A 72089-nucleotide genomic window follows, 5' to 3' on the forward strand; every position below is an offset into this window, starting at 1 on the left:
ATCATGAATTTGTGAAACTGGGGTAAAAATATGTTTCACGTACTTATATCGCGAATAAGGCACAAAATTTATATAGTCTGAATCCGAGGCTAAGACATGAGATTCACAAAAACCCCCCATTTACAAAATAAGCTATAGGATTCACAAAATAAGCTATATGATGTATAGTCCGAATCTGAGGATAAGACTTGAGATTTACATAATAGTGCATCGTATGACTTTGTTATGTGAAACTGCGTGAATTTAGTTATTATAAAATGATGGTGACGGTCGATAATTTGATTTTGTTCATTGCAGCTAAGTTCAAAACAGCGAAACATCGGTTTTGCATGTGGCACATCATGAAGAAAATAACCGACAAGGTTGGGAGTAAAATTTGTAGAGATACCGACTTTTTAACCCGTCTGAACGGTGTTGTATGGGACGATGACCTGGAGCCCGGGGAATTTGAAGAGAAGTGGCTTAAAGTCATGAACGATTTCTCCTTGGAAGACAATACGTGGTTGAATGGGAAGTTCGCTGATAGACACACATGGATACCCGCTTATTTCATAAATGTGCCAATGGGCGGTTTACTACGAACTACACAAAGGTCAGAGAGTGCTAATAGTTTCTTTAAGCGGTTTGAAAACAAATACGGGACATTAACTGAGTTCTTGGTGCGCTATGAAAGCGCCACTGACCACCAAATGCACCTGCTGAAGCTCCGTGAAGAGGAGAATGCGAATTCAATCCCGAAACACTTGTATGGGTCAAAATGAGGAGACACAAGCGGTGAGAAGCTATACCCATGCGATGTTCTATGAGTTCCAAAACCAGGTGAAGCTTTCAATAAATTCCTGCAGTTTGGTTGGATACACTCGCTTGAGATCCTGTGACGAACTTTGAAGTGTCGTTAGTTGAGGATGCAAAGAAAGGACTAAAATTTGCAGTTGAGTGCAGTAGAAGCACGAATGATGTAAGGTGCACATGTAAACTGTTTGAAAGGAGAGGTATTTTATGCAGTCACATCATTTGGATTTGTTCGGGTAAGTTTAAGGACATACCTGATAAATATATTTTGCAAAGGTGGAGCAAGAATGCACTCAAAAGTGACGTTTATGATTGGAATGGGAATCTGTTAGAGAAATACAACAATACCAGTACAAAACAGATTGGAATGTCTGTGGTGTGGTCTCGAGATTGATTAATCTGTTGGTATGCTCAAAAGGAAAGAAGAGTCGGATGTGAGAGAGTTTGCCAAGTTAATCAAGGAATTCAGGACAAAACTAGAGGGAAACACTCAACCGTTGACAAAACAACAACAGATTGAGCTTCTACTGGGATGCAAGGTTCCAGAAGAAACCAACATCTTACCGCCTAATGTGTCTAGGAACAAAGGCTGTGGTAAACGGTTGGTGAGCAAGAAAAATAAGGCAATCAAGAAGGCGGAAAAAGCAAAAAGGTTGTGTGCTAACTGTAAGCGCAAGGGCAACCACGACAAAAGGAATTGTCCATATGATTTTGCAGACCTTCCTCCAGTGAATCAGGTTTGTATTCATCTACGCAACTACATCTGATATTAATCAAGTATTTCATTTATCTGTTTATCTTACTTTGAGAATCCCAGAGGTTGCTTTGTGAATCCCAGGTCTTAATTTGTGAATCCTGTGACTTGTTATGTGAATCACATATCTTTATTTGTGACTGATTGTATGTAGTAACCTGATATAATTCCTCACTTTGTAACATAAATGACAACAGTTGCCTTATATGAATGTGATTCACGTCGTGTCACCCAATTTTGCATGATCCTCACTTTTATTATTGTACATCTAATGTTTGTAAACATCTTTCTAATTCCAGCTCTGTCTTTTACGTAGGGAGAGCTAGCGGACGAAGAAGTAGAAGAGGAAGGGGATGAGGATGAAGAATGAAGGAAAGAGTCTTATTTCCTTGAGAAATAGATATGATGATTGAAGAAGACACTGACAATTTTGAAAGGAGCAGTCTTTTAGTTTGGCAACATATTTATTTGTTTATCTTATTTTTGTGAATCTGAGAGATTCTTTTGTGAATGTAAGAGGTTTTTTTATGAATCTTAAATCTTAATATGTACAAAAGACCTGGAAATCTTATTTTTGGCATTAAACCAATTCTCAAGCGCTCTTTCTTATTTCTTACGACCGAATTTCATTGTATTATAGCAAGAAGGTTAGATTCAATTCAAATCTTATTTTAATCTTTTAATCACATTTATTACCTTCAAACAAGATAGGGACTCTAAATAGAAAATGCCTAAGTACATCTTCTATTCTGTAAGTGCCTCATATTACCTTTTCGGATTGTTTTGAAATCCGCAACTCGTCATGACCTTTTTCTAATTGAATACATAGGATATGAATACATAGAATAAAAGTAAAATGAGCATTATCACTTTCAACCCAATCACCATCTTTGAAGTTAATAAAATATAACCAACATTATAAAAAGTACAGTACAAATTAATAATCCGGAAAGTAGTTGCGGATTTCAAAACGAATATCACTGAAAACATCATTATCACCTTCAACCCAATCCACCGGGTCGTTCTCCCATGCAAGCGGAATTGTCCCGAACTCAAAGGAAGGCCCCTTCGCATACAAATATGCGACCAGTCCCAAATCATCTCTATTAGCAACCCATAAATATGGTCCTGACGGAGGTTTAACGTTTTCAAACCACCACCTCGAAGCTTCATTATTAGAAAAAGCGCGCTCCAGTTTGCGCGCTTGAAGGAAGCAATTGCGCTCATCTCCCCCTCCAAACTCGATCATTGCATGTCCCTTGAACGACCCATTGTCAGTAATAGCCGGGTGGATAGCTTGAACTAAATTTAATCCAGCACCCCGAATAATTTCTACTAATCTGTCAAGATCATATGAGAGAGTTTCCTTTCCAAACCCATCTCTTGTGCTTGGCAAATTATAAAGAATGCACATCACAGGTTTGACGTACGATATTTCGGAACGGCGTCCGAAACTTTCTACTGAATCAAAGGATGCATCAGATTCATAGCCATCAGATTCATAGCCATCAGATTCATACGATGCATCAGATGAATTAGACATAATGGTTTTAGAGGGAATTCACTATGGATTAAGTTTGAAGTTTCGGGTATGGAGGGTTTTAGACGGGTATGGAGGGTTAAATAAATAGATGTGAAACAAAGAGATGTGAGTAACTAAAGAGAATGAAACAAAGAGATGTGGAACAAAACCTATTTATATAGAAACAAACCGATTGATGAAACAAAGAGATGCATCAGATGCAATGGATAGAGTTGAAATGTGTTTGGTGTGAAACGTTTTAAATAAAGAGAATGAATGAATGTTTTGTGTGAAACGTTGTAAATAACAACATTCATGGCACTTGCCACGATGTGTAGAAATGTTTAGAAATGTGTATGTGTGGTAAATGAGTAACACAGATGAAATGTTTAGAAATATGTAAATGACGGTTTAATCCAAAAAGAATTGAAACGCATTCTTCGTTTAATCCCAGGTCTTAATTTGTGAATCCGGGGTCTTGTTACGTGAATCACATATCTTTATTTGTGAATCACATATCTTTATTTGTGAATCACATATCTTGTTATGTGAATCACATATCTTGTTATGTGAATCACATATCTTTATTTGTGAATCACAGATGAAACGTTGTTTATCTTATTTTTGTGAATTTGAGAGATTCTTTTGTGAATGTAAGAGGTTTTTTTATGAATCTTAAATCTTAATATGTACAAAAGACCTGGAAATCTTATTTGTTGGTATTAAGTTGTGAATCCTGGGTCTAATTTTCGCGATTATTAGGAAGATTCGTAATCTTATTAGAAAGGAACGGTCAACTGGCTAAACGGTCTCATTTTGTGAACGATACAATTTAAATATTATTTCATGAATCTTACCGTGTGAATGACAATATATAAATCCGAGGTCTAATATTGTGAATCGACTTGTTTTGTGAATCCATCTTTTGTGAATATCGTCTTTTTTTTTTTTAAATCTCAGACATTCTTATTCTTTTGTAAATCTCAGGTCTCATTTTATCGACTTGTTTTGTGAATCTTTTTGTGAATATCGTCCTTTTTTTTTTTTTGAATCTCAGACATTCTTTTGTGAATCTCAGGTCTAATTTTGCGAATCAGACGCTTTATGAATCATCCACGTTAAATTTCCCTGCTTATACCATATTCACTAATACTTGATTGTATCCACCACAAGTTAAATCTCCCTGCTTATACCATATTCACTAATAACATTCTGTTGTGAATCTCAGGTCTCATTTTGTCGACTTGATTGCATAAACTGAAGAACGATCTCCCTGCTTCACATCATATCACCACCATAGACAAGCACATCTTGCTACTTATACTCCTATATCAGAAAACACATAAAATATTTCAAAATATATACACGGACAAGCATGGCTCGCTACTATTCAAAATATCGCGCATACTATGAATGAATGGGGATTTGATATGCAAAAGTTATTAAAGAACCGGACCACCGTTCTAGTATTTGCATCCCATGAAAGTAGTTGCATCATTACAGACTTTCGAAAATCGGCATTCTCTCGCAATTGTAAGAAATTATAGTTGAAATTAATGAACAACAGTTTCAAATACTGATTTCATGTACGTATCTTTGTTCAACTTGTTTCTTACCCGATAATTGTCCTGGATTCTCGCAATCACCGAGCTCACAGTCCAACATACTCAAATACCTCAACACGTGAGCTCCACAATCAAAACTGAATGTAGTATAGTGTTCAACTGTTTAGTAAACAATATTTAATTTCCGTAAAGCGGACACATTAGGGAATAACTTACTTATTTGATTGTTGAGGAACTTTGAGAGTTATAACCCTGTGAGAGTGCAGAAACCGCATGGGATAATATGACGGGGAACTTCTTGCCAAAATAAGAGATAATTTGGCCACCTGAAAATGTATCGAGTTAATACTGATTGTACAATAAAAATGTTTTATATACTCTGATTCACAACCTGTCAAGGGTTAGTTTAGGCAAATAATTAATACCGTGTCTATGGTTGTATTATGTACATCATACGACTGTACGCTGTTGCTTGAGTTGAGGATGTAATTCGTTTTACTCTCCATATCGCATATACAAGCCCACCAATGTTTGTCTTTGATCAGCGGTATAAAAACCTGATATATATAATAAAGATTAGTCTCCAATTTACAGCCCTACATGTCCGCCACAAAAAAAAAAAAGAAAAATATTGTGGAGGGACCAGACCTTTCGGATTGTGGCACCATTCACCGGTTTGTATGTCCCACTGATGTATTGATTCCAAATACAAGGGTTTTTCTTCTTTGTACAGTTCTACATACCACAAAAGGTGATTTTACAAACCATATCAATTTGGGATAATCAAGATACTTGAATATTAAAACAAGTTCAAAGCTAACCACAATGACAGTCGATGGCAAGTACAGAAGATCTGGTCGATGAAGTGTCGTCTTAATCCCAAACATATCAATCACCTAAAAAAACAATATTAGGAATGAAACAAAAGATTACAGATAATACAATGAAATGAACGCTAGTAGTCTACTTACTTGATCCATAACCCACTGACGCGGTCTAAGCGTAGATAAACCCGCTCGTGTGACTTCCATCCACTCAGTACACACCATAGCCTCGCTGTAGTAAGGCACATTAAGAAACATTACTAGAATTATCCAAAATAAAAATAAAAATTAAAGTAAAGGGGCAAGGGAAAAGCACAAAAAAATAAAAGTAAAGGGGAAAAATACTTACTGTATGACATCTCTTCCTTTGCGGTGCCAAATAACCTTCACAAGGTGGTCTTCAGAATAAGGTAGACGCCGGTAGCCCCTGACAAATATTAATAAGACAGCTTAAGATCTGTGATTCACAAATCAAGATATTTGATTCACATAATAAGACCCACGATTCAGAAATTAAGAACAACAGATAAAACCAAAAATAACATCTAAGATTCACAAAACATGATTAATAAGGGAATGGGTCATACATAGGCACACAATTCCACTCTTCTGCACTTCGTTCGACAGTAGCTTTCAACATGTTGTCACCGGAGGTCATAATTCGAAGGCATAACTTCAATGCATAGCGTTTCAATTGACTTACCTATAAATGCAAAACAAAAAGTCCTTATAATTATTCCAAAGTTCACAGAATCGGCCCCGTGTTTCAGGAAATTAACTCTGTGTCCGACAAATCTAACTCTCGGGTTCACAAGGTTAAGTAAAGGTATCTTACGAAGTTATAATTAAAGGACAGTCAGTTTTGTTCCCTTTGTAATGCTCCAACAGGTGAAACAAATAGACGCCGGTATCCATTTCACCAGACTTCAAAATTGAAGGAGGGATAAACAACTCAGGCATCATGTCAGCCACTGATGCGAATCTTGGTGAAACCCAATTAATGAGCCTGTCTTTCTGCACAGACACAACCTAAATTAGCACTTAATTACGTGGATGTGTTACATGCTTGTCAAACACTTTGATCGTGAATCCACAGCGTTGCATAACCAGAAATGGAGGAAAAGACGCACCGTAGGTTGCACATAATCAGAATAGTTAACATCTACTCCATTCATAGGGTGTATGACTGTCAATTTATTCCATCGAAGGTCGAAACAAAAGAAGAACGGTGGGCATGATGTAGACATGATTGGAGTGCAAATCTGAAAACAAGACAAGATGAAATGAAAAGAAGGACATAAATAGGGATGGCAATGGGTCGGGTTGGATCGGGTTTTGCAAGATCCAAACCCGATCCACTTTCTTATTGGATCACAGATCCATATCCATACTCGATCCATATCCAAAATTTTAAAATCCATACCCGATCCATTATACTTTTTTCAAACCCATACCCGTTCCAAATCCATACCCGATCCACCACATAATCCAAAACCCAATACGAAACTCGATTTGACTACATAAAAATTTAATCTTATATAAGAAAATTTAAATTTCAAGGTTAATAAAACCTAAATTTTCAATAATATCCACTTGGATCGGGTTCGGGTATGAATGGACCAGGTTTGGATTTGGTTCGGGTTTTCCAATAGTGGATATGGATATGGATTTTTAAAAAGTGGTTCGGGACTGGGTTTTTAAAGAGTGGGTTTGGATCGAATTTTTTCCTTCGGTTCGATTCGGGTTCGGTTCGGTTTGGGTCATAATTGCCATCCCTAGACATAAAGATGAAAATAGGTTTCACAAAACATAATAACACCAAACCAAAACTTACTAATTGAACTGAAGAAACATCAATATTTTCCAGACAACCCGGGGGGGAACTAACACCGTCATTGGAGTATGGAACAAATAAACGAACAGGAGAATCCGGTGATTTCAACTTCTCATTACTGTTTAGGATCTCACACCAAATATTTACAGCTTCAGAACATACTCGATCACCTTCAGGTATAGTCCTCAACATGCTCCTTGTCAATCTCTGAGTGTTACTTTGAAAAAGAATATCACTGCACGCAACAATCAAAACAATCAGATTCGCAAAACAAGCCGTCGATTGGCAAACAAAGTCTATTGGATTCACAATATAAGCCCTACGATTTATAAATTGTCTGATTCACAAAATGAGACCTGAGATTTACAAAACAAGGTCATAGTCAAATACCTTTGTTCTCTTTTGTTGAGCAAAGCCCGAAATCCAACAAGTATTTTCTCCTCCCTATTAAAAGCAAAGTAATAACATTGATGTTTCTTTGGAGATACGGAGATCGATAGGCAGCAATTTGGAATTATCTCTCTTCTAGGACGCACAATAGCAGGAGTATTGACATCAACATTATTGACATCAACATTAGTGACATCAACATGATCAGAAACTGATGGTACAGATAATGTAGGAAATCTGGTTCCCTCATCCTCTTCCCTCTGACACTGAACTATTCTTTCCTCACCTTGTATGCTTTCCTCACCTGGTCCCTCTTCGTCTCCGCTTTCGGCACGGACCGGTGGTTTCATCACCCGACAAACGGTTTCCATGACGACGACGAATGTACGGGTGAGTGACCAATGGTTTTTCAGGCAATTGCTCGATTCTTCCACACACGTTTCGGAGATGGTGGACGGACGACTGGAATCATTGGAGTATCAGGTAAATCAATAATAGTTGGGGTTTCGGCTAGTTCGACAACTGGTGTTGGTGTTGGCTGGGACTGAGGATCAATAGACTGTCTTCTTGAGAAGACAAAAAAATGATCGTCGTCGCAGCGCCTCCACCGTGGGCAATCGATGGGGTTGGCAATCTTGGTTTACGACGTTTCCGAATGGGTTTTCTTGTCACTTTGGGATCTGGTGCACGAATCGGTACAAAAGTGTCATCCATAATTTCCAATGCCGCACGTAAATCAGCGTCGGACCATCCACCCATCCTGTCCACATCGTCATTAACAACGTGATCATTCTCCACAACATTCGCTGCAATGGATAACGTGTTTCCAACGATATTATTGACCACGTTGTCCAAATTCAGTTCACCATCCTCATCCTTCTTAGCATCCTCATTATTACCCATCTCTATATTTTCCTCCTTATTCCCATCATCGGCATTTTCTTCATCCCCAACATTCTCATCAAACTCATCCTGTTGGGATGAAATATACCCGTCCGCAATACCATTAACGGCTGCCACCATAGTAGAGAGACCGCCGAGGAAGGTAGCTTGTTCGTAGCTTGAATAGCAAGAGATCTGTACCTAGCGAAAGCTGCAGCCGCTACCTTTGCGGCGTCAGCAAGTTTGTGAACAATCTCACACTTACTGTCACTAAGGCCATCAGTTTCCTTGTCACCGCAATGTGGAATGTCAGACCCTATATCTGGTATGCCTTCTTCAATGGTTGATTTGGACTGAACATGCTCAAGCTTTGTGACCGGTGGCTGAGGTGCGGGTGCGAGTGTGTGGTAGCTCATGACAAGGGGAGGCTCCACAGAACCTTGACCGAAACCTTTTTTGCCTTCAACTCCTGTTTAATTCTTTTTGCAATTTTTTCTTTCGTCCAATTACAACAAGTTGGAAACTTTCTTACGACCAATCTTGATTTGTAGACGAAACGGTCCAAGTAAATGTACACGAGCACCATAATGGGTCCACCAAAAAAATTATCTCCTTTCAAGCGTTTGACATCTCTCCACTCCTCCTTTTGCCAAGACTCAACTTGGTCACCAACTTCGTTTGATGAAATTGCACCAATTGAATTCGGAATCGTGAAGTATCACCTAAACTTTTTAAAATCCTCAAACTTGCGGGATTCCCTTGCACGCCACCCAACAGAGACGAGAATATGTAAACGATGAAATTTCGTTTAAAGTCATCTCCACCATCTTTCTGCATGGATAATTTGGTCAAGACGTGGTGATCATCGATATATTTGTGTGGATATTGCTTTCGAAAGTTTTCCAACGTAGCTAAATAAGCAGGACACTTATCCACATGTGACGCTTCCTCAAAAGGTCTTGAACCCATTGGAATGCTCATGCAAAGATGGATGTCCTCCTCTAATACGGGGAGTTTTTGTCAAATAACCATCCCTTTCTTTGGGTTGTAATTTGACACTAGCCAATAAGCAAGGTCCCTAGGGAACCTTGTCTGTTTCAATCATTAACAGACCGCCAAAGCCCATGTCTTTTATAGCTTGAATCTGTTGATCACTCGGTGGATTTTTCGTATCTTTCAGAAAGTTGTACAACCCTTTTGGCGACATTCGAGTCCTCACTGTAGGCAGTCCCTCTGTACGCACCCTCTGTTTTTTTGCTGGTGGAGGAGCGGCAGCTTGCTCAACAACCGCCCGTGATGGTCGCTTCATCTTGTAGCCTGTTTCACAATAATCATCTTTAAATAAGCTGAAAGGATACACAAAAATAAAAACTAATATTTATATAGTCTATTTTGGGGGGGATAGGACCTGAGATTCACAAAATAACTCTCCAGTTTCACGAAATAACCTCAAGGATTCTTTTCAATAAGACATAAGATTTATATAGTCTGAATGTGAGGATAAGACCTGAGATTCACAAAATAACTCCCCAGTTTCACAAATTAACCTCTATGATTCACAAAATAAGGCATAAAATTTATATAGTCTGAATCCAGGGATAAGACCTGAGATGCACAAAATAAACCCCCAGTCTCACAAAATAAGCTATAGGATTCAAAAATAAGCTATATGATTTATAGTCTGAAACTGTTCTTGATCCAACGCCAAGACCAAAAGACACCCTAGGAGGGGACGGGTGAACCCTTTTTTGGGGGACGGGGTTAACAGTAGGGGCCGGGTGTCCTAAAACGGGACGGGAAAGGGTTTAGGGTTGGATTAGGCGGATCCGCTACCGCGGATCCGCCTAATCCAACCCTAAACCCTTTCCTTGTACATAATCATTCGACCAACGCCAAGACCAAAAGACACCCTAGGAGGGGACGGGTGAACCCTTTTTTGGGGACGGGGTTAATGATAGAGGGGCCCGGGTGTCCTAAAACGGGACGGGAAAGGGTTTAGGGTTGGATTAGGCGGATCGCTACCGCGGATCCGCCTAATCCAACCCTAAACCCTTTCCCTTGTACATAGTCATTCGACCAACGACAAGACCAAAAGACACCCTAGGAGGGGACGGGTGAACCCTTTTTGGGGGACGGGGTTAACAGTAGGGGCCGGGTGTCCTAAAACGGGACGGAAAAGGGTTTAGGGTTGGATTAGGCGGATCCGCTACCGCGGAACCGCCTAATCCAACCCTAAACCCTTTCCCTTGTACATAGTCATTCGACCAACGCCAAGACCAAAAGACACCCTAGGAGGGGACGGGTGAACCCTTTTTTGGGGACGGGGTTAACAGTAGGGGCCGGGTGTCCTAAACGGGACGGGGAAAGGGTTTAGGGTTGGATTAGGCGGATCGCGCTACCGCGGAACCGCCTAATCCAACCCTAAACCCTTTCCCTTGTACATAGTCATTCGACCAACGACAAGACCAAAAGACACCCTAGGAGGGGACGGGTGAACCCTTTTTTGGGGGACGGGGTTAACAGTAGGGGCCCGGGTGTCCTAAAACGGGACGGGAAAGGGTTTAGGGTTGGATTAGGCGGATCCGCTACCGCGGAACCGCCTAATCCAACCCTAAACCCTTTCCCTTGTACATAGTCATTCGACCAACGACAAGACCAAAAGACACCCTAGGAGGGGACGGGTGAACCCTTTTTTGGGGGACGGGGTTAACAATAGGGGGCCGGAAATGTCAACGGGGCATGAAGTTATTATTGAAGTTATTATTGAAATTGTCATTTGAAGTTATTATGAAACAATAGGGAACGCAAGGATTCACAAAAAACAAAGAACACAAAGCAAACTTCATTAATAAAACATAGTAGTCATACATTATATTTATAAACTATCGACAATAGAACACGGCAAACAAGATAGCAACGTTCAATGCCGAAAATTACAAAGATAGTATTTTAGGAAAAGGGATACAAATGTAGGCTATAGGTCCATAATAGAAGGTAAATCAATAGAACATGCGTCTATACAATTGCGTAATAAGTTGACAGCAATAGCAATTGCAGTGGCTCGTTCAGTAGACATCACTGGAGGTAAAGAACGTAAGTTCTCATAAATTGTAGCGCGATCAATAGCATTCAGAAGGTTCATGGCACTTGGATGGTTATATTGGTGAAAATGAAGGATGAATTTAGCTGACATATTATCAGTCAGCAAACATTTGCACGTTTGGAATATTAGGTTAGCACCCCTATGAATAATTAGAATACCCTCCACATGGTTGATTTCAAGAGAAAGCCAATATGCAGCGGTTACACCGGGAGCATTGGGATGAATAAGAAATAACTGAGACCAATTCCGACACACAATAGCCATATTTGCCTTGTCTTCAAAGGCATCAAGTTTAGAAAATATATTATGCATAACTCCTTGAATATTGAAAACAGAATGTTGTGAGTGATAGCGAGGGAAGATAATTTAACTCTCGCCAAATCGGCCTTCCTTAAAAGACACACTGATTGCGTTTTGTTTTTGACAGACATAAGCTGCACGAAATGACGATTCGTCTTCTTCAAAAGCATTAACGACACACCCTTTGCACCAAGACTCCATAATTCACTAAAAATAATAATAGGAACGCATAGTAGGTTAGTAACTAAATGAATAAGTTTCACAATGGCAGATCTAGGTTTCACAACAACTACTCCAAGATTCACAAAATCAAGTATACGATTCACGTAATTATGAATCAACATTACAGCATAGAGAGACAGAACAGAATCTCATCAAGTGCATGCCAGCTAAATTATTATGAAAGTTGTATTCGAAGTTATTATGAAAGATAGATGCTCGAGGATTGACAAAATAAAAGGAAAATAAACTTGATTAATAGAACATAGTATTCATACATTATGTTGATACAACATCCGAAATAGAAAACTACTGATTACATATTTATACAAGGGTGCCTTAGAAAGTATACAAACGTAAGATTAAATACTAACGGTGATAGACCTAAGTACACCGACCGACAACTAAACATAATAGGTTCATTTGAAATATAATTTAGTAGCTACATCCCTAACACGCAAGGGTACAACTTTAAGTCCTACAACTGTGTTCATAAGGTATTACTGTCCTCATATTCAGCTGTACAGATACAATTCCTTGTGTTGTATTATAAGGGCATTGTAGGCAAGCTTTCTTTAGATGTACAAGAAAGCAAATATATCAAAGATGAAGATGAGGACGATGAAGATAATCGATCCCTCCAAAACAAGTCTTTCTCATGGCATATATGTTACGCCATATCCCACCATTTGGTGTTGCTCATTTAGCCAGGAAACCGTCACAACCAGAAGGCCGGGCTAAATGAGCAACACAAATGTTGGGATATGGCGAAAAATATAGGTCGTGAGAAAGGCTTGTTTGTAGGGATCGATCTTCATCGTTATCATCTTCATCTATGATACATATTCTTTCTACTAGTACATGGAAAGAAAGGTAACCTAAAATTCCGTTTTAATACAACCCAAGGAATTGTACAGATGAGGCAGAGTTTGAGCATAGTAATACCTTAAGAACACATTTGTAAGACTCAAAAGTGTACCCTTGCGTGATAGGGAATGTAGCTACTAAATTATTTTTCAAATTACCAAGATACTAGTCCCTACAAATGCAAGAAGTCTGTCCAAGCAATATAGCATATCCATTTAATGAGCTCAAACTCGCCTCTTCAAATATATCGATTACCCGACCCGTACACCAAGTGTCCATAGTTGGCAATGTATACGCAGACAGGAGCAATTGACCTAGGCATATAAATAACTAAAACAGTTCGAGACATTTAAATAAATGAAAATAACTAAAACATAATAAGTAATACATTTCATACACATACACAAAATGTCATGTTTCGTATAAGTACATTCCAGATAAGTAGGATTAAAAGCCATATCAAAACAAGGCAAAGCATTCAGATGAAAAAATAACCAACTATGGACAAAGTGGTCTATAGGTTTTGCAAGATAAGGTCTATGCTTCAGACAAACATTCACATAAACTCATCATAAAAAGATGACAATCATGAGGCAGGGTTTAACTTCCTGCATTATAATGAGAATGATTCGCAAAATATTGCACCGCATTCACAAAATATTCCACCGATTCACAAAAACGACTCCAAAATTCACAAAATTAACTCGGGTTTAACAACGACACATCAGTCCAATATTCACAATATCACCTCCAAGTTTCATGATACACAAACACAGGTTTAACTTCCTGCATTATAATGAGAATGATTCACAAAATATTCCACCAGATTCACAAAATATTCCACCAGATTCACAAAAACGACTCCAAAATTCACAGAATTAACTCAGGTTTAACAACAACACATCAGACCAAGTTTCATGATACACAAACACAGAACTATGTCGACATTGCAGAATCAACAGAGCACCACAACAACAACAACAACAAAAAAGCACAATATTAACAAAAACGAAACATATTAAGCAATGAACAATGAGAAAAACCTAATAAACAAAAATTGACGAAGTAAGTATTGAAGAGAGCGAACAGGACATACAAATAGTAGATCAAAAATGCTCCGAAATTGATTTTGCTGCGTTCGTACTGACCGGATAATTCTTCGAGGATGATTAAAACCTGCATTATAATGAAAATGATTTAGTAATACATTATCGAAAAAAATAGTAGATTGAACAACGTCTGAAAAAAGTAGATCTACAATAATTGATCGAAAATGAAGAAAAATAGTGATACGAACGAGAATATCACATACCTAGATCCGAAGAAGGACGACCGAACAGAGATGATGATGATGATGACGATCGCGATCAAAATATCAGGTGATGAACTGCGTGTGATTCAGACGATGATGAACGAAGTTAATCGAAAAAACGGTAGTTGAGTGTTGAGAGTGGAGTAATGCGTGAAGGACAGAGACAGGGAGAGAGAGAGTAGAGAGAGAGAGTGAAATGTCGTAAATGAAGTAGTTGGCTGGCATTTGCTTTGAGTGTATGATTAAATAGGGACACGTGGCAGCATCTGGTGCGTCTATAGTTATTAGATCTGACGGTTTAGAAGGTGTCCAGCCGCCTTACCCTAAGAAGGGTGCCTCACATGATTCAATCTCTCTCTCTCTCTCTCTATATATATATATATATATATATATATATATATAGAGAGAGAGAGAGAGAGGCCGGATCCGGTGAGGCACCTCATTATGGCGAGGCGGCCGGTCTCTCACCAAATTCCTTGTAAACTTGGGGTGGACTAATTCTTCCTGGGAAATTCAAATACAATCAACAGCCCAATACTTACCCCCCTCCTCTCTCTCTATCAAAATATGACAACGAACACAACATCACATATCTCGTTTTCCTAGAAAATTGTTCAAAGATTTCTTCGATTTCCTGGAAAATTCGAATCAACAACAACAATTGCAACGATTTCCTGGAAAATTATTCATACATTTTATCAAAACAACATACAACAACGCCATTCAAACAATTTCAGAAGAAGATTTTGATTAATTTCGAGGTAATTTTATAATTTTGATCTAAATTAAGCATATTCATATAATTAAGCATATTCATATAATTTTGTTCCTTTAAATCTATTTGTATTCGTCGATTGATGATGAATTGGTGATAGCTTGCGAAGCACAAAAGGGAAATCCAGGAATAATGGATAATGAAAACCATCTCAAGCAGAAGAATGCCCACCAAGTGTTTGTTCAAATGCCGCTAAGAGGTTAGTATGTCAGTTTTTATAGCATTTTTTTTGTGAATCTTATACCTTATTTTGTGAATCCTAAACCTTATTTTGTGAATCCTAGAACTTATTTTGTGAAACTAAAAGGTAATATTGTGAAATTGGGTCATAAAATGGTCGAAATCACCTATTTTGCTCTTTTTTTTTTTGTGAATTCTAGACTTTGTTTTGTGAATCCTAGTGCTTGTTTTGTAAAGCTAGAAGACAATATTGTGAAAAATTTGATCATTTTTTATTTTGTGAATATAAACCTTATTTTGTGAATCTTAGAGCTTATATTGTGAATGTTAGAAGACAATGTTGTGAAACTTGATTATTAAATGGTCGAAATCACCTATTTTCTTCCTTTTCTTATTTTGTGAATCTTATGCCCTATTTTGTGAATCCTAAAGTTTGTTTTGTGAAATTAGAAGACAATATTTTGAATCCTAAAGTTTGTTTTTGCTCTTTTTCTTATTTGGTGAATCTCAGACCTTATTTTGTGAATTTCATACCTCATTCAGTGAATCTTAAGGCTTGTTTTGTGAAACTTGATCATCATAAGTGGTTAAAATCACCTATTTTGCTCTTTTCTTTGTTAGGTGAATCTCAGACTTTGTTTTGTGAATCTCAGACCTTGTTCAGTGAATCTTAGAGCTTGTTTTGTGAAACTTGGTCATCATGAGTGGTTAAAATCACGTTTTTTTGCTCTTTTCCTTATTTGGTGAATCTCAGACCTTATTTTGTGAATCTCATACCTTATTCAGTGAATCTTAAGGCTTGTTTTGTGAAACTTGATCATCATAAGTGGTTAAAATCACCTATTTTGCTTTTTTCTTTATTAGGTGAATCTCAGACTTTGTTTTGTGAATCTCAGACCTTGTTCAGTGAATCTTAGAGCTTATTTTGTGAAACTTGGTCATCATAAGTGGTTAAAATCCCGTTTTTTGCTCTTTTCCTTATTTGGTGAATCTCAAACCTTATTTTGTGAATCTCATACCTTATTCAGTGAATCTTAAGGCTTGTTTTGTGAAACTTGGTCATCATAAGTGGTTAAAATCCCGTTTTTTGCTCTTTTCCTTATTTGGTGAATCTCAAACCTTATTTTGTGAATCTCATACCTTATTCCGTGAATCTTAAGGCTTGTTTTGTGAAACTTGATCATCATAAGTGGTTAAAATCACCTATTTTGCTCTTTTCTTTATTAGGTGAATTTCAAACTTTGTTTTGTGAATCTCAAACCTTGTTCAGTGAATCTTAGAGCTTATTTTTTGAAACTTGGTCATCATAAGTGGTTAAAATCACGTTTTTTTGCTCTTTTCCTTATTTGGTGAATCTCAAACCTTATTTTGTGAAACTTGGTCATCATAAGTGGTTAAAATAAATGGGGGTATGATTTTCTTTCACATTCTTTCAAGATGGAATGAACTAAAGCAGCACATATTCAAAAAAACCGCAATTAATTTTGTTCCTCAACATGAACGTGGAAAAAGATCAGAAGCTATATACACAACTATACTAGTACATAGCAAAATACCAAAGTGACAACTATTTCTTTTCAGCGTAGCAGTTAACCAAAAAATGGAAAGTTCCAAGGTAAGGACTAGAGCACACCTCGAGAATCAATTTCTTCAGTCGTTCCTCTAATGGCAGGGGGAGCAGAGATAAGAGAACAACTCACATGATGAAAACTAGTGGAATGATTTAATTATTTTAAAACCAATTAGCTCAAATGGTAGAGCGTTGTGCAATGCACAAGGTGTGGGTTCGACTCCCATGTTGGTTATTGACACCTACTGTTACTTCAAAGCCTAATTGGTATTTCTCTACTGGCCTTTTGGGTTTTGGCCTTTTCTGTCATGCCCAATTGCACCCAATTTAGATAATTTCTAACATTGACTTTACAAAGGACTCAAAATTGTAATCCTTTGCTCCTTTAGTGGCTCTGCACGACGTTTTGGCTTATGCACGCCGTTTGTGCCATCTAAGTTTGAGCTTCTTCTACTCATCCTCAATTTTCCACATCAGAATACGGATTTGGCTAACTCATCCTCAATGTTATTGTATTTAAGTTTAATACACTAGATTCTTAAATTAACTAGGCTATATGAGATTCGAACTCATACCTTTGTGCAAGATTTGCACATTGCTCTCCCATTTGAGCTAATAGCCGTTAAGATATACGAGTACATAACAAAGATTAAATAAGAGGAACCTTAAGCTAATAGCCTTTAGATATGCAACAATGAAAACCCTAACCTGCGATTGACTGTCAATGTGATGAACAACCCTAGATTCATTACCATATGACTCCGTGATTGTAGAACGGGCATCAGGAACGAACTTAAATACAGTTCTATTTCTACCATTTTGCAGCATAAGTACCCGCCTGCCTTCTCTTTTCCAATTCTATTTCTACCATTTTGTCATTGCATTCAGGTCTCCAAAATGCTGTCTTTTATTTGTTTCGGTTAGACGGAAAGTCTTGTATCTTTTGGTTTTCATTGCATTCAGGTCTCCAAAATGCTGTCTGCTAGTTTCTGTTAGACAAAAAGTCTTCATCTGATTGCATTCAGGTCTCCAAAATCAGATTTCACATAATTAGGTCTAGGGTTCACATAATATACTCCAAGCTTCACAAAATCAAGTCCAGGTTTCACAAAATCAGGTCTATGTTTGAACCTTATTTTGTGAATCTTGGAGCTAATATTGTGAATCTTGGAGCTAATCTTGTGAATCCTGGACCTAATTTTGTGAACCCTGGACATAATACTGTGAATCTTGGACTTGATTTTGTGACTTGGGGCTAATCTTGTGAATGCTGGACTTGATTTTGTGAATCTAAGACCTAACTTTATGAAACTGGGTCTTTATTTTGTGAATTTAGGATATGATTTTGTGAATGTCATTCAAAATCAGTGTTAAAGAATAGCCACATCAACCACACTCATTTTTCACCGTCATCGAAATGTAAGGACTAGGTGAAGATCAAACCAAGGATTACCTCTTGTGCCTCCATAGTGAGGTTGAGTGTCCCAAAATTGTCAGCAAAATGAGCTGATCAGGCCAACTCATCAGGAGTATCAAGGGAGACATATATGTGCCTAATCGCCTCGTTCAATAAACAAGATTGTTAAGACGGTACTGATACACCAGAAACTCCAGTTTAACGGAACTCAATCTACACTGAGAAATTCCCAGGAGCTTCTACCTGGATCTGGATTTTTATCAGGATGGTATTGGACAGAAAGTCTTCTGTATGACTTCTTTATTTCTGAATCAGAAGCTCCAGGGTGCCAGTTTTGTAATTTTATAAAGCTGATAGGATAATTTGGTAAAAGACAATCAAAACTAGCCAAAAAGGGAAAGTGGGAAGAAAAAACGTCCCAAAAGGGAACGTGTAAAGAAAATAAAGAGAAGGTAAGACTTTGGCTTTGCAGAACAAACCTGTAAACATCCCCAATGGCAGGAACCATTGTTAGATTGGCAATCATGGCCCTTGACTTCTCAAGGCTCACCAAATCCCTTGCAGTAATTTTCACCTACCGTATAATTTTTATTAGTATCATTGCATCAATGGTGGATAATGGATTGCATGACACAATATAAAATTAAATTTAAGCTCACTGTTCCATCATCTTGCGTGTCAATGGCGTCAACACCAGTTTCTTCAATAATGCCCCTTACTGTCTTCCCTCCACTGCCAATAATCAGATTAATCTTCCCCGGCATCACCTGCAAATATAAGGTACATACTTAATAATATCTGTACAACATAAGTGGTATAATCCTTATTAGCTCACAAGAGACCGCTTACTTTCATGACATGAATTAATGGAGCATATCTAGAAAGCTTTTTTGATGGAGGTGGCAAAGCCTTTGACATTTCAGCTGAAGAATAAAATATTAGACAGTCACAAGATAATGGAGATCGAAAAGAATGCTTACATCTGAACATTAGTGGATCGAAATTACCTAACTTTCGGATGATAATGGAGATCGAAAAGCTCAGTGGTCATGGTGGACGGAAGCTCGGTGAGAAATGGCGGCGAAATCTGGGCTGAAGAGAGGGAAATTGAACGGAGTAAACGCGATTGAGTAAATGAATAAGGGGAAATCAACAGTTTGTTGGGTTATATAAAGGGACACGTGTCAACATCCGAATGACTTGTAGTTGTTTAATCCAATGGTTTAGAAGGTGTCACTGGCCTCCACCCGCAGAAGGGGTCGCATGATTTCAATATATATATATATATATATATATATATATATATATATATATATATGCTTCTTAAAAATTATAATTCATGGTGCATTATTTCTCATTCTTTGTTTTCGTATTTCAACCCCCTTATTAGCCAGATATTTTTGTTCTTTTGATTATTGTAGTACTTGAGTATTCTATGAATTTATGAGAATGATTACATTCGTCATTAACATTGTTAGTACTACTTCCGTATAATTTAGTCATGTTAAATTGTTAATGTTTAATACTTTAATGGGTATTGCTTGATTCTCAATAAGCTTTGTAATTTTTCATTATTTTACTTTCAGGTACATCATTGTCAACGACACAACTATAAAACGGCAACGCGTAGAACTAAAATTCTATGCACGTACTAGCCTTATGGTCACATAATTCATACGATCCGTAGTAATTACTTCAAATTTTATCCAATAACCTATTGTTCCCTTCCAAATTTGGCAAAGAAAAATTTTAATTATTCAATATCGTCCCTAAATAACTAATTACCACCATGACCTCTATAAAATCAATATCTCAACTCTTCTTTAATTTAAGGGGTGAAGTTGATAGTTCATTATTTTCCTTAAATTCTTCCAATATAGAAAGGGGGACAATAAAATAAGATGAAAGGGGTAATAAATTGTCTTAAATAAGAGACTCTTGATAAGTCTTAGGTTATGAATTGTGTATTAGAATCTCTCGACTCTTAAGGTCTCAAAAAGGGAGATGATCGGTCAGTGAGATCAAGATGCATGATTGTCTAAGATATGCAAGACTTAGTTCCAAAGGCAAGTACTAATATTTAAGTAACTACACAATTATAAAAGTGGTCGAGTATTCCGTTTCATTGGTGGCTTTTATTATACTGTGTATTCGATTTACATCATTTAGGTGTTTTGTAATTTTTTTTCTAATGCATGTTTATGATGCCTCATTTGTTTATATGTTTAGGCAAAAGCGATCTTACATTCTTATCAATGTTTGGATGTTGTTATTAATTGTATATGTTATGCATGACGAGTCATTATTCTCTTATTTTACTGCAATATAATTAACCTAAACGTAACCTTATTAAAGGGCAGTATTAAATTATTATTTCAATCGTACATGAGCTTGAGTTAAAACACTTTCTGCAATTTGCAAATTAAAATAATTAGTATTATTATTTGATAATAGTCCGACTTTATCCAAGTAAAAGATATGTACATAATTTTAATACAATATTGAGAAAAATTGATACAAGGTAAAGACAATACGAAAAAAAATACTCTGTATCATTTAAATATTAAATAGGCGGTATGGTCAGTTTTCTACCTTTTAGATTACTTTAGTAGCGTTATTACCGTTCTATAAATTCGAACTCCAAATTTTAGGTTAACTTATGTCATCTGATTTAATCACCTGGGATCGGAGTCAGAAATAAATTAGTGGCAAAATTTAGTTGTTAGGCTATGTTCTTTTAGACACTTCCTTTAAGTTCAGTTTAGCTCTCTTATAAGTTCAGTTAAAAAAAGTTAAGCTCCTATAAGTTCAAGTTCAGTTTAGAACAGTTAAAGTAGTTTAATTCAGCTCCAGTAAGTTTAGTTTAGAGTAGTTAAGCTCAACACCTATTTTTCTATGGGTCGTGTTTTTTCACATACGCAATTTACTCTTTCACATACGCTTTTTACGATTTTACCTTTGACATTTTTTCCATCTCCTTCACTCAACCATTTACCCACTCATTTCCTCACTATCCACCGGCCTACCGTCCCTCCGACCTACTCACCCTCCGGCATATCCTGTCCGTCATGTTCAGACATTATCAAGGCTAGGGCGTCACAAAGATAAAGCAATCCCCACCGATTTCCGTCGACACTAGAACGCGGAAATTAGAACAATTTCTGGGCATGGTTAAAGAGTAGAGGATGTACATCGTTAGGGCAAATGAGCCTGACTTCATTTACACTGTTCTACAATATTCATTAACCGATAAATTAGGGGAAGCATCAACAACCGAACACAATAGCCATTTGCAGCACCTTTATCTACATAAAACACATTTAACTTAAGCATAAAACCCCAATTATAGTAGGATTTTTGAGGGGGCCATAAAATAGGTCAATATGGTAGTTAGTTGCACACTTGCACCTCCATCATTAATCGGAGATTGAGGATTCATTGTTCAAGCGGAGCAATTATATTAGGTTTTTTTTTTTTGGTATAAGGGTATTAAATGGAAAGTAAATGAAAAAGTGTATGTGATAAAGTAAAATCCGTATGTGAAAAAAGTAATTCCGTTTTTGTATAAGCTGAGCTCTTATAAGTCCAATTCAGCTCTTATAAGTTCAGAAAAGTTAAGCTTCTATAAGTTTAGCTCAGCTTTTATATGTTCAGTTCAGAAAACTTGAGCTCTTATAAATTCAACAAAATTAAGTCCAAAAGAACAAGGTCTTAGTATTATTACATCATAACCATAGGATATTACAAATTGGCCCGGGCATTGCCCGGGCATTAAATCTAGTATATAACTAAAAGAGGCTTTTTTTTTCAAGACACTTACTTACACTTTTCCTATTAGAATTAGGAGATAGTTAAATATTTACAATTTTTTATTAGAATTAGGAAATAATTAATTATTTACAATTTTCTTATTAGAATTAGAAAATTATTCTTTAATATTTTTACACCTATTTTTAACATTATTAACTTTTCCTACTTTTTCAATTACAATTAGAATATTGTTCTCTAATATGAAAAGTTTAATGTAATTTAGAAAAAAAACTTAGATATATTCGCACTCTCCAATTTTATTCGGAATAACAAATATAATAATTAACAACATAAAATATTTGTAACTGGCTAACAATATAAGAAAATGGAGGTATTAAGAGGCCTGGAGGCCCTATGCTGAACTAAGTTATATTACAAACGTGCGTGCATGCACAACCCTCAGTACAAGGAATTTATTTATGTAATGAACAAAAAGAACGCTAAAATATGCTCCTACATATGTTGTTATTGCTAATGTCATGATAATTATGGATAATAATACATATTTTCTTTTTTTTGTTAATGATATATGTATTTTTCTCCACCAATTTTAAAATTCTCATCTTTCAAAACATTTTTACATTTATTGTTAATTTATTATATTGTTTACATTCATATTTCATTATAAGAGAGATATATAAAAAAACTATTACTCTAATTTACCTAAAACAGTGAAAAAGTTGAATATGTATTGATTCACATGCTTTCATTTTTTTTTTAAATTCACGGAAACTTCTATTTCTTCACATATTTTTATACTGGCAGACAAACGACCCCTAACTTACTGTACAACCAACTAAAAATGCTTCTATCCATTTTATATATGACCGCATTAGATTTGTCTCATATAACCCTCAAAACTAATTTGCCACTATTTCCAATATTAATATTATATATTAATATTATGATCGAGTATATTTTGTGAAATAATACTGCTTTCATATCATTATTTGTATATTTTTATTAAATCTATGATATGTAATGATTTAGAGAATACTACACATGACTATTATTACAACTTTATAGTCTCGCGCATAAAAAGTCTATAAATATTATGAAATATTTATACAAATAATTTACTATGCGGGATAATTAAAGCTTTCCCGAAATGCAACTTTGTAATCGCAACCATTCACAACAAGTTATATGCTTATTTTTATATTTATTATATTACTATTTTATTTATTAATTAATTCGTATCGTTTATATTATTATATTTGTATTTAATATATTTTTTTTATTATTATTATCATTATTATTATATTATATTTATTATTTTATTAATATATTCATTATTATTAATATTATTCATAACATATTAATGATTATTATTATTATTATTATTATTATTATCATTATTATTACTGTTATTATATTTAATAATATTATATTAATAAGTTATTATATTATATTTATTATTTTATTAATATATTCATTATTATTACTATTATTAGTTACATATTTATTATTATTATTATTATTATTATTATTATTATACTTAATATTATTATATTAATCAATTCAATATCTATCTATCTATATTAATAAAGGAAGCTTTTTTCGAGCGATTATAGAGTCTCCAACTTCCGTAAACTACCTTAAATTATTTATGTATCAAATTATATCTAAAAGATAAGAATAAATAACAATCAACAAATCCAATGTCTTGTTAGATACCAAAGAAACGTATGATAAGAAGAATTACATATTGTTAGATGATAGAGGTTGGCTAGGAGATCAAAATTGTAGGACCATAACTCTATAAGAGATAGATGTCTAATAGTGTTATAATTCTAATAATATTATTCTCGAAAGATTTGTAGATACGACTGCATATATATATATCGTTAATTTCCCTTTCTTGAAAGGGGTGTATATATCGTTAATTCGTTATTAGCTATTTACTGAAAACAATAGACATCATCAAATATTCATATGTTTATGTTTATATTATGCAACGTATTCAGTATTTCTAATTTTTGTTATTAGCCACATAATATTTGTTGTTTGACTACAGGCCTACAGGGTTGCGGTTAATTGTGTTTATTGATGATTGCTCATGCTCACGACAATTACGGCTTTTAAGGTCAGCTTTTCCACTATAAACTCCTGAATAGCTCCCCCTTTATTTTAACACAAATATTTGTTTATCTTCATGAGATATATTTGACGTATACTCAGGAATACCAATTTGTACATAACATTGCTTAATTTTCATTATTTTAACCATATGGCTCTATTGTTATTTCCTATTGTTGAGATCATAGTTTTTAGTTTTGTTACATGTTATGCTACAAGTTTTGATTTTCTTCGTTCTATATTCAGGTTTATACCCATATAAATATGACACACATGCAATCATTTTTTGTTGCTGTAAATTGTCGTTTTTGTTAAGTTTGAACCTACCTAAAAGCATATGATTCTTCCATACCATGTGTAATTTAGAGTGTTTGGTTCTTTGAGTTGGTATGTTATGAAGCATATAGTATTCCGTAAGTGGTTTGCTGAGAGACATAATATCTTTTTATTTAAGGCATGTGCGTTACTCGGTACACCACGCCTATACATGTCAAAGTTATCCTTTGTTTGTTGACAAAAGCAGTGGAGAAGCGTTTTATAGTAATTTTGAGTGTATACTATGAAACAAAAATATGACGGAGACGAGATTTCATTACGCTCAACCAAATGATTAAATTGTGTGTAAAATGACTTTATAGAGATATACTTACTCCGTCTCAACCAAATGTTTAGCAATCAGGATTAAAATACAGCTCATAGAAAAATTAGAAAGTTTAAAATTGAGTAACGAAAGGAACATGCTTATAGGATTGTTTTTACTCAAGCTTCACTTTTGACCGATAAATTCTACTTAGTATAGTTTAAAGTCCAGTGACGAAAAATTGGTATAAATATTAAGATACTGAAAAGAAAATAACACTACAAGTTTGTTCATTATTCGTTCTTATTAAATTATGTATGGTTCCAGTGGCGGAGCCAGGATTTGAACCTAGCGGGGCGAAAATTTTCAGCAGGGCCGAACGGGTTATGGGATAAGGGGAACTCGAATTTTTTTCGAAAATTTCAACTAAAACTTTTGCGATTTCCATTCGCCAACGGGGACGAGCGCCCCTGCTAACCCCAGCTCCGCCACTATATGGTCTGTGACTTTAAATTGATAGATACGCATTTATTATTCCATTTAACTAAACATCAATTTTATTGTTTGCACATTGTTTGAAAATTATTATGTTCTACTGTAGCAACTAGCAAGTCATATAGAATATGAGAAGTAAATAGTCCCCCCTTCGTACCGGTCATTTGTTTATTTTTGATTTTGACACAAAGACCAAAAAAAGAGAAGAAAGTCATTATTTGATGACAAGTGGACCAAATTGGGAGTGAGGATCAAATTATTTATTAAAAGTATTTTCAAAATAGAAAGGTACACAATTGACTGAACCTAAAAAAAATTAAATAGATAAACAAATATTCGGAACAAGGGAGTAGATGTTTTGCTTTCAGTGCTTTTAAGAAGTTACAAGTCTCTTCATGGAGAATACTCCGTATTTGATAATAAGAAATCAATGATCATTGATGAACAATAACTATAACTAATACAAAATTGATTATGATACAAGGCGAATTTGAATTGAACTAACTTATTCCAATTGTATTACAGTAGTAAGTACGGAGTAATATTTTGTAGTTTTTTCTACATAATTAAAAAAATACGGAGTACAAAACATAAATCTATGTTATAAAGATGATAAATGTAGAGAGTTTCAATTAGCGTCTTCCTTTACTTATAATGCAAATTGATGAAAATCTTTAAATGCTTTTTTCGAGCGATTTTAGAGAATCCAGCTTTAACAAATGCCTAAATGTTAATTAAAAACTTAATAATCATAAAACTATTTAATTAATCTAATTTATGTACACGTTTTTTTAATCATTCAAGGGTTGGTCCTATTTGAGTGTTGTCACTAGAAGTCTAAAATGTATTAGGTTGCGTAATTTGATCATTTTGGAATTGCACAAATAACGCGTAGAATTAGTGTTAGCTATTATAGTGCTTTTTAGTGAATTAGAAATGTATTTACATGAGTAATTTTGTTAAATTGGAGGTGGATTTCACATCGAGCCTCTTTGTAGATGAGAGTTCACATTTGTAACGGTTATTTTATAACTTGATGCTCAACGAAGGTTCAAGAGACAGAATATTACAAGTGGCACGTGCATCGCACGTGCATTAAATCTAGTATATATATAAAAGAGGCTTTTTTCAGGCAATTCTAAAGTCTCCAACTTTTGTAAAACACCTATATAGTTTAAATATTAATTTGTACGAAAAGATATAGATTTGGCCAAACAGATAATGCAGAAGATATAATAATTATATTATAATTAATAACAACTGATAAAAGATCTATTTTCCATTTGAATTTGTTAAGAACTAAAACACTAATTACAAAGTAGGTATATATATACACCATGCATCAGCTTAGGGTTACCACTTTTGCACTTGATGATTCCTTTTATTGACAACTACGTAGACTGTTATTTTGCATATATATTGGGGGTTTTCGTTGAGAAAAGAGCAAAAAAGTAATCAAATTTTTTCTGTATTGTTATATGAAGACGATGAATCTGAATTTTTCCGTTCTGATTTTCTTTGCGTGATTTTTGTATCAATACATACAAGAACACTAAAAGCTACTCCCTACTCCGTAGATAATAGTTCTGTATAGAGGGAGCCCTTAATTTAGAGGCGCTTTGCATTTCATTCGGCTTTCTTACTTCTCAATCATCAATTATTATTTGTTAGGATATTATTCATGTGGAATATACTTGGATTGTTCCCCAAGGCATTCTGCTATATATTGTAATCGTTTCAGTCAATAATGATCACCTCATTCAGTTATACTTTCTCTTATATTATTAACAAATTAAAATTGATGGTGATATCTCTTGGTGAATGGTGATGATTCATTAATAAAGGCTATTGTTGTGGGCATATTAGAATCAAACACAAACAATAAATAGTAAAGGTTTATCACTGGAATGATCTACTACAAGCAAAGAGGTACGGGATAGTATATATCTTTGTGCTATAGTAGTTGTATGGCAAAGATTAGTCTCCGAAGAATATCTTTTAAAGGATGGAGGATGCATCCACCAATACAAGTTCAATCAACTACGGAGTACTACACTACTACATTGTATTCGACTTCATCTTACTAGAGAGTCAGCAAGTGCACCACTGTCCGTTTTCTCGAAAAGGACATTTCAAGCTATATGAAAGCCTCTGAGATTTGTAAACTATGTAGGTATAAAATCAATATAATAAAAAAATATTAAAAAATATATTAATATCAAATGTAGATAAATAAAAGATAAGTTTTGTAAAATTACTCCCTATTATACGGATATATTAATGCAAGTATTAAAGATATATTATAAGGGTAAAAAGTAAACAAATGTATAGCAAATGGACTAATCATACTTTGCATTTATCTACATATGAATGAACGAACGTCGAACGGCTATTCATGAGTATGCTTTGACAAAATTGTCATTGCACTTCACATACATGATGCATGCATATCGATCAAAGAGACTACCAAGACAACCAAATTGTTCTTTGAATTTTACAAAAGTTTTATTTTGTTGATATTTTCAGCTTTTTATATGGTATAAGAAGCTAAAAACTAATAGAACGGGGGCCTAAATTATGACATAAGTTTTCCAATTTTATACACGCGGAAATTGAGTTAAACCAATGGAATTCGTTCCAAGATGAACAACGATGATTCATACAGTTTTTGAATTTTCAATTCGATTTATGATTCAACAAGTTATTGAATCCTCTTTGTCGGGTGGGGTTCAAGTGGTGTTGTTCCAAAAGTCAATTGATAAGGTTAGGGAGGCGGATTTGTTGGTGGTCATGAAAGATCTAGAGGTTGGGGATGAGAAATAAGGAGATGTTTTGTTCTGGAATTGTAAAAATGAAATGAAAAAGTGAGGATTACTAAATGAAGAAACAAAGTTAATATGGATGGCTCCAATGACACGTGACTTGGGGACTGATACAAACGGGTATGTACATCTTACAAATAACATGAATAAAATAACAACACACTAACATACTTTTGTGCTATATATCATATAATATTCGTCCCAAACTTAAAACGAACAAACCCATCTTAAGCGAGAAATTGTATGGGGTCATAAACAGCCCTAGGTATTAATGAACATAGTTCTATAGTTTGACCGAAAGATATAACATTCCAACTATCTCTAAATGTTTTTAGATAATTACAATTTGATCCAGCAATGATTAAATTATGATTGTTATTCGAAAAAAAGAGATTTACTATATGTCTATATTCCTTGACCAATTGAAAAACAAACAGGTATTAATGAACAAATTCTAAAAACTATCAGTCCAAGTATTATATATATAAACTTCATTTTGGTTTATTTAAAGTCATTATAATACATGTAATTTAAATTTAAATTTTATAAGACTATGTGCAAGTAAACAAGCATGAGTCTTAGTTTTACGATATATGAGAAAATCATGCAAATCCCATGTGCTATTGTTTGACATAGTTATTTAGTTTAAAATTTAATTTCGAAAATTTGGGAAAACGGTACAAAGTACCTTATTTGAGTAATTGAAACACAACTGTTACGTATCATTTAAAATGATATTGAAAGGTCCATAAAAATTAGAGGAAAGACAAATTTAAAAGCCGTGCAACGCACGGGCACAAAATCTAGTAAGTTATTATATTAGACCTATTATTATTATTATTATATTTATTTTTTAGTTATTATTATTTATAATGGTATCATTTATATTATTATTATTATTATTACTATTTTATTTTTTATATATCTTATTACAATATTATCATTATATTATAATAATATATTTATTCTTAATGAATAATATTATTATAATATTTATTATTATTATTGGTATTATTGTTATTATAATGTTTATAATTATTGGTATTATTATTAGTATAATCCTTTTATTATTATTTCATTTCAGTTCAATTCAATTCCATTAAGTTCAGTTCAGTTCAGCTCTATTAAGTTCAGTTCAGATAATTTCAATCCAAAAGAACAAGACCTAAGAGGTGTTTGGTTGGGTTTTCTGAAATGGAATAAAATAGAGTTGCTCCATTCCAGTGTTTTGTTGGTGTATTATGAAATGGAGTTAGATACCCATGGATTCTAACTCCATTTCAATCCCTTGGAATTTCATACCCATATTCCTCCCTTGATATCAAGCTATATTCCTTTCCTTTACAAGTTTAGAATGAATCAAATAATTTTAGAAAGTAATAGATTCTGGATCCCATAGCTCTATCATTCTATGGTATCATACTCCATTTTATTCCATTCCTTCACCTTGAACCAATTGACCCAAAAAATTGTATACTAAAGGAATGGAACTTAAAACCTTGGTGAAGATCAGGTGGGTATGAGATTTCAACGGATTAGAATGGAGTTAGATTCTAATTGATTCAAACTCCATTCCAAGATAACCAAACTAAACATTGCAATGGACCAAATCTACTATAACTCATTCTAAGGTTTTTATTTTTACAAGGGGTGGAGGTGGGCTTTGGGGAAGGGGAAGAGTTCAGTCTCGATGGGTACGATTACTCTCTGACGTTTACGAGTGTGATTTAGGAGATAGAAAAAGGTATTTATACGCGGGGGCTAAATTGGTTCTTCAATAATAAGGTTGACTCTGATGGGTTAGGCTGGTTAGTTGGGTAGAAGGGTTTGGACATGGGAAAAGGTTGGTTGATTGAGGTATTGATTGGAGAAGTTAAATAGATAAATTTTATTTTAAAAGTATATTATATAAAATAAGAACTCAACAAGTAATATAAATATAGGTTAAAAACCTTTGAAAGATCATGTATATAAACTCAATTTTTTTCTTTGTTACGCACAAAACTAAACAATCAAATGTTATACTACTTCTTCCAATCCAATGCTCCGTTGGTCAAGGCATAAATTTTAATGTGGAATGACTTTATATTGTTTTTGTGGGGGGTATTCTTGGATTTAATTAGGAGTGTTTACAAAAAGATATCATAATGTGAAGTTTTAATAAGGTGGTTACAAAGACATAATTGTAATATAGAAAGTGGATTGTACGAATATAGAAAGTGGGAACATTGGAATGGATTGAAGGGAATATATGTCATGCTAATATTATATCACTAACTTTTATTCGAGTTATTTTTTTTTCATGATGAGAATGATTCTAACTACACACGTTGCTCTATTATATCATCTCGAGTGTACTATTTGGTCCCTGCATTCCTTCACCATTTATCTCATACCTTATTTGCTAACCAAACAAGAGATTTAGCATGCTATTGTTCCCCTCTCATTTCGCAACCCAACAAGGTCTTGATGATCAAGACATTTTGTTGTTCTCTACTGCTTCTCCATATAGACATGACGTTAGGTTACTAATGATCAAATCTAAAAAGACAAAGATATCAAACATTAGATGCACCATAAGAGTTTTACAACTAAAATAAGTAATGCAAAACACTATAATTACAACTTATTTTAGTATCCGTGCAACGCACGGGCAAAAAAACTAGTAATACTCTATATATAACTTTTCTAAACTGAATTTATAGGATCTGAACTGAACTTATAGGATCGAATCGAATCGAACTTATAGAATCGAATCGAATCAACTTATAGGATCTCGAATCGAATCAACTTATAGTATATCGAATCGAATCGAACTTATAAAATCGAATCGAACTTATAGGATCGATCTAAAATCGAATCAACTTATAGGATTCAAGTAACTTAAATTAAGTGATTTTGTTCAAAAAAAGCAGTCATAATCCTCATACTGTACTACGAGTAATAATTAGACCCCTACCAATTTGGAGAAAATCCCTACACGTAAGTCGGACATATAAGGAAAAGGAAGTCCATATTAAATTAACTAAATCGGGAGTGGTTGACACCTATAGATTTTCTTCCCACATCAATACGCATGTACTCTTTTGATTTAACAGTGTGTACGACCATGAATCTATGCCATAGCTCGCTGTAGGATATACGTAACAGCGGAGCTTGAAATTGATCCTAACGGGGGCGAAAATTCTCAACAGGATGAATGGGTAATAATTTAAGGAAAATTCGAAAAAAGTTAAAAAATTTTAACTAAATGCTTTAAAAATTTCGACTACTAGCCGGAACGATCGATCCTGCAAACCCCTCTAGATCCACCACTGAATATACGAAGTAGAATAAAGTTCAGCCGCATCCTCTCACTAACTTTTTCTTTTGGTAACAGCAAGTCTCATTATAGACGGGGGATATCCGTCTATAATGAGAGACGGGTCGGATCCCTCTCACAAAGAGGCAAGTGGGAAGCTAAATGATAACCCACTTGGTTTTCCACTTGCCCTCCCACCCGCCTCTTTGTGAGAAGGATCCGACCAGTCTATAATGAGAATTTGTGCTTTGGTAATGCGAAATCGGGAAAGAATATACCTAAATGTGGGTACTAGGTTTTGAACTTCAACAAGTTTTTCTTGTGACTAGGGATGACAGCGGATTCAGGATCCTACCCATATTCGCTGGATCGAACCTTGATAGGGCGGATATGGATCTCATTTTTATGGATCCAATGAATATAGGTCAGATGTGGATCTAGCAAAATTTACATGGCTATGGATCTTGTCACTAAGATCCAGACCCTACCCAAACCATATTTTTTATTTTATTTTTAGATTTTTAGATATATAAGAATAACTAACGTTTATAGAAATCATGTTTTCTTATTTTTATTCAACTCTCTTATGTCCGTTTTCTTATTTCATAGTCATTAACGAATGAATTTACAACCTAATTTAAATATTCGAGAAACAACAAATAACTTTTTCACGTCCGAGGTAATTTGTTAATTTATCATGAGAAATATCGACATATTTTATACTTATAATTATATTAAACATTCTAATGCGTTTCATGTAATTTTAATAGTGAAAGTACATTTAGAAGATGAAGAAATTAACGAAAAAAATTGAAAAAAATCGAAACCATTTAAGATCTAAATCCTACCCATATCCTATGGATCTTGATATGGGTCAAAAAATTTTGAACCTTGTGGATATGGGTCGAATATGGATCCAACATATATAATATGGATATGGATATGAATCCTATAGACACTACCCAAACCATATCCATTGTCATCCCTACAGTTATGACAGATATACCTATTACAAAAAAAGAGTTATATTTATATAGGGATTTTCATAATATTTTTTCACATTAAAGAAATGAAAAAAACGAGAATCAATTATTGTTAGTTGTTACAGTGGAAACCCTATAATACGGCGGACCTCAGGGGGATGGACTAAGTCAGTCTTGATTTTGCTTCATCAACACGTATATATTGTGTGGACAAATGGACAGAACATGAAGCGAGACAATGTACTTTGGGATTATTTAAAAGACATCACGATATTATATGAACATGAATCGGAACTGTGGCGAATGTTTTAATTTGAAAGAAAGAAAGCGGATAGGTTAAAATAATATAGGACACTCTCGAAAAAATTCAAAATTTAACTAAAAACTTTGAAACTAATTTCAACCGTGAGGGGTGTTATAAGACTCTGTTGTACAGTGCACACACTTCACTTCATAATAAAAATAGACCACATTTTATTATTGTAAAATGATCACTTTTTATATTAAAACGATTATTATTTTCTTTAATAGATATTTCGTATAATTTATTTTGGGGCGATTTAGTGGTCAATTATTTAATGAAATAAAAAATTAATACTCCCTAATCCATATTCATACGTCTAGACGTCTAGTCAAGTTCGATCCAGAGCTATCTTGGCTTAGCTCATTTTTAATTGGTCTCAAACAAAAATACTATGTAAGAAAGTTGTACATAAAGTCATAGACCATTAAAAACCTTACGTAAAATCACTCCGGTATTCAACATTTTTCCCTGTAAAAATTTGTTTTATTCTAGTTTTACTATTAATTATGATCATATCATTCATATGATGTTTTAAAGAATAATTTAATATGTCTTTTAAAAAAAAGAATAATATAATACGGTGTCGTACCATTACTGGTTTACTACCCTTTATAAACCTTGCAACATACTTCAAGGGTTCCAAAAAAACTTTCAAAATATTGGGAGCTAAGGAATCAAAACCGGCATCCTTCCAAACTCGCAGATTATTACAGAACTTAACTTCCAGGTAAACAAATACTACCCTAACTTTGCTCACTCCGTCTTAAATCTTAAAACGGGTCAAAAACTATCACATGGTGCTAATAGAGACAAATTTTTTGATATTTCCATTCTTTTAGACAACTTTTTATGTGATTTGATCCTATATATTTGACCCGTCTTATTGTCTTAAGGTTTAAGACGATATCTACGTCTTAAACAAGAATTTGGGTTGTTGTTTATCTCTATTTGTTTGAAGCATGTACATTTTTCTGTCATTATTTTATACGTGTCTGGTGTGAATGTATAATTCTTCAGGTAGCTAGGTATCAATTTATCAATTTGTTTGATAAAAAGCGTACATGATCCCATACTCGGAATTACTTCTTTAGTCCTGATCATTTATTTATCTTTAATTAAAGCATTCCTCACAATGAATATAAAACAAAATTAATGACTAATGTGGGGGGAAAGTGTACGTATCATGATTTGAGGGATTGGGATAATAATGAATTATTTGTACAATATACTAAGGCTCTGTTTGGTAAACGAATCGAAAAGGATCTCAAACCGAAAAGGTCTTGAAAAACCGAAAAAGCTAATTGAAACTCGAAAAGGTAGAATGATAAGGAATCGAAAATTAGGAGCTGATAAGGTGACTGATTATATAAAATATTGTTTGGCAAACTAACTGAAAAGGTAGCTTATTTTGGTAAAATGACGTAAAAGGATATAATAATTATTTAATATATTATAAATTGAAGGGTAAAAAGGTAATATTGCCAAGAATCAGGTACCTGAAATGTGAAATGCTACTCTAGGTAGCATTTAGCATTTCATTTCAGGTAGCTTTTTTGGGCAAATAAGCTACTTGCCAAACACTTCCAGAAAAATAAGCTACCTGAAATTTTTATCAAAAAAGCTACTTCAGTCAAAACAGGTACCTGAAATGTCTTGTCAAACGGAGCCTAACAGTCTTAGACTCTTAGAGAAGGTCTGATTTATAAAGGATTTTAAGAAAAATGATAGTAGTTGAAGTTGCTTAGCTAATTAAAGAGAGAAACAACAAAATATTTCATGGCTAATTGATCTGTTGACTAGTGTTTTTTGCCATATTTAGTGAAAATATTCTTGTAAATCTTGTTTTAATTAGTTTTTTTTATATGTGTTATTAAAGCCCACGTTAAAAAATCGTTAAGAAAAACAATGATCTTAAGAAAAACGGACCGAACATAAAAAGGGGGGAAATAATGTATTCCGTACGAAATTCCATGAAACAATGAGCTAAAAAGTCTTGCACTTGGACCAATCATCCGAGAAGCATTCTCAAAGTACTCGCCATAATTATAACCGCTAAAGTAGTAAATAAATCTCTTTACTTTATCGCTAAGTGAAATTAACCCCCTTAACTTTGTTTTGTAGTATTTCACCCCTTTAACTTTACTCTAAAGTGAAGTCAAATCCCTTTCCACCTCCAACCAAAATCTCACCGGAAATTAAATATCTCACCAATATCTCACACTTTGTTATAACTTAAATAGTATAAAAATACCTCTTTCATTAATAATACGCACTCCGTATCTGTGTAAAGCATTCTATCGAATACGATTTCATAACACTACCCAATTCCTAATTCACTTTCTTTGTTTTTGTCTTTTGCTATTACCCGGAAATTGGAATCATCTTCTCCGCACTCTCTTATTACCCTCCAAAATAACCCAATTATTTTCACTCAATTTAATTCTACCCTTAAAATCACAACCTTTTTTCCGTCAATCTTGTATACTGCTATAAAATCCTCTTAAACATTCTGAAATTAGTGGCTTTATCTCCTAAGTATAGTAGTATAACATTTTAGTAGTAATTGCACTGCAAATGGAAGCAATTAGATGTTCAATTTGTACGATGAAAAGAAAATTTGTGGACTGAGAAAGATGAACAAATTTGTGGACTGTGAGAAAGAAAATTAGTGGATTGCGAGAAAGATGAAGAAATTAAATATACTATAAACCGCTGTATGTTTTTTTTTATTGACAATTATTTATTTTTCCATTGAAATAATTGTATTTGATGGTAATCGCCGGCGAGAATTTGATGACATATTGACCTTCCGGCGAGAATTTGGTTAGAAAAAAAAAGAGGTTTGATTTCACTTTAGAGCAAAGTTAAGGGGGTGAAATACTACAAAACAAAGTTAAGGGGTTAATTTCACTTAGTAGCAAAGTAGAGGCGTTTATTTATCACTTTCGCGTAATTCTAACAACCAAACTCACCGCCGTTATAACACAACCCCAATAAGATGAGTTATGCACTGTTGAACCATTATTTTATACTCACTTAAGTCCAAAAGAACAAGATCATATTACTAATAATGTGGTGGATAGAACCTCTTATGAACATATCGCAAACTTCTCAATTTCTCAATGTAAAACAACTTAACCTTATAATATCTTGGGATGTCACAATAATCTTTTACCGCTACTTAGGGTAAAACAAATACAAAGTATTATTTTTCCCTACTTTACCATTGGGCTTAATATGATATAAAATGAGATTGGATTTGTTGCCGTTGTGGATGATGGGTGACATGGGTCTCATATACTCAGGTCATAGATAAAATTTTAAAACATTTGTTATAAAACGTTCAATAAAATAGGTTGACATATCTACATAAGGTCCTGTTTTTTGGGCTGATTTTAGCTCTCATTTAGTTCAATTCAGCCCATTTCAATCAATTCACCTCATTTGAGTAATTAAGTTCAGCTCAGCTTATTTCAGCTCTATTTATCTCAGCAAATTTTGATTCAGCTCATTTCAGTTCAATTCACCTAAGTAATAAACATTATATAATCAGTGACTGAAGCTAAACCTAACCACCAGCCAGGTCAATTGGAGGCGTGTTGAGCTCTTCTGGCAATACCCTAGAAGCAATTTTTTTAGGGGGTGTTTGGTTGGCTCTCTTGGAATGGATTGGAATGGATTTGCTCCATTCCAATGTTTGGTTGGAGTGTTTTGGAATGGAGTTAGATACCCAATGGATTCTAACTCCATTCCAACCCCCTAGAATCCCATACCCAACTTCCCCCCTTGGTATCTAACTCCATTCCTCCCTTCTACAATTTTAGATGAACCAAACAAGTTTATAAAGGAATGGATTTAGAACCCCATACCATTATGGGTTCATATTCCAATCCATTCCATTCCATGCTATTGAACCAAACGCCCCCTTATTTCTTTTGTTTTTTTTTTACGGGGCTTGTGAGCCGAGCTGAATATTTTAGACCCTAAACTGCCTCGGGCAATGTCCGAGCTGCACACGGGCTTTTGGCAGGCAAGGAGGGTTAACGAAATGTGACCCGACAGCAAGGGTACTAGGCTGGCCCATGTTGTTGGTCAAATCTAGTTGAACTTAAACTTTTCACGAATATATGGGCTATATTTGAATCGGTATTTGAATTGTATTCTAAGTCTAGACTTGGCAAAATGGATCAATCGGGTCATGTATGGGTCGAGTTATTTTGGGTCGAGTTATTTTGGGTCTGTCACACAATTTGGTTCGGGTTGGGTTTGGTCGGGTCATTTCGGGTTTCGGGTCAATTTCGGATGACTTATTGTCGGGTCACTTTCGGGTATGAGTTATTTTGGGTCGGGTCGCTTGCAAATTTAATCATTTATTAGGGATGGTTGTAACCAATAAAACTTTATTTTGATATATATAATATTAATATGACTTAATACTTGTCGCTTCGGGTAATTTTGGGTCACTTCAAGTCATTTTGGATTGGGTTAATTATGAGTCGGGTCTTTTCGGCTCGGGTCACCTCGGGTTGGGTCAATATTGCGTCAAAGAAGGTTCGGGTCGGGTCATTTGGGGTTTCGGGTCATATTTGGGTCAAGCAAGTTCGGGTCATTATTGGGTCTCGAGTCAGCCTTTTCGGGGCGGGTCATTCAGGTCTGACCCATTTTGCCAGGTCTTGTATTTGTAACCCGTCTTGGGCCGGGTCAATAAAACATTAACGTTATGTTGTGGAGTAGAACTCTTCGGCCCACGTATATATGGATAGTAAAAGTGGCACCAATTTACAATAGCCCATGGACCTAATGCGGATAGACCAATAGTCAGTCCCCTTGTTCATTTCTTTTTTGTAGAAGTATTTATGGGCCAACAGATAACATTTTTAAATGTGGACTTTTCTTAAATTTGCCGGGTTGGTGGGCCTTCCTTTGCTTCAAATGTGGGCTTTTAGTGCATTCCCGCGTTGTCCATTATAAAAGATTATTGGCTTATTGCTAGACCTGTCAAATCCCGGCCCGAATACCCAACGAGTTTGACCCGTTTTTAGGGTTATAGACCAGGTTTTTTCGACCCGCGACCCGTTTGACCTAAACCCGAAGTGATCCGTTATTTTAGGGTCGAGACCCGATCCGAACGGATCGACCCGGTTGGTCAAAGGTAAATCATGAATTTTATTAAAATATTAATATTTATATATTATATTTGAAAAAATAGTTAAAAAATTATAAAACTTTTATAATATTAAATAATAAAATAATTATTCAAAAACTTTATTTTAATAATTATGTCAATATAATTAATGTAAACGTTTAATATGACTAAAATGGAGTAATTTTAAATATGTTTACTTCCTCCATTCAACTCCACTCTACCTATTTCTATTTTTTACACTATTCACAAATACACATTCAATCTCGATTTCCTCTCAATATATAAGTGAAAATATATTGATGTGGGTTCTTGTTTGATTCGTCTTTACGAGTACATTAAAAATATTTAACTTTTATAATTTTTGCAAATACGTAGTTAACGATATTTACCGCGTAAAACACGCGTTGACGAACGTGAAAAAGCAAAGTGGGAGAGTGGAGTTGAATGGAGGAAGTATCTTTTTTTAATTACAAAAATCGTTTAAAAAAACGTTAGAAATTATTTCTTAACCCGCATTCTGAATCTAACCCGACCCGTATCTGACCAGACCCGTATCCTAACCCGACCCGTATAAACCGAGCGGGACCCGATCTGCCCGACCGTTTGATAAGTCTACTTATTGCCCTTTTCACGTATTAACATTTTGATTCCTCAATTATGCGAGTTGGGCTATGTTTTTTTCGGCTGAAAGGAACAAAACTAAATTGAACTGAATGAAGTTGAGCTGAATTGAACTGAATTGAATAGAGCTGAGTTGAACCGAATGGTGCTGAAGTAAGGCTTTGTTCTTTTCGGCTGATAAGAGCTGAACTAAATCGAATAGAGCCGAGATAATTTGAAATGAGTTAAAATTAAATCAAAAACAACAAGGTCTTAGTAGTAAAATGACTTACACAAAAGTAAGTATTGGCTGTTAATTACTAGTTACTCTCTCTTAAGATTAAAACGGGCAAATAACATCTCACTTGCATAGAGAGAATAAATTTGTTGTTAATATATTAATATATAGACTAAACAGATAGGCTTGCCTTAAACATAATTTTGTGTTGATTAATTGTTGCTCATATAGGAGTACAAAGTATATGAAGAACAAGTCTCTCTTGTGATGGGTATATCTGTCACAAGTTTGCGACGGGTCAAGTAATATTATGTGGGGTAGATAAGACAAAACAGAATGCTACTCCGCACTTTGTTTTTGTCTTATCTACCCCACATGAGTTGTATTTGACCTGTCGCAAGCTTGCGACGGATATGTCCGTCATAAATGAGAATTTGTGATATATGAATATCAACGATTATTTATAGGTATTCGAACAATTGGTTCTTTTAACATGCGTCAATTGTTAACTTAATCAAATTAAAACACATCTTAGTATATGCCGCATTTGTTTTCTCAAACTTATGTATGTAATTCTTATTTAATCGATTACATTCATTACAATGTGACAAAAGTTAACTCATGTAATTTAAACTCAGTTTAGTGATAATCTTATGTCATGTAAGAATTGTATGTTACTATGCTTTTGCATCGAGTTAATATGTATACGTCATGCAAAATTCACCTATTCGAACTTTTAAAACATGCAAACAGGTCGGGCCAACAACGACCTAATTTAAACTTAGTTTATTGTTTCAACTCAATTTATTCATTGTTCCACCTTACCTAACATTATTAATGTTCACAGTACCAAAGAAGTAGATTGAGACAAGAGACAATGCCAAATAATATAATGTATGAAATGCAATAGTTTAAGTTTAACTAACTGTGCTTTGGTTTTGTTTCTTACTCAGAAGATTCGAAACCGACAACTCATTGTTCTCTATAACTATATTTTTTTTACATGGGTTGATACTCAAATAAATTTACCACGAGTTAGGCGTTGTTTGGTAAACAGCATATTAGGTGAAATTAGTAGATTTCGGCGTAAAAAGTAGATTGACCAATCAATCTACTAATTTTAAGTGTTTGGTTAATGACATATTCAGAAAACATATTAGCCGGAATCTACTGTTTTTGAATATACTGCTAATAAAAGCATATTGTAGTAGCGTATTCATTTTATACATGAAAATGGTAGAATTGTCCTATAATTTGCTAATTACCAAACATGCTTTCTTAATTCTGATAATTTAATTCGATGGTCAAACCTGCTTTTAAAATCTGCTAATCGTATTTTGCTAATGTTATCTGTTATTGTAAATCTGCTTCTGCGGTTTGCCAAAGAGGATCTTAATCTTGTGTAATGAGGTTTTCCACTAACATTGTTGTAATTAAAACGGATGCAACCACAACCCTATTAGTGGATAAGTAATTACTAAAAGATTCGATTTACGATAAATTTATGTAAAACATTCCTTTATTACCCAAATATTTGCGACTTTTGTAAGACTCGGCTCATATAGAAGAGACAAAAACATTGAAAAGATGGTCTTGACTCTTGACTATGGTATACTGATCTGGAACTGCTTTATTTAAACAGGAATATATTGGCTTTCAACAATAGTAATATGAAGTGCTCCGTATCAAATTTCTACAATTAATTAATAAAGGTACGTTGCATCTAGCAATTATTATGGCTAAATATTTAGGTATTCTGATGTCACTTGTTACTCCGGATTTTTTTCAATCGTAGGCATGAATAATCCCTGGTTAGAGCATGATCGTGGTCTAAAAAGGATAATAGTTCATTGACGTATGAAACCATTATAGTTTCAATAACTAATTTAAGTTTTTTGTTCGGATAGTCTTATTTTACATGGCATTAGAGTCCAGTCATCTGTTATAAGTTCAAATATCGGGAGTCTATAAAAGTTTTACAAGTGGAATTTCATCACTTGATATAAATGGACGACATTTGGATCATCCTGTTAGAAGATTACGGTATATTGTGATATACCGTGATCGGAATAATATCGATATTATTATATTTACCATTATTATGAGATATTAGTATTATGTTTAGATCTTTATCCGTACTATAAATACAGAGCTATTGTAATGGTTATAATCACAAACGATCATCAATAATACTACGATTTCTTCTATGTTTTCTCCTCTCTATTTCTAATATGATATCAGAGCCTCTCGCTCTTGAGGCCTAATATACGAAATTCCGCTGCCTGTCGGTGGGTTTATAATATGCAACGCCCACCGGCGGGATTTCTTTATTAATGATTTACAAATTAATTTCTTAATAAAAAAAAAAAAAGTGAACGTCTGATCATTTTCGTTGAATTCTTATCCATTTGAAAGTTGTACGTACTTTTCTTCATGATTTGCGTTGAAGTCTTATCTTTAGAATGTTGTTGTATGCTTGGGTTTTATTACAACTACTCGTCAGTTGTAATTCTGTTCGTGGTTCCTTTCATCGATCGATCTCGGCCATATACATGGTTTTTGCAAGTCCAGTTGCTTTATTGGAAGGAGTACAAACGAGTTCTCCAATCTATCGATTCAATATGACGGATAAGTTTCCGTTTTTAATCAAGTTAAATTCAAAAAATTGCGGCGTTTTTTATTATTCACTTTACTCTATTAGGGCAAAATAGTAACTAATGTAGAAATTGCAGACTACTTTTATTATTCACTTTACTCTTTTTAGATAAGTTTTTGTGTCCTATGTGCCGTACTCCTTACCCCTAAACCTTTGTAATATTCCATTTGATACATTATCTTTAGGTGTAAAGAGAACGGTTCTTCCAAAAAACAAAAGAAATTTTCCTCTTTTTATCATTTTTCACTCCGTCGCCTCGGTGCTCAATCAATCAGTTCATGCCCGAATATTAAGCTTAATAGGGAGTACGTAATTATTAATTATTCATGTTATAGATAGATCTAACTGGAAGACCTCATATGGAATAAATGCATTAGTTTATGTTGAGGGTAATAATGGAACTTTATTAGATGGCTGGACCAAAGGAAGGATCTATCCAGTTCATTTGTTTACCTATTTTATTGAATATCATTCATTTGTTTACCTTACTATATTAGCAAAATTTTCATGGATAACTTGATCATATATCTCTATTATAGCCTATCTGTCATCCACTAACAACCACTACAAATAATTCTCTCCTTTGTCCTTGTGCCAAATCTAAAAGTAAAAAATGACCACGGTGGAGAGAGTACTAGTCTAGAAGTCTGTGGACATGGATATCATTTTCCTTGGTGCCTTCATAAGAATCTACTGTTAACCTTACAAAGTGAAGGTTAATTGTAGTTGTTAAATAGATCATCTGATAGCCGTAAGTCATTAAATTAGAAGGTGATATTTGTTATCATGGTTTAGAAGTACTCATCAAAATTGTAGCCATAAGTCAAGGGTCACAACTCACAAGAGCGATTATAATGCTCACGGAGTTTGAAAACCCAGGTCATGAGTAACATCACTCATGAGTTTAGCTAGCTTAATTGACATCTACACTCCATAAATATTAATAAAGCACATTATTATTTAAGGGACGTGCTAAATCCCGCACGTCATTTTACTTAATCCCGCGCACTTTGCCTCCTTATTTCGAATATACCTTTCTCATTTCTCAACTCCTAGCAAGGCTGAAACCAGAGAGAGAAACAAGAGAAATGAAAACCCTAATAAATCAATTGCACTGGCATACTCTCCCTGCTCCGGCATCCTCCCTCACCACCCTCCAGCGCCGGCGACCACCCCTCCTCATACATATCCCCTTGCCGACCCATACGCCCGTGACACTAACAGTGACATCGACGCTACCCTCCGTGCAATCGACGCCGCCACTGTAACACCCCCTCATACCTAGGTACCTTACCAAGGACTAGCCTAGTATGAAAGGCTGTTACCATCTCGGTTGCCCGAGGTTAATATATCAAAACCAACAATCCAAAACAATTTTAATAAAGTATAAAGAGTTTAACAATTACATAATCTCAGACCAACTCAAAATAAAAGTGTAAGGAACTCAATACAACTGAAATCAAAGACAACTAAACTCGTAACAGCGGAAGCTAGACTCGAAGTGATGACTCCCCATGACTGTCTCATAGCTAAACATCTGCATTACCTGTCATAATCTGCTCACCATCCCCGAATGGATCACCGCAGTTTTACAAAACAACAACACAGGGTCGCACCGCTCAATCAAGATAAGACAAACAATTAATGTAACCGGCTGATCATCCTCCATCCCCGGTCTCCCGATCTCACACAGTAACCGACTACACACCGAAGTGTGTAGCCCTGCCAGATTACCCATCGCAACAGGTAATCCTCTCCGCCAGTGAGTGACCGCAGCCCATCCCCACCTAATCCAGCTCATCAACGAGCGACTAACAATCTCTATCCCTTAATATGCACAACCCTTCCCGTGACGGGTTCCACGCAGGGCGAACTAGGGTGTGAAGCCACTCCCGCAAGTGACTCCACCACAATCACACACACGTCACAACTGTCACAACACCACAACCGTCACAACACAACCACATCACCACCGCCATCACAACACTCATACTCCGATGATCAGCAGATAACAACAATTACAACACAAGCACAGTCTTAAATCAATTAACAGTAACTGAGTAGGGAAACCCTACCTTTTCGCAATCCGCTTACGCTGCAATCAACCATACAAATGCATAACAAATACCACATCGTCACCTACACCAACAATCACATTATACAATCACTAACTGCAAAACCCCCATTTCCCCCAATTCATAATCAAGAACAAACCCTAAAATATAAATTAGTGAATATGAAGATGGGAACTTACCGACGATGAATTAAAAGGAATGAATGAAATTGCTATGATCACCCACACACAAGGAGAGATTCGGAGATGATTAGGGCGTCGTAGAATGTTTTTAGGTTTGTAAAGCGTAATTAGAAACTTTCTAACATAATATATATAATGCCCTAATCATTTCCAAATAAAACCGCGGAAAAACACTCGACAGACCGGATACTCGGTCGAGTATTACTATACTCAGCCGAGTACCCTCTACTCGGTCGAGTATTCCACACACTCGGCCGAGTATTCCTAGGCAGTAGCCAAACAGGGACCACGACACACTTTACTCGATCGAATAGGCCATACTCGGTCAAGTACCAGCCTATAAAATCCATAGTATTACAGTCTTTCTCCCTTAAAAAGAACTTCGTCCCCGAAGTTCCAACCCAACCTATAAAACATGGACACCAAACACTAACTCCACCAACCACGCTTACTAGATAACATATCCTCTCGATATTCACTCCACAATATTATCGAATAACCACAATATAAGTGTTGCTAACTCTGTCTCACTACTATAACGCTCACTAGCACCTCAATACCAAGACAATCTACCAAACAAGATCAACCATCAAAACGAAATGTTACATTCTCACACAATCCGTTACTCTCACACATAAACATCCTCACACAATCAGTTACTCTCACTCATAAACATCATACTACTACGAGCACTGCCATTACCTGTAATAAAATCGGCAATCACACAAATCCATCCTTATTGTGCACCAACACTCAAACTTCCAATTGCAACCTGTATGACCATCAAACTCTCTTGTCGCATCCTACTCCTCTTAAGATAAATGTTACGCCCTCGTAACTCACTAATACTAAGTCCTTTGCTATACCTCCCATAATCCTCATTACTACTGCATGACAACGATAACCCACTATAACCTCAACACCTACAACCATTCCTATATCCAGGACTCTCTTTCTTTAACAGTTCTCGTGCCTCTAATTATTCTGCATTCCCATAACATATATCATAAAATCCTCGGTATAACCACTGCTCCATCTCTTCTACATTACCACAACACGACATACTTCTATATACATATACACTCATATCCACAATCTTATCTCACAATTCTCAAGTGTTACACATACTTACATTAGCTTCTCAAGTTCATCTTCTTTATTACCACTACTCCCTTAACTTGACACGATACTAAGTCCTAAAACTCCGTACTCCCTGTCCCAAGGAAAGGTGCTAAACCACTTGTAGTTTCAAGTTCAATACCACACATGTTCCGCAATTTCTTTTCACAACTATGTCCACCAATGCCTCATCTAACAAAAGATCAAAAGCACTCCAACAGTCTCTCACAACGGTGTCCCATTAACCGAATATTACTATGCCATGACATCAACAACACCATACCCAACTCTCTCTCATACCATACTCTATTTTCACTCCTAAGTTGACACTGGTAAGAAACATCGGGAAACAACACAACGGTCTATATGCCCCGACCGACACTGACAAGAAATAGCAGTAAACAAACAACGACCGATGACAACACAAAAATACTCATATCACAACACGAATTACCGTGACCAGTGCACAACACCACATCGTTAGTCATTGTAACTCTTACAATCTCATAATACTGACTCAGCACAACTTCCTTGACCACAAGACTGTCATAAAACTGCTCTACCAGATCACGACGCAGCACATTAGACGGGATCACAAATACCAGCCTTATGAATATTATCCATACCATGACTCTTGAGGCCGGAACCTCACACCATCACTTACAGATATCATACATACACATATAAGTATAACATATGACGCGGAACACACACATAACGACTCGTAACTATCACGCCACACCATTACTCGTGAGGCCATGACCTCACACAAAGGTTTACACACCTCATGGACCCATAATCGAATCTAACTAGCCAATCCTGACCACGTAAGTTACCACTTGACAATGAATACCTCTCATCCGGATTTAACTCAGGTGCCTTTCACAACATATCCTCTCATACACACAATTATCACCCCTCCGACAAATGTAGCCATAACATTATTGCTCAACTTCCAGCGAGCACCTCATATAATACATCTTATACTCCCTCACAACCAAACATACTAATCACCTCCACAAGATCAACCTCACTAGGACAGCTAACTTCCCTAAAGTAAAATCATCCTCAACCACTAGTGACAATACTATGACGCCAACATCCTTCATGTGATTACTCTCTTACTATCACTTCTTAATATAACAATCCGTTTCCTCTCTTTGGTTATCATCCCAAATAACGAACATTCAATCCATCAACAAAATTTACCTCAACATTATTCCCAATTCTATCCTTTATCATATCGTTACCTAACTCTCCACCAAAATCTCAGATCGTGCAAACACTCTACCAGCTTCTTATTCCCTTAATACCTCGAAACTCACGGCTAACATGTCGTCCTGCTCTCCTATATAACTATTAACTCACACCCTCTAGTGAGGTTATCGTACATATCCATAGTTTCTTACCTTCATGCTCCTTAACTCCGGTCAACGTTCTCTCAACTTACTTCCATCCCTCTTTCCCCCTTTTTACTCAATAATACCAATTAATAATTCATCTCCTTTCTCTTTCTACCTAACACTTTAGTAATCCGATTACCTTCTTGTTACTCCATAACTCAAATTCCAGTAATTCATATCGATTTCTTCTATTTATTTCTTATCACTTATCTCCTCCCATCATACTATTCACTCGCACTTGTTACCATCAAGTCTACACACTAACGGTTATTCTTCAATAAGCCGTATCTCCCTGTCGTATCTCTAGGAAACCAAAAATTCATCTCATACCGTTAATTGCCCAAAGAATTACATTAGGCTCACCTCCTGATATTCCAAATTCCCAAATCAACCACTGTCTACTCATCGCGGCATAACTTGACCTCACTATACACTATTCGTTTCCATCTCTCTATAGCGACCTTTTATCACATATATCCTTAAGCAACTCAATCCAAACCGTCTCCCTCCATAAATCCTTAGACATCCCAATACGCCACTATTCGTATCCCTCATCTCAATCTTTCATTCTCACGTTTCTTTACACTTACATCACCCTTGCCCATATGCACTTACTTTTATATTACTCAACCCACGACTATATCACTCATCATATCTCACAAAACATGCTCATTGTCTCGATTAGCTCATCAATCTACTCTTTTTTTGTTCCACTATCCCTCACAACCACATATAACTCATGTCCTTTATATCCAACACCTATCCCTCATACGCCGGCATCCTCCCTATCATAGCATTTGGTAACTTACGTATCAAGCCGTCACATATATAAAAGAATGCGTTAAGACTCAAAACATACGTGTGCACATACCCCACGACTCAAAACAAATGTAAGAACATAGCCACCGACTTAAAAATTAAGGTGAAAATATAGCCACCGACTCAAAATAGCCGCCCACTGAGGTACTCGGTCGAGTACATAGCATACTAGGTCGAGTACAGGATACTCGGTCGAGTAACTATATTACTCGGCCGAGTTTTCGACTCCAGAAGCGAACGTAGTTATCACAGAGGATTACTCGGTCGAGTATTGGGAATACTCGGCCGAGTAGCCCTTACTCGGTCGAGTACCAACACAATTCTCAGCATCGTCCAGTTTTCGTAAAACAGTCATATCTCACTCGTTACTTGGTCGTTTTGGGCGTGTGACCTATCATTAGAATCGTAAGAAGACAAGCTATCACCTCAACTTGGAATCACAGCCATATCATTTCTAGAACTCGAATTATGACAGTGTGAAGACAACCCTTTCAAAATCGGTTTTCATACAAATCAAATTTTCTCAACCAAAACAATTTGAACATGCATAAGGCAACAACAACAACTCAATACTTCAAGAATCAGTACATAGATGCACTTTTATCATACCCACATGAAAATTAAACACGACATAAACTTACAATAACATACTTAAGCATGCAATTCTATATACTATGCATCGCTACCCAAAGTTAAGCATATTACGTCATAAATCTGAAAGCCACATAGTAAACACGTAACATGCCAATACTTTTCATGCCAAAACCGTTTCAACTGATTTCACACATCAATTCTATCATGCCTTTCTACCACTTTCACAATGTCCTTCAAAGATTTTCACACATTTCACCTTCTACCACATGTTCCAAGCATTCAATTTCGACACACCACACGCATGAATCAAATAAACACACAAAACAGTCCCCCCCCCCTCGACCGGTTTGAGATCGTAAGGGCCTTAATGCGACTTAGGGACGTCTCCCAAGTCTTTGCGGTAGCTCCAAACAACTCTCCTCGGGTTCATTTTATTTAAACTCCCTAAGTTCATCGGGTTCATTTATTTCAGGTGCCGAAATTGTCGGCTCTGATACCACTTTGTAACATCCCCTCATACCAAGGTACCTTACCATGGACTAGCCTAGTATGAAAGGTTGTTACCATTTCGGTTGCCCGAGGTTAGTATATCAAAAGCAACAATCCAAAACAATTTTAATAAAGTATAAAGAGTTTAACGATTACATAATCTCATACCAACTCAAAATAAAAGCGTAAGGAACTCAATACAACTGAAATCAAAGACAACTAAACTCGTAACAGCGGGAGCTAGACTCGAAGTGATGACTCCCCATGACTGTCCCATAGCTAAACATCTACATTACCTGTCATAATCTGCTTACCATCCCCGAATGGATCACCGCAGGTTTTACAAAACAACAACACAGGGTCAGTACCGCTCAATCAAGATAAGACAAATAATTAATGTAACCGGCTGATCATCCTCCATCCCCGGTCTCCCGATCTCACACAGTAACCGACTACACACCGAAGTATGTAGCCCTGCCAGATTACCCATCGCAACAGGTAATCCTCGCCGCCAATGGGTAGACTTGGCAGTGGGCCGTGCTGGGCCGGCCCGCGTGCCGGCCCATCGTGCCACCTCCAAAATTTGGCCCGGCCCAGGCACGGTTAATGGGCCCATCGTGCCGTGCCGTGCTTGGCCCATCTTCTCCATCCGTAGCCGCGCCCGTCCGTGGCACGCCCATTTTCGTCTTTGGGCCGTGCCGGCCCATGGGCGCTCGTGCCTTGTTCATGGGCCGCCCATCGTGCTATTTTCCTTTTTTTTGTTTTTTTTTTTTTAAAAACAAAGAACTTTTTATAATAATTGTATGATTTTAGTACTTTTTGTTGATTAATATAATAATTTAACTAAAATATATATTTTATTAAATATTAATGTAATTGATTACTTGTATTTTTAATATATTCGATTTAATCAAATAATTAAGAAACGATGAAAAAAAGAGTTTTTTATTAAACGATTAAGAAACAATGTTAAAAAAATACCTCAATCTTTTATTAAAAAAGCATGAAACGATATAACTACACGTCTACAAGTTTATTCAATTAAAAAAAACGATGAAACGATTAAGAAACGATATTAATCTAATATAATAATAAGAAAAAAATACAAAATACAAGTTTATTTAATATGATATGTAACTATGAATCTGACGAGGTGCTTGTTTCGTCGGAATCAAGCTCGTGCTCATGATCGACAAAGTCTTGTTGTCGATTTTTAAGCATCCATCCAATCCTTATAGCACACTAACATTTTAAGTGTATCGGATCTTAGACGAGTTCGTTTTTCATCCAATACCCTTTTTGCTCCACTAAAGCAACTTTCGGATGCAACGGAAGACACTTGAATGCTTAAGAAGTCCCTTGCTATTGCCGACATCACCGGAAGCGACCTCCTTTGATTTCGCCACCATTGCAAAAGGTCAAGGTTGTTGGACTCTTCTTCGGTCATACCTCGCATATAATCGTAGGTAGTGTACATTTGATACTCGGCCAAGTTAGATGTTGGAGTAGATTGTTGTCGACTCGGCCTTACTCGACTCATCAAACCTTTAAGAGCGGTCAAGCTCGCTCTTTGAATAGCACCACCACTTGTACCAGCACTAGAAGTAGTATGAGAAGAAACACGAGTGAAGTTGTTAATAACAGACTCGTAATGGTTATATACAGTAAAAAATTGCGAGCTAATTCTTTCTCTATATTGAGCTTCGTCAAAAGGTAAACATAATAGACACCTATAAACACCAACTAATTGTATAGTTTCCTCTAATTTCCACCTAGGGTCTAAAATCATACAAAAAACGTAAACAATGGGAATATATGACCAATACTTGAGCCACTTTTGCTCCATTTTTGGAAGAAACCCGCTAAACATATCATTTTGACGATAATTGTTAAAAAGTTGCGCAATAGGAATAACATTACCAACGAAATTAGGAGCGGTAGGTTTATAAACATGTGAAAAAGAGAGAGTTGCAAAGTTAAAAGCACCTAATAAATCAATATACAATGAAATTTTCGTCCAATCCTCCTCTAATAACAAGTTATCGGGAAAGGATCGGTTCCAAAAAGTAGTAAGAGGTTCTTTATAGGGAATCTAGCACTCAACATAATGTACATAGAATTCCACCTAGTGTTATTTTCGTCGGGAAATTTAATGCATTTATATCCTTCGGCCTCGCAAAAATCTTTCCATTGTTTAAATCTCCACTTTGCCGAGTTAAAATGCATAACAATATTTTTAAATTTCGCATGATAAGTTTTAATGCCTTCAAGACCATCTTTAACACATAAGTTTAAACCGACATGCACATCTAACATGCAACAAATCACCATCTAAAATAACATCATTTAAACTAGCTTTTAACTTGTTAGCAACAGAATTCATGGTAGATGCATTATCAAAAGTACAAGTTAAAATTTTAGATGCAAGTCCGTAATCATTAATACCGTTCATGATAATTGCATGTGTATTTTCGGCATTATGAGGGTATTCTAATTTAGCAAAGTCAATGATTCGTTTTTGAATAGTCCAAGTGTCATCCAACCAATGAGCGGTAATGCATATATACGAATACTCGACGCCCGAATCCCACCCATCGGCAGTTATACTAAATTTACATTTAGTCTTTTCAAACTCATAAATAAGGTTTTGTCGTGCCGTCAAAAATAATACCATGCCTTTATTTCTAACGGCCCGTCTACTTGTTTCTTTGTGGCGGGGTTGATTTTTTTTAACATATTCGTTAAAAGCACGATGTTCAACTAGTGTAAACGGTTTTTCCGTTTGAATAATCATTCTAGCCAATTGGGTGGAACATTCATCATAATTATAATTGGACGATTGGTTATCGGGGTGAGTCACTTAATTGGTCCATTGTAGGTTGGTCACTTTGGATTCGTTTAGTACAACTTTTCCAATGTCGATTTAGATGACCGGTACCACCCGTAGTAGCACAACTAAATATGCGATCACAATATCTACATTTGCAAACCGGTCTAGTTTTACACTTAAAAAAATGACTCCATGCTTCACTAGAATGACCCTTTTTATGCATTTCGTCCATTTCTTGTTCGGTACACCATACATCTACTACGGGTTGTTTGGGTTGTGTTTGGGGTAGCGATGTCTCGGTAGATGACCCATGTTCGGACGGTGGTCTTATCCCCCCCGTCACAAAAGGTGGTAAAATAGGCATTGTACTAGGTCCTTCAAAAGCTTGATTTTCGAAAATAGTATTTTCAAAATGCATGTTATCAAGTAGTGACGGATTAAAATTCATATATTGGTTCATGTTTAATGGTGGTTCGGGGTTTGGTGAATCCGACTCACTAATATGACGTGACCTCTTAGACGAGTTTTGTGAGTCCATAATTATAATTAAATTTTTAAAAGACAAACTAATATTTAAAGAGAATTAATTAACTAAATTTAACTCAACAAACAAAAATTAAAACAATATAATAAAAAGTAGAGTTAGAAAATGCAAACAAAGCTATCGGAATTCGGAATATCGAAATGAAGAATTGAACCCTTGCTTGAACCGAATACCCGATTCAACAAACCCGATGTTATAAAACCCAATTGAACCCTTGCTTGAACTTCCGATTCAACAAACCCGATTAACTAATTACTTTATATAACTAATTATTTTATATTACTAATTATTTTATATAAGATTTTTATATATTTATAAGTTATATTGTAAAATTATAAGAAGTATATAAGAATAAAGATAAGTAGAAGAGAATAAGAGATGGATTGAATTGTGAAGAAATGAATTGAATTAAGGTTGTATTTATAGAGTTTGTAATTAAAAAAAAAAAAAAAAAAAAAACATTTAAAAAATGACGACTAGCAGCAAGTACCAACGGTACAATTGTACAAATAACAAAACAGAGCAACGGTACAAAAAACAGAGCAACAACTATAATTCTCTACCAACGACTATAATTCCATGGGCCACCGTGCCAGTTTCGTGCCGCCCACCGTGCCGCCCACCGTGCCGCGTGCGTGCCGTGCCTGGCCGTGCCGTGCCAGGGCCGTGCCGTGCCAGGGCACGATGATTTCACAAATCTGCCGTCGGAGCCCGGTTCTAGCACGAACGTGCTGGGCTCGTGCCACCTCGATTCTGCCACCGTGCCGGGCCGTGCTCATGCCGGCGTCCGTGCCTGGCCGTGCCGCCCATCGTGCCGAGCCCGAACTGCCATCTCTACCAATGGGTGACCGCAGCCCATCCCCACCTAACCCAGCTCATCAACGAGCGACTAACAATCCCTATCCCTTAATGTGCACATCCCTTCCCGTGACGGGTTCCACGGAGGGCGAACTAGGGTGTGAAGCCACTCCCGCAAGTGACTCCACCACAATCACACACACAGCGTCACAGCTGTCACAACACCACAACCGTCACAACACAGCCACATCACCACCACCATCATAACACCCATACTCCGATAATCAGCAAATAATAACAATTACAACACAAGCACAGTCTTAAATCAATTAACAGCAACTGAGTAGGGAAACCTTACCTTTTCGCAATCCGCTTACGCTGCAATCAACCATACAAATATATAACAAATACCACATCGTCACCTACACCAACAATCACATAATACAATCACTAACTGCAAAACCCCCATTTCCCCCAATTCATAATCAAGAACAAACCCTAAAATATAAATTAGTGAATATGAAGATGGGAACTTACCGACGATGAATCAAAAGGAAGGAATGAAATTGCTATGATCACCCACACACAAGGAGAGATTCAGAGATGATTATGGCGTCGTAGAATGTTTTTAGGTTTGTAAAGCGTAATTAGAAGCTGTCTAGCGTAATATATATAATGCCCTAATCATTTTCAAATCAAACCGCGGAAAAACACTCAACAGACCGGATACTCGGCCGAGTATTACTATACTCGGCCGAGTACCCTACTCGGTCGAGTATTCCACATACTACCGAGTATTCCTAAGCGAGCCAAACAGGGACCATGACACACTTTACTCGACCGAGTAGGCCATACTCGGTCGAGTACCAGCCTATAAAATCCATAGTATTACAGCCACAACCCTTCCCTACACAAGGACGACGCACTCAACCCTTCCCTACACTAGGGCGCAGTGGTGGTGGAGTTTGTCGGCGCTAGGGATGGGGAGGGTGGGCAGGGAGTTCTCGGGGTTGGGATTTGTGGCATTTAGGAATGTTTTAATTTTTTTAGTTATTTTGTATTACTTAACTTTTTTTGGGTTTTTCTACATGGTGACCCTGCACTTTTTCGAATCACGCATGGTAACCCTGCAAAATAGAAAATGTTTTTGGTAACCCTAGAAGCCCTTAAATGTAGTTAACGTGACCCTGAACATTAATTCCGTCAAAATGGACCGTTAAGTGTCATATGTGGCGAATGACATGGCTAATGTTCGTTGATGTGGCTAATGACTAGGCTGTTTTACTAATACACATAGGAAATGAATAAATTAAAGAAAAAAAAAAACAATCCACCACAATCACAGCCTCCGCTATAACTACCACTACCGTCGTCGCAACCCAACCCTTCACCAACCTTCGTCGAACTACCGTCGGCGCCTCCCCACCCTTCACCGCCCGCAGCTGCCCGTCGAAACACCAATCCCATCAATCCCGCCGCCGCCCGTCGAAACCCGACACCCTTAATCTTCTCCCCCACCCTTGTAATCTCATCTCACTCACCTAAAAACACTAGATCTGGGTTTTATGGAGAGGGGAAGGGGTTTCTAAGGTGGACTGTGGGCATGTGGGGTTGGGTGGGGATGGTGGTGCTTTTGGCATAGGGAGCCTCAAATTGTTGATGTCGCTGATGCTCGTTGATGAGTTCGGGGTTGCTTCTGGTGTCGCCATGGTGGAGGTCGGCAAGAGGGGGTCCTGGCGTGGTGGTTTGAGGTGGTAGCCACGGTGGTGGTGTGAGGTGGTGTAGAAGATGGTTTAACGTGTGTGGTTTTTGTTTGTTTTTCATCTTACATTATTCCGTCTCGCAATCCCGCCTTGCAATCCTGTCTCGCCTACATATTAAATTAAAAAAATAATAATGATACTTTTAACATATTAAAAACCCGACTACTTATTAAATCTAACTAATACGACTAACTAATTAATCCCGCCTTGCAATCCATGTCACACGCTACATCAAAACCAAATAGCCACATCACACGCCACATCAGCACTTAACGGTGCAAATTGACGGAATTTTAGTTAAGGGTTACGGTGATACATAATAATGCACTTCAGGATTACCATTTTTGTTTTCTGATTTGCAGGGTTACCACGTGGAATCTGAAAAAGTTCAGGGTCACCATGTAGAATAATCTATTTTTTTTAAAGTGAAGGGTAATATGGGAAAAAAGAGGTAAAATGTGTAGGATTAAGTAAACTAGTGTGTAGGATTTAGCAAATACGTTATTTAAACTTAAAAGAGATGGGATGGGATAGGGTGGGATTAAGTTGCACTTTCTATTAATCAAAGAAAATATTCTGTAAATATTTCGTTCGATATGTTTTTGTGTTTCGTAGATATTTTGTATTGCGTTCCCATTGTAACAATCTCTATGTACTATCCTATATTGCTCTGATACCATGTAAATCCCTATTGATTTCATTGTATTAGGTTAGCTTATATAGAATAGTACATAGAGTTTGTTACAATGGGAACGCAATACAAAATATCTACGAAATACAGAAACATATCAAATGAAATATTTACAGAATATTTCCTTTGACTAATAATTTCATCTTTAGATGAAATGAAATACAAGTACACTACTGTTCCTTGCCGATGAGTAGCGTTACTCATTTAGGGAGAGGATTGATATGGTGCTCTCGACGTCTAGATTGAAATCGGATACATAGGTTTGATTGGATGGAAGGAGGATGTGGGAGGGAAAAGGAAGGGTGGTTGTCTTCTAAGTTTTTCAATAACCCTCAATTTGTCAGGGGAAAGGAAGGTAGAGCAAGACGCCGCCTTGCTTTGCTGGCATAAGACTGCTGAAATTTTTCGCCCCCTAATGATAAATCCGGGATTTGCCACTAATAGAAGTATAGTACCGTTGATTAAACATCAACAAACGATCAACTAAAACTTTTGGTCAGATAATCGTCACAACAAGTCATTTCATGATTCAACCAAGTACTTATCTAAACAAAGAAAACTACTCGTACTCCCACTTTGTGTTTTTCGAAAACATACCATCCACACAAAGCCCTAAGACATTTCGATATAATTGCGAAAGTAGTGCAGACGACAAAATTGAAATGGGAAGATTAGGTTAAAGCTAGAAATAGGGTTGATTGTTGTGGTCCTTTGGTCAAGTAATACCCAAATTAAAGCTGCAGACAATAATCTTATTCACGGCTAGAAAGAAAGAAAGACGAAATAAGAAAGCAAAAATAGTGGTCCTGAGACCTGAGTAGTGCTAAAAGATGACTGCACTGAGTCATGGAGAAACTAAGGATGAGGACTAGGTGCATTGCATTATATATCGCGTTAAGTCACACTTATGAAAATAGTACTATTTTTTGTTGGATTGCAATTATGCTGTTGTCCAATATATTTCAGGTAAAGAGATAATGAGAGCGACTTTTGTTCCTTCTTCCACAATTTCTTGTTTAAGACGGATTAAAACGGTCAGATATGGTTTGTCCTATCTATATGTACAAGTGAGAGCATATTCAACCTGTTTTTATCTTTTTTTTTATATTTTTTTTTTTTTTATGACGAGGGGTTAAATTCCCCCGGTCCATGCATTCCCGCACCACCACATGGACTATGTAAGTCATCCCTTCGGGGGCTGCAGTGGCAAGTGATCATCGCTCCAGCTGGTAGTCGAACCCGGGACCTCTCAACTCTTGCACTTCTGCAAGGTTCAAGGTTTAACCCGGCTACCACTGGACTAACACCACTTGGTTACCTGTTTTTATCTTAAAACAAATATACTGTCTTAAAGAAAGACTTTCACTGTATCATTATCTGAAATTAACATGACATAAACCATCATAACACTAACATATTTAAGGTAAAGTGATAATGAGGGTGACTTTTGTTCTTCCACAAATTCTTGTTTAAGACGGATTAAAACGGGTTACATATGGTAGAAGAGACAACAGAATGATGTCTATAGAATAACATGTTTGTCCTCTATGTACAGTTGGGAGCATATTGGACCCGTTTAAGAAAGACTTGGTTGTCGTTCACTACTTATTACTTTCTTTCAAATTAACATGACATAAAACCATCATAACACAAACAATTAGCAGATGTTGTAATTTGCATGGTTTAAATATCGTTCTCAGTCGTGATCAATCAACCATATAGACATGACTGATACCGGTTATTATGATCGTCATGTTCTTATCTTTGATCGTTTCACATTTAAAAGACAGTCGCAAAGCGGAAATAAAGCTAGTACGGAGTATAATAGCATGCTTGTTTATGTTTAGGCTTGGAATTTTGATGATGTTGTTTCAGGAAAGACAATAGTAGTGGGCTCAGGGGGTTCTTTAAATATCTCTGTCAGAAACTGAACAACTTGGACATGGAGCTGTGTTTTCCATTAATTATTATTGATTATTGATGCTTTATTGTTCTTTTAGGGTTTTTTCTACTATTTATTCTCTTTTCATTATAATAATTTAGCCCATGTAGTTTTTTCTATAATTTATTCTCTTTTCATTATAATAATTGAGCCCATGTAGATAGTCTCCAAAACTGTTAATGCCCTAGAAATACACCCCATGTAAAAGAAAAATAATACTCCCTCCTATTCCAGATAATCGTCCCATTGTCCATTTCCGTCTAGTCGGGTAACTGTCCCATTGTCTATTTTTGGTAAGTGTTGTGTGGTCCAAATTCAATTCCATTTCCGTCTATTCACATAACTGTCCCATTGTACGTTTTGTGTGGTCTAAACTCATTTTCTTAATTCTTGTGCCATTTTCACAATGAGACGGTTATGTAGAATAGGAGGGAGTAATAACAAGGCCGGGTCTCAGTCGGATGTACATACGCAGTCTCATCCTTTTGTTAGTAACACAGAGAGACAACTTCTGAATGACCCAAGATGAAAATTCTTTTACTTTTTCTAGTTTCTACCCCTTTTGAATATTTTGACTGTTTTTATCCTAGACTAGAGATTCTCACCAGATCATAAAAACTGTTTTTTTTTTCTTTGTGTGCTGATTGATTGTTCATAAGAGGTTAGGATAGGTCTTCATTTATTTGCTTAATTTCGGGGAAAAAGGAAGAAGAGTGTGTAGGGCTAACTGCTAAGTAGACTAAAAACTGTTGGTCTCATGTACAGATGATATGAGAGTTATAACTATTTGATCAGTTGCAATTTGCAATGCAATGATTTCATCCAAGAAATAATGAGATGTGAGCAAAGCAATGTTTGTACGGAGTAATAGTTAAACCAATGGGATTAATGTAAATTTACCCAAACAAATCAGTTAAAACTGTCTTTCAAATTACTCAAGAAACAAAATTTTAAGTATGGTGTACTCTATTTTGACTAATGGATAAGTTTCCCTTGTCCATTTTCGTATCGACTCTTGCAAATAAAAAAGGGTGAATTGATAAAAACACCCCTTTAAGTACCAAAACTTCAAAATTACACCCCTTTATGTTTCTTTTTACAAAATTACACCCATAAACTTCCATTTCCTTAAAATTTGATACCCGTCTAATTATCCGGTCAAACAAAATTATAAACTGGCTATTTTGCCCCTGACTTATATACAACTTATCATTTACCCCATTCATTTTTACATAGTCATTTCGCTATCCCAAAACTAAAATTAGGTTAAATCCTAAATTTTCCCCAAAATTAATCCAATGTCTTCCCTCTCAACCTTTTATCATCCAACATCATAATAAATCTACCAAAATCAACAACAAGGAGCTCTGATTGACCATTAATGGCGAGACCATTGTGGGCTGTCAAGGTACAATAGAAAGGTGTCGAGTGAGTATTTGACTGAGAAGTTTCTTGATTTTTGGAAGAGTAACATTGATTATAACTATCGAGTTCATGGGTGTAATTTTGTTAAAAAAACATAAAGGGGTGTAATTTTGAAGTTTTGGTACTTAAAGGGGTGTTTTTATCAATTCACCCAATAAAAAAGCAGGGTGATTATAACTATCGAGTTAAGTTGATCCTAGCTAGTTAAATGTCAGAGTATATAATTATTCATGGATCTCTAACCATTATCTTAAACTTTTCATTGAGTTCAGAGCCAGCTGTCAGTGTGACTAGAAGGTCACAGATTTAAAACTCACCACCCTCCTCTTTAGAGTGGATTATAAGCATCATGTATAAGGGCGTGTTAAAATATAAAATTATTCCTAGGCCTCCAACGCTTCAGGTGCCAACTTATTTTGCCCTGTTGGAGGCCCATAAAACAAGTGATGCAAATTAATCAATAGAGAGATAGGTAAAGTAATCCACTAACCTATAAATTATCTCCACGGATATGAACACCGCACCCATAACTTATCATTAACACCAACTAACTTCGATTTTTCGTCTAATCTGGGATCCTCCCATGAAATAGCATTTATCTTCTAATTGACCAACATAGTGCACACAGATAGGTACAATCGAGAGAGAGGGACTTGAGAGGTGATAATCTGAGTATTTTCTGAAGTAAAACTATTAACCTGTAAACAGAAACAAAACAAGAAATGGTAGGGAAGGTGTTGGACCGCCGTTGGAATATAAAATTGCCTAAATATGAAACCCTAAAAAAGAAAAAACCAATAAAAAGAAGATGATAATACTAGTGGGGTTGTCAAGGGTTTTCACTGAACTATTTACCTGCACCAGTGACATAGATTCCACATAACCACAGGCACACAGACACAGCTAACATTGGTACTATGCTCTTTTTATGGACCACGACTTTTAAATTTGGGAACCCTACTACCACAAAAAAAAGGGTATCTTTTAAAAGACAAAGATGTGTTGTAGTTCGGGTTAATTTTGGGTTTTGGGTTAACTTTTTTGGGTTGAATTAATCAGATAGGGTTGATTTTGTCAGGTTTAGTTGGGAGAGAGCTCGACACAAGTCATTGAGTCTGAATTGTGTTTGATAAACAAGGGATTGATAAATTTTCAGCATATTTAAAACTTTTAGTATGATTAGGGGGTATTTGGTAAAACAATAGATGAAATTTCAACATATTCAAGGCTTTTAGCATGTTTGACTCAACAATCTATTAAATTACGTGTTTGGTAAATGACATATTGAAACAGTAGATTGAGCTCCAATCTACTGTTTTCCAATATACTGCTCTTCCCAATATATTCACTTTAGTAGATTGTAAAAAATAAATTTGTCTATAATTTACACATCCCCTATTTACTAAATGAATAGGTGAAATTCGCATTTTTCCCGCCTAAAAAATATTTCCTAATTTGGGCTAAGTATCGCATATACTATAGGTATGAATGTATGATGAGTAATAAATGGGTATTATTTTTTACATGTAAATATTTACAAGATTCAATATATATATTACATTCCCTATAAGTTTATCTCCAGTCTATTTTATAATACCGAAATTATTATTTTTTTCTTTGAAGAGTTTTATGATAAAAATTTATTAACATTTAATGATAAGAAGTTCGGCTAAAAAATATGTCTTTTATAATTCTATTTTTCTGTCTTATGATACAAAGGTACTACAAGATAACTAACTCCTTTTGCAATTTTTCTAATTTTATTGTATAATTAATTCATTACTTGAGGTTATTTTTTTTGTTAATGTAATCGTATAATAATATTATCTGTAACAGTGAAGTAATTTATATAATGTTAGAACGTCAATCGTATTTGGTGTGAAAACTATCAAATATTATTTCTTACGGAGTACACTAGTGTATTATATACAACAATCTATTAACCTAAACCTGCTAATTACCAAACACTTCTACTAAATCTGCTAATTGTAATATACTAGTCAAACATGCCAATCAAATCTGTCATTTGTAATCTGCTTGACCAATCTGATTCTGCTAATTATAATCTGCTGAATACCAAACAGGGCCTAACTCAACAATCTACTAATTTATGTGTTTGGTAGATAGAATATTGAAACAGTAGATTGAGCTTCAATCTAGTGTTTTCCAATATGGTGGTACCCATCATATTCACTTTAGTAGATTGTAAAAAATGAATATGTAAACCATTTACACATATATACAATGCAACAATCTAATCCCTCCGCCCTGGTCATTTATTTACCAATTTCATTTTAGGGTGTATTAATCAATTATTTACCTTTATATTTTAGGAATGCCTTTAATAGACAATTTGATCATCGACAGTAGTAGACCTGGCAAAACGGGTCAACGGGTCGGGTTCGGGCCGGGCCAATTCGGGTCGGGCCAGTTCGGATCTTTCATTAATTTCGGGTTAATTCAGGTTTCGGGTCTGTTTCGGATTTGTTGGTTTGGTCTGTTTCGGGTCAAGCGGGTCGGGTTATTTCGGGTCGGGTCATTTTCGAGTCAATGAATAATAGAGAAATAACCATTTCAAGTCTTTTCGGTTATTCAATTAGAGTTATATTTTCTCGGGTTATTTTCGGGTTTGGTTGTTTCGGATCGGGTCATTTTCGGGTCGGGTCGGTTACGAGTCAAGAAGCTCGGGTCATGTTCGGGTCGGGTCGGGTCAATTCGGGTTTTCGGATCACAATCGGGTGATGTAGTTGGGTCACTTCAGGTCTCGGGTCAGTCTTTTCGGGTCGGGTCAATCGGGTCGGATTGCTTTTACCAGGTCTAATCGACACCCAATTTGGTCCATTTGTCATCTAATAATTGGCCTTCTCCTCCTTCCTTGATCTTTGTGTCAAAATCAAAGGTAAACGGATGACTGAGATATAGTGACTATAAACCCTAAACCTACTAATTACCAAACACTTTCTACCAAATCTGCTAATTTTATACTCCCTCTGTCTCAGTCATTTCTTGTCCTTTTTCATTTTGGGGTATCTCACCCAATTGTTTTCCTTTCTATTTTAAGAATGAACTTGATGAACAATTTGATCATTCACACTCAATTTGGTCCACTTGTCATTTAGTGAGTGACTCCCTCATCTTTCCTTGGTCATTGTGCCAAAATCAAAGGACAACAATTGTTCGGGACGGAGGGAGTATATAATAGCTAAACTTGTGAATCTAATACTTCCTCCTACTCACTATAATCTTTCCTTTGATTGTGGCCACGAGTATTAATACGATGAATAAAATAAGAGTAAAAGAGTTGGGTGAAGTTTGGTGATAGGAGGGAGGGATGAATAATTAGGAGTTAAATAAGGAATTGTGGGGCCAAAATATTAAGGAAAGTAATAAAATAGGAGTAAAAGAGTTGGGTGAGGTTTGATGATAGGAGAGAGCGATGAATAAAGTAAGAGTAAAAGTTTCCAAAAATAGATAGGGAAAGAAAACCTGAATAATCCATTTTAGGAAATAGGGAAGATTATTGAATAGGAGGGAGTATGTCATTTATAATCTGATTGACCAATCTATTTATGCTAATAGTTATATGCCTAATACCAAACAAGGGAAAAATTGCTCTTTTATATACTTCCTTCATTTCGATCATTGGTTTTCCTTTATTTTTGGCACAAAGATCGGGGAGAGATGAGACGGACATTTGTGGTGGTTGTTATGACTAGTGGACAATAATGGATGTGGAAGTCAAATTACTCATTAAAAGCATTCTTAATATAGAAAGGTAAATCAATGAATGAGACACCAAAAGATGAAAAGATAAATAAATAACCGGTACCGAAGGGATATGATCTTCCCTTTTATGTACACTAGTTTTGGTGATCGGCTACACCAAATCTACGTATATTAATTACCTTCTAAGTTCATACATTTACCATTTAAGATACATTTTTATATGTTAGTTTTTCAACTTTGGGGTTGTTTGACTGCCTTCCAAATTTATGAGAATTGAAAGTTCCTACTTCCTAGGAATTAATAAAATATTGTGAAATAAAAGTTCTCATACACACCAATTCCTATCTAATGTTGAAAGTCACTTATCTAGCATTCTTTGGTAAATGGAACTTTCCACATAAATTGGAGTTCATATATTCAACCAAACAACTAAGGGGGCGTTTGGTTGGGGGGAATAAGGAAAGGGAAAGAGAATAAAAATGGTTGATTCCTTTTGTTGTTGTTTGTTTGACACAAAGAAAGGGTAACCCATACCCCCCCTTACCCCCAAAACCATTCTCATCCTTACCCCTCCCCCCCTTGGGTAAGCCCATAACCCCATAATCCCTTCTTCCTCCTACTCCCTATTTCCACCACTCCCGCCAACACCCACCACACCCTCTCACACCGCCAATCACTGCCACCTACACCCTACACCCTACACCCACCACACCGACACAACCACCACCAGGGACGCCGACACAACCACCACCAGCGCCGCCGCCTGTCCACGCTACCTCATATCCTCAACCACTAAACACCACACCAACACCTTCAGTAACTCTCCCACCCCACCAACCACCACCAACACCTTCCTCGGCCACACCACAGCAACCGCCCGACGCCGGCCACACCAGATCCGGTGTTTTAAGGGGTGGGGAGGGGTTTTCAAGGGTTGTGGTGGATTTTTTAGAATGAATAAGGTGTTTGGGGTCGGGATTGTGGTGTTTGTTGAGGGCGTGAGGCGCGGTGATTAGGTTCGCCGTGGGGTACTGTGAGGAAGATCGTCGGCGCCGCTACTTGTGGTGGTGTCGATGTAGATAATGGTGGCAGGTGGTGGGTAATGGTGGTGGAGGTGGTGGATGTTGGCTTTTAATTCCCTTTTCCTCTAATTGTCAACCAAACACCCAAGTATAATATGGGTGATCCCATTCATTTCCCTCTCTTACCCTTTCTTGATTTCATTCTCTTACCCTTTCCCGTACCAAACGCCCCCTAACATCTTTATAACTTAAATGAATTATAAATTGATACGAATCTTATTTTTATGAGGACTCCATCTTTCCATGTAAACCAAACAAGCCCTTAACCGCCAAATCATGAGATATATTGTGGATTCACCATTTCACTACTGTTGGATCCATTACTTCTTTTGTTACTAATGTTACTCACTACTCCGGCTGTTATTATTGTTACTTTCACTATTATTATTATTATTGTTACTTCTCTTGATGTTATTTTCACTGCTCTGTTAATTATTATTGTTGTTACTTTCACAACTCTCATCACTATTGTTAATCAACCATTTTATTGCTCCTTTCGACCCAAAAAAAAAAAAAGAAGAAGAAACCATATACTCCCTCATATTCACTATATTCTTCCCTATTTCCTTATTCGGATTATTCGGGTTTTCTTCCCTATTTCTTTTTTTGGGTTGATTTGTGTGGTCTAAATTAAATTGCATGTGGGGTAGTGTGTTTTGTGTGGTCCAAATTCACTTTCTTATTTCTTGTGCAAAAAGGAAAGGGGAAGAATATAGTAAATAGGAGAGAGTATTAACAGTAGAATCTAAATTCAGGATATAAGACAAAGGGCGACGAAATGAGCATTCAGTAGAAAACAAAACAAGATAGTTCAAATATATTAAGGGGCCGGGTCGGTTAGGGTAGGCCAAGGGAGACTAGGCGGACAAACACTAATACAAAAATCACTTATGGTTTCGATTATTGCTCACATTTCTTCAAAGAAATCGTTTCACGTTATTATTGCTTATTTAATTTACAAATTACAACCTCCGTAGGATTATATCTACAGAGACGGAGTCACGAGTCACGACCAATTAAAGACTTTCACACATTCTACCCAAATAAATATTCCGTACAAGATATATACACACACACACCAATTCAAGTACTAGAAATAAATGGATCCTGCAGAAATTACAACAAGGTACATAAAACTGATCAATGGTACTAGCAAGTAAAAGAAATCCATTATACCCTTGAATCTTATTGCTTTCCTGGGCCTTCCATAATGTACTATTCAACTGAGATCCTCTTTCATTCAATCTGCAAGCATTTCTTTTGTTAAATTACTTTCAATCAACTAACCTCTTTTAAGATGAATATAACCGTTTTAAGTTTGACTCGTCAATATGTTATTTGGAGTGTGTGATAGATAATATATTGAAATACTCCCTCTTATTCACTATATTCTTCCTCTTTCCTTTTTGCACAAGAAATAAGAAAGTTAATTTGGACCACACAAAACACACTATCTCACATGCAATTGAATTTAGACCACATAAATCAACCCAAAAGAGGAAATAGGGAAGAAAACATGAATAATCCGAAAAGGGAAATATGGAAGATTATAGTGAATAGGAGGGAGTAGTAGATTGGGGGTATAGTGCAATCTATTATTTTGCAATATGCTACTCCCCCGAGCATATTCAAATAGTAGATTAGAAAATATTTTAATTGACAATTTTACCCTTGAAAACATATACTATGAATAATGATTCATATCCATATTAGTCATTTTACAAGAAAAATAAACAATCTGCTAATGTAAAACAGTTAATTACCAAACACCGTAAACAAACTCTGCTATTATGAGTATATTTTAGTCAAACTTACTACTAAAATCTGCAATTATAATCTGTTTTTACAATCTGTTTATGCTAATATAAATCTGCTGAAAATGGTCTTATTCTTTGATTTGATATAATTCATCCTATTTATCTATGCAAGGAGAAGTGGAGAACTGTAGTTATGACTTAATGATGAGTATCTTGTTAGACTATAAAATGGATGAGGGAAGCCCAGTTAGATTAAGTCCAATGATAGGCTATTTGCTACTAGCTTGATAAATCCACATCACAGTTTAAGCCACAATAATTTTAAGCTACCATATTATTCCAATGGTTTAGCTAGCTTTCATAAATTTTATTTAGTTAATTAAAATATGTAACTAATTTTCCTATTGGTTGATTTTAAGTTGTAGGCCACTTTAAGCTACTAGCTTCATGAGGTTAGTTGCTTAAACCAAGCCATTCTACATGGCTATCTCCAATGGTTTAGCCACTAGGTTGTAGAAATTACAAGCAAGTCCCTATGCTAAACCATTGGACTTGCTCTTATCAGTTTACGCTTTTGAAGGAGTTAGTTTCTTGATATAAAGCGGCATTTGTTTTATACGAATATTAGTGTAAAACCACATGCTAATAAACCAATATTTCTCTATTAAAAAGAATTTTCTACAACTATATTATGAGTCACCCTCCTCTCTATATATAAAAGTTACTATATTTGACCAATATTTTAGCTACCTAAAACTTAATAATGTTAAAATCATATTATATTTATTAAATATATTCACCTTACAATTGGCTTTTCAAATAATTCATTTTATAAATTATATTTATAAAACGTATACACATATTTGCTTGCATTTCTAAAAACGACCCATACATTATTTTCTATACCGGTGTAAAACTAGTTAGGGATGATATAAGCGTCTTTTTAACACTATTCTAGTGTTAAATTGTTTTATACACGACTTTCTCTTCATTTATTTCTTCAGTACCTCGTGTCACATTATTATACTTGCTTATTTATTGTAAAAATAAAAAACTGCAAATTAATTTTCTACAAAATAACACTACTACCCTAGAACCTTAATATGCCCTCAAAATGATCGGTAAGACAGTCTCGTCAAAATTTCTCGGGAATATATAGGAAATTTTAATAAATTACTCGGTAATTTTTAGTTCAACTTTCCAGAAAAAGCGCAACATTTATTAAAATTTATTACTTCCTATATCCAAATTATTTGATGTACATGTGATTAAATATTCCTCAAAAATCAAAATAAATATAAAAGATAAATAAATGACACAGAAAATACTAAAAAAAATTTGAAAGAGCGAGCCACAAATTTATGGCCCTTGGCGTAGTAGGAAGGTATTGAAAAGACAAAAAGGAAGTGTCCTTAAAGAAGAGGGTGCATGATGCATGGGAGGAAGGTCGGCTTTCTATGATTGGAGCCTTTAAGAGTGCATATCTCGGCTTTAAGTGGACTCTTGTTTGTTATTGCATTACGTCTTATCTTGTGGTTATTGCCGTTCTGTTGTGGTCTCTTTTTAGATGTGTTTGAGGGGTATTATTTCAGATCGGTAAAATAATAGTGAAGGGACTAGTTTATAAGTAAGTGGACTACTCCTTTTATGCGCCTAATTCTATAAGCCTGCTGTGAAGGACTCAACACGTTCCATACTTGTAATCAATCAATATTATATATTAAATCCAAAAACCAAGGGATTTCAATCTAATTAAAGAAAGTTATACAAATTAATTATACTATATAGTTTTAAATCACTAGCGAGACTAAAACATGGTCAATTTCCTTAAAATAAAATAATTAATTAGTATAAATATGCACACTCATGGTATTAATTATTATCATCATAAAATTATATATTAAATTTAAAATCTATGCAACTTTATTAAACTTTATAGTTTATTAGATGTATAGAGATGTTAATTATTTCACATACAAAAATATAATATAAGTAGGTTATAAATAATTCAAGTTAGATTCCATAATATATAATATTTCATAATTCTTTTGATTTGATTTAATGCATATATGTAATGTAATATATTTATATAAATATATAATCCTCTTAAAATTGCATGCCTAAGTAGTAAAAATAATTTTGTCAGTAAAGATAAGAATTGTAGTAACATTGAATATAGCTCTTAAAATTGCATGCCTAAGTAGTAAAAATAATTTTGTCAGTAAAGATAAGAATTGCAGTAACATTGAATATAGTTATATGATAATAATCACTCATTTGAATAGTAAAAGTAACAATATTATCAGCGAGATTAGTGAAAGTGGTAGAAACAACAACGGGAGTAGTGAAATAATTAATATTAAAGAGGCAATAGTGAAAGTCACAATAATTACGGCGGGAGTAGTAAAATTATCAATATTAATGCGGCAAAGAGTGACAATAACAATAATTACGGGGAGTAGTGAATGTAATAATGATTACGGCAAGTAGTGTAATGTTATTACTATTATTTCATTAATAAGAGTAAAATATTAATAGCGGGAGTAGTGAATTTGTCTCAAAATTTATTTTATCGTAATTTTAGGATATGTTATAGAAAAATATATTAATGATAAATTTATGAATCATGCAACTTTAAGTAATTTTATTTAATGAAAAAAAAATTAATGGTAAGTAGATGTAGCCCGGGTGAAGCCGGACACCAATACTAGTATCTTCTTAGAAGTTGGAACCAATTTTTATTAGGGTTTTGGTCATGATATTACACTAATAATAATTGAAATTCACTCATGAATGAGATGTATTAGGCTCTGTTTGACAAGATAACAAGCTAATGTATTTGACCAATATTACAGCTATTTATATGATAAGTGTTTAGTAAGTAGTTTATTTTCTTAAACGAACTAAAATGAAAAGTTACTTAGGGTAATAGCTGAAAAAAATAAGTTACCTCATTTTTACTTTTATTTTTTCCCTCATTACCTATTAAATTTCTGTATTAATAATTATTATGTTCTTTAATGTCATTTCATCAAAAATCAGCTATCTTTTTGACTAGTTTAACAAACATTTTTTATATAATCAGTTACTTTATCAGCTTCTAATTTCCAGCCACCTAGGATTAGCTTTTAAGTTTTAGCTATTTTTTAAGTTTTTTTTTGGTTAAAAAAAGAGCTTAAATTAAACAAACCAAAAGTATAAACAAAAATGAAGCACAAGCAGGTCCGTGTCGAAAGTGATTGTAACGAAGTTATCGAAGCTCAGCAAGATCGCAAAGTTGGTCGTAGTGACTTTCATATGGTCATCAAAGAAGTTTTAGATTTATGCTCTTGTTTTTGATTTTGTTGCTTGGTTGTTTGTTAGTAAGAATTACAATAGAGCTGCTCATTATTTAGCTCATTCTTGTACGCTTGGTGGAGGTAATTTTCTCGATAGATCGACTATTCCTCGTCACATCGTGGAAGTTGCTAAAGCCGATTTAATTGCTAGATCGTAATCCCATTTGGGGTTATTTCAAAAAAAAAAAAAAAAAAAGTACAAACAAAAGGCAAAATTTATGGAGGGGGATCAGGAAAGAGCTTGATACAAGCTATCGAGTGCAAATTACAATTTATCAAATCAAAATTACAAAAATTCTCAACGATTAATTTAAGCTTGTTTTACCAAACAAAGTTATATGTCATACCATTGATACCAAATTACCCTATTACAGAGTACATATTACTTGGTCTCATGCGTACCTCTTATTTAGGTCGCATGTTAGAAGCAATTTCTTGTTCTTTTCGTTCATGTCAACAAACTTGTAAAGTGTTTTAGTGACATCAATCAAACATGTGTACTTTGCAAGCATACAAAATTCACTAAATAATGCAATTTCCGTAAAACGGGATTTTTAACACGTGTCCCAAATGTTTAAGGTACTTGTTTTAAAAAGCGTCTTCTTGTGACGCTAATCCGTCACAAGTTCAAGACTCTTACAAAAAGGGAGAGACAAGGTGGGGCAAAGACTTCTACGCGCTTTCCACTCACCTCTCATGGGTATTTTGTGAGAGAAAAAATCAGATTCACAAGTTTGTGACGGATATCGCGTCTTCAATGAGATTTTGTGCTTGCTTAATAGGATACTAAATTCACGGAAATGTAAAGTACTAATTAAATACGGAGTAACTTTTTTAATTCTCATTTAAATATTTATTATCATTCACAAATCTCTTATTTAATTTATTTACAAGGTTATATAATTAAGAGAAATGATAAATACAACCCAATTTAAGTATTTAATACCCTTCCAAATTTGGTATTAATTTAGAAATTAGAGAATAAATTATACATAATCAATGCAATTAATGCTTGCATTAAGTATTTATTTCCTTTTTTAGTTGCTTAAATACAACCCAATTGGGTTGTATTTATAATTTCCCATTAATTTAACCCCTTAGCTTACATGCTTCGGTCAAGTAATTATTTAGTTTCACCGCTAAGACCATACGTTTAATTTGCTTTGTTGTTAATTTAGCAAAATAGTTTTTATATTTTATAAAATGAGACGTCAAATAGTAAAGTAAATTATACTTTTGTGTATCGAACTCATTGTTAAGATTGATATTTATTTTACTTCGTCTCGCAATATAAGGCACGGAGTGTGAGAAGTATTACTAATTTATCAAAGAAGTTGTGTGTTTATCTTTAAAAAAAAAGTTAATATGGGATACAATGATCCCAAGTGAACGAGTATCGGTAATAAATCTTCTGATATTTTGGTTAATATTTTTATAACTAATAATTATAATTATAATAAACTAGCTAAAGGCTCATTCTTTTTTATTATATGAAAATAATACTTGTCATCAACTATTTTAACAAAAGAACAATTTGTTTTTATTTTTCAGTGTATTATCAATAATTTGTAATAATCTAACATTAGACATAAAGATTTTCTTTTCATTATGTAAATTTATATAAATGGTGCATTTTCAATTATTCATGTAATTTGTTAATTGAGATGTAATTTATATTGTTTTAAATATTTTTAATTTTTAATTCACACAAAATATATACCTTTCTATCACTACATAAATGCATAAAAATAACATACTACAAAATAACAATACAAAAATTAAAACAACACAAATTATCATGAAAAAAAAACACTAATATGCTTAAATTTAAACTTACCACTTTGACAAATTTCACCAAATTTGCATTTTTGCTAGTAAGTGAAATTTGTTGATGAATTCCAATTTTGCAAAAGAGAGACATCAACAAAATCTCCACCACCACCACCACCTAAAGAATGACCATTTATATGGTTCATTGAATTTGCATCATTATTTCCCAAAGCCAAGGGATGTGATTTTGCATCATTTTGCTCCTTAATTATTCCTCTACTTTGAATTTTCTCTAAAGTTCTTTTTCTTGCCTTGTCTCTTGCTTTCTTCATTGCCTCTTTTGTAGTTCTCATTCTCTTCTCCTTATTCTTTCCTTCTTTTGCAACATTTACCATAGATTTCTTCCCCTTATTGCCCTCTTCTTTTTGATCAACAACTATAGACTCTCCTTCACAATCGGAAGTCGAAGAAATAGGAGTAGTGCATTTGGTAACACCACTAGGACTACCAATCTTGCTTACTATAATCTCATCAATGGCAATTTTGGATTGATTTAACAACCACTCGACCGTCTTACTTGCCTTATCATAACCTAACATGTCTTGTAACTCAAAAAATGGCCTAGCAACCTCAAGAGAAAGTCTCATTCTTCGGTCTCTTAACCCATGAGCAGTCCTAATCTTGCTATGCCTATCTTTGTTAGATGTTCTCCTTCTTTTCGGCCCACGGATAGTACTACTTGGCCTATTTACCATTACACTAACTTCATCACCCTTAGTTGAGTCCATCTTGTTAGTAGTTACTTCCAAGATTGAGGAATCGTCTGTTACGACTGAGCTATTGGTGCCTTGCAATGGCTCTTGGATCATTGTAAGCTCATGATTGTTTAAAAGCTCAATATAATTTTCCACATCATAGTAAAACAAAGGGGATTGTATGTGATCATAGTGATAAAAAGGGTTTATTTCATCACTAGGTTGGCTCAATAATGATATATTATAATTATTGTCCTCATAAAAGCTTGGGAAGGTTGTGTTGAAATTTGATGGGTTTAACATTTTGTGTTGTATTTTATGTTCCTATCACATACACTATAGCTAGAAATCGCATTCAACAACTTCAATACTCAATTTTGAAATGTAACTCTCAAGTGAGAAAACTAGCTTAGCTTTCTAATAACTTCTCTAAGTTGCACTCTTATCCATCTTTTTCACTCAGGATACCCTGCAAAGAAAGGGCTAGAAAGCATTAGAAAAAACACAAGTACATCATATACTTTTATAACCACTATATATTTTGTTTTGTTTTTTCTTTATCTTTTCTTTGTTTTTCTGACGAGACGAGTGTCAAATATAATTACAGGGAGGTAGATTCAAACATGCGACCTATTATACATCAACCTCCCTTTACCACTAGGTCAAGACTTATAAATTTTCTTTCTATAATGAGATTAGATTCAAACATGCGGCCTATTATACATAGAAATCATCAATCTCGCTCTACTACCACTAGGTCAAGACCTATACGTTTTCTTACTATAATGAAACGTAAAGGTTAATACAATCAATAATAAGAAAACAATTACATGGACTTATAGATTCAAACCTGCGACCTATTATACATAGAAATCATCAACCTCGCTCTACCACTAGGTCAAGACCCAGACTTATTAGATTCAAACATGCAACCTATTATACATACATAGAAACCATCAAGCTCGCTCTATGACTAGGTCAAGACCTATACGTTTTCTTAATATAATGAGACGTGAAAGTTAATACAATCAATAATAGGAATTCGTACATACATGAATCTTAATTAATGGTATTTTAACAACTTGATGCAAGCTCTTGATGTGTTTATTCATGACAAAGACAAGCATAAGATGTGGTTAACATGATAAGAATAAGTAAAAAAGAAGGAGATAGGTGCTTACAAATTAAACATGCTTGGCCGTATAATGATGCATTTGTTGGGGATAGTCTAAGCCTTGAGATATAGACAGTTCATAATAAGTTGAACATAATGGCTTGTTCTGTAGAAAAAATAAAGATGTTGATAGGAATGTGAGGGAAATAAAAGTAGGGAAATTTATAGCCATTATTTGTGCACATTATCTCAATTCTAAAGAGTAATTAATGTTGGGATATTTCTTTTTTTCTTTTTCTTTTTTTTTCTAATTTAGAGTTTAGAAATACTGTATACGTTTTTAAAATTTACAGTTGTTGTCATAAAGTAATACAACAACAACAACAACAACATCAGAGCATTAATCTCAAAATGATTTGGGGTCGGCTGACATGAATCATCCTTTCGAACCGTTCATGGGTGAACGCACGCCTCAAAAAGCGAATAAAAAAAGGGAAGATGAAAAACAAAAGGAAGAACGAAAATGTAATGAAAATTCAAGGTAAACTTAGGG

The 72089-nt window shown here is 35.2% G+C and overlaps 4 long non-coding RNA genes across 5 annotated transcripts; all 4 read right to left on the reverse strand.

Annotated features, from left to right (window-relative positions):
• Positions 1 to 6318: 6318 nt before the first annotated feature.
• LOC141652024 (uncharacterized) lies at positions 6319 to 7522 on the reverse strand. Its single transcript, XR_012546942.1, has 3 exons — positions 7292 to 7522; positions 6588 to 6719; positions 6319 to 6471 (listed from the first exon to the last, which is right to left on the reverse strand). It is a non-coding gene; the product is annotated as an uncharacterized LOC141652024 (long non-coding RNA).
• Positions 7523 to 18761: 11239 nt separating this feature from the next.
• On the reverse strand, positions 18762 to 19242 carry LOC141652025 (uncharacterized). The gene is made up of 3 exons (XR_012546943.1): positions 19156 to 19242; positions 18966 to 19073; positions 18762 to 18880 (listed from the first exon to the last, which is right to left on the reverse strand). It is a non-coding gene; the product is annotated as an uncharacterized LOC141652025 (long non-coding RNA).
• A 23477-nt stretch (positions 19243 to 42719) lies between these two features.
• LOC141652026 (uncharacterized) lies at positions 42720 to 58947 on the reverse strand. Of its 2 annotated transcripts, XR_012546944.1 has the most exons (4): positions 58850 to 58947; positions 58485 to 58692; positions 43396 to 43459; positions 42720 to 42876 (listed from the first exon to the last, which is right to left on the reverse strand). It is a non-coding gene; the product is annotated as an uncharacterized LOC141652026 (long non-coding RNA). The 2 variants fall into 2 exon arrangements; XR_012546945.1 differs by lacking the exons at positions 42720 to 42876; positions 43396 to 43459 and adding an exon at positions 53516 to 54043.
• Positions 58948 to 63801: 4854 nt separating this feature from the next.
• Positions 63802 to 71766, reverse strand: LOC141652786 (uncharacterized). Its single transcript, XR_012547241.1, has 3 exons — positions 71604 to 71766; positions 69735 to 70891; positions 63802 to 64047 (listed from the first exon to the last, which is right to left on the reverse strand). It is a non-coding gene; the product is annotated as an uncharacterized LOC141652786 (long non-coding RNA).
• Between the last annotated feature and the right edge of the window lie 323 nt (positions 71767 to 72089).

Source organism: Silene latifolia, chromosome 4 (genome assembly GCF_048544455.1).
Source record: "Silene latifolia isolate original U9 population chromosome 4, ASM4854445v1, whole genome shotgun sequence".
Taxonomy (NCBI): domain Eukaryota; kingdom Viridiplantae; phylum Streptophyta; class Magnoliopsida; order Caryophyllales; family Caryophyllaceae; genus Silene; species Silene latifolia.